Source organism: Equus quagga, chromosome 11 (assembly GCF_021613505.1).
Source record: "Equus quagga isolate Etosha38 chromosome 11, UCLA_HA_Equagga_1.0, whole genome shotgun sequence".
NCBI lineage: Eukaryota > Metazoa > Chordata > Mammalia > Perissodactyla > Equidae > Equus > Equus quagga.
Genome location: NC_060277.1, coordinates 96445461 through 96513346, shown reverse-complemented (window position 1 = coordinate 96513346; position 67886 = coordinate 96445461). Strand labels below are relative to the sequence as shown.

The following is a 67886-nucleotide window of genomic DNA, read 5'->3' as shown; positions in this document are numbered from 1 at the left end:
GATTAGTTGTTTATTTCATTAAATGATTAACGAGGCTACATTGTTTCCCAAATGAGTGTCTAATTTGTGGGGGGAAACAGCTGCAGAGGAGGAAGCTGGGTCTGACTCCTGCATCTGGGGTGGGGGTGGGGGTAAGTTCTCCTCCCTCCAGCCCTCTGGGGCCTTTCAGGATCCAGGAACCGCCCCCTTCCCGCCTCCCACTTACTGGGCTCCTCAGCCCAGGGGCACAGCCCTCTCCCAGAAATAAAATATCTGGCAACCCAGACCTGCAGAGGAGACCAAAATCTGTTCCTGGTCGTATTGGAGATGTATTAAACTTTGGGGTTCCTCCAGCTGATTTATCTTCCTAATTATGTTTGCTTTAGGCAGATATTGAAATGCGTTTGCATTCCCTGAGCGCAGCAGGAGAGGGAGGTTGGGAAAAGAGAGGGAGCACAAACGCTGAGCTTTGACGGCTACAGGCTTGAGCCTGCTTTGTACCAAAGTCCAGGGTGAAGTAGAGAAGCCACGTGGCCAAAAATCCCAAGTCAATGGTATGACAGGTCCCTGTGGGGGACGGGTCAGTCTTCTGAGACCAGACTGAGAGCCACCTAGCTGGGCCCCAGCCTTCTCCAGTACCCTCAATCCAGGACTCAGGGTCCTTGAGGAGGGTCTCAGACGCCCCTAACCAGGTCTCAGTTTGAGGGGGTAGGGTGTCCAGGGCCCTTGAAGCTGTCCCAGAATCCTTGAGGGGACTGGTTGAGATGGACCAGGACAGGGTCCTGTAGGAATGGGAGGAAAGGGGTGTCTGATGAGCCAGAAGTGGGTGGGATTTCCTTTTCTCTCAAGACTGGGCCCTGGCATAGGGAAAGGAGAGGCTATTTTGAATGACACATCTCAGAGCTGAATCCCCTAGCTTCATCCAGATAACCATCTATCCAAAAACCAAATCTGGTCACTTCATTCTCTGCTTGGAATCCCTGGTGCCTCCTTACATCCTCAGAATGAAGTCCTGGTTCCTTTGTGGGCCCTGCAGTGACCCTGATGTACGTTCCCAGCCTTGTCTTCTGCCCTCCCCGCCATGGCAGCCCCAACAGTGCCATGCTTTTTCTCATCTCCACGTGTTTGCACATGCTGCACCCTCTGCTCAGAGTGCCTTTCCTACCCCTTCCCTGCCTGGCAAACTCCTCTTCAACCCTCAGGACTGGCTCAGACTGGCTCCCTCAGGCAAAGCACAGTCACACCTGGGACACCTCTCTTCCCTGCTGGGCTTGCCTCCAGAGCACAGAGGCTGGTCCTTTCAGAATCCCAAGCTAGTGTCTGGCATACAGTTGGTGCTCAGTACATATTTACTGAATGAATGAAGGAGGGATGGGCTGTGAATTAGGGGGATCCCAGCAGATGGGAGGGTAATAAGGTCCGTGTTCTCTCCCAGCGTGTCTGGAAGAACTGGCTGGGGCTGGGGGAGGGGAGGGGAGGGCTAGGGATGGTTCCTGGGGGAGAATGTCACTGAAAAGAGGCCAGTGGGACCAGAGCCAGAGAGGGAATACGGGACAATGTGAAACCAGACTCCTGAGAAAACAGACCAGCACTGTCTTTCCTGACAACAAGCGCTCCAGCCAGCCCCTCCACCGGCTTTCCTTCTCCAGGGGGTTGGGGGTGGGGGTGTGACCCTAAGCTCACCGCTGATGCTCCTTCCAAAATCATCAAGGAGCTCAGGATGGAAAGAGGGCAAGAGCCCCTGCCCTCACCTCCGAGGAGACCCCAGAATCAAACTACTGTCCTGTTGGGAAACTTCACCCTGCAGAGGGTTTACTTCTGTGCTGTGGAGGCTTTTGATGCCCTCCCTACCCCGACAATTCCCAAGCCACCATCAGATTGATTCCAAGCTGGGGGTGGAGATGGTGAACCAGGGGCCTGGACCACTTCAGCAGGTCCCCTCCCACACTAGCAGGGGGCCCCAGCTGGGCTGAGTAATGAATTGCACATCAGTCCACTTTAAAACCCCCTAATGGCCTTAGGATTGTCTGGCTCATTAACTGAGATGAATATTCCCAAGATATCTCACTCTCCCACCTCTGGCTCCTAAATGGACACCACTGATCCAGCCCATGGCTTTTTCCTCTGCTCCATCAGTAGGCATAGACAGGAAAGGCCTCCCTGAAATGTAACTTTCCTCCTGCTGCCAGAAATTGGTAGATTGGTTTTTTAGAAAGCAATAAAACTAAAGCCACAGTCGTTTTCCATGGACATGGGCTTTATTTGGGGACTCTTGGGGAAAGGGAGGGAGGGAGCTAGGACTGGTGGGTAAATGGGGGGAGGGGCTTCTTAACTTGCTTTTTAATTTGGTGCCGGTTGCCTGGAGGTTAGAATGAGTGAGAACAGCTGTAGAAGTGAAAGGAGAGGAAAAGGGAAGGTCATCGAATGGATACTTTACTTAGGGAAGGAAGCCAGGACCAGGATATGGGGACTGGGGGTGGGGAGGGAAGCCACCCTTCATCTACTGAGACTCAGCCAAGGTCACTGCTTGATGCTAGCTTCTCCAACCCCACTGCCCCATCCCAGCTCCCGGCCCAGATGCCTGCCCTTAGCTCCCTCTACTTCCTGTGGAGAGGAGGGGGATGAGGATGTGGGGAATGGTGGCAGTCTTCTGCCTCCAGCTCCCCTGCCCAGGAGAATCGCTCACTCCGCATGCCCTGAAGTCCCAGCCAGAGTCAGGAGGTCAGGAAGCCCAGATGCAGGCAGGGGACAACTGTGCCCTTCACCACCCTTCTCACATTCTGCTTCATTCTGGCCCCTCACATGAGGTTGCAGCTCTTGGCTCGATCCTTGTGTATCTCGCCCTCGGTCCCATTCCCGTTCCCGTTCCCCAGGTCCGGCCGTCCTGCCAGCTGAGTGGATCGCTGCAGTCCCCGGCGTGAGTCAGTACGGCGTAGCTGCCTTTGGCCACGGCCAAGGGAGGCCACTGTGGCCACATGGAAGACATCCCTGACGCTGCGCTCAGAGGACCGGGAGGAGCACTCCACGTAGGACACAGCCCCCACTTGCTTGGCCAGTACAGTGCCCTGGAAGGATGGAGTGCATGGAGGAAGTTGTGGGGCTTAGCCTGCAGCTCAGCAAGAAGTATGGAGGCTGAGGCCCGGGAGGGGTCAAGAGATCAGGCCAGAGGTCACAGGCCAAGGCAAGGGATGAGCCAAGTAGGGTGTTTCCAAATCAGAGATCTAGAGGGACAGAGGTAAGAGGTCTAGGCTGAGACTAGGTCAAAGGTTAAGGGTCCCACCTGCTCATGTGTAACAGGGATAAGCCTCTGCTTGGACAGCTCCCTCAGTGTGGCCAGGTCGGTCCGCATGTCCAGTTTACAGCCAACCAGCACAACCTTGGCATTGGGGCAAAACTCCTGAGTCTCCCCTTGCCACTATTTGGGGAAAGAAAACAGAGTTATGGAGGGGTAGAAGGAGGCACAGGGTGAACTCTTGCTCCACATCAGGAGGACGCTCTTCCTCACAGCATGCAGAAACCATGCACCCCTCTGCACTCTCTCATGTGAGCAAGGAGGTGGGAATGGTGGGCTTGGGCTGAAAACAGGATGGGGTGTGGAAGAAGGGGAGGGAGGGAGGGGTAGGGTGAGGCTGTAGGATTGGGGGTCTTGCTTCTACCTCGGGGGCTATGAAGGGTCTGCCAGCCTGGAATCTTTCCATTCCCACCCCCTTTCCCAAATTTCTTCTGGGAATAGACCAATCCACCTCCCAGCACCCCCCACCCCTGCCTCCCTCCCCTCCCCCCGAGGGAACCGCCTGGGAACTGGGGCTGCCTTAGCAGACTTCTGTCCATTCACCATGGGCTTTTCTCATGGAAATAGAGGCCTTGAGAGAAGACTACAGGACCTTCCTTAGCTCCAGGAGCAGCATTCCCGTCCCCTCTATCTGGGGCTCCCACACCCAAGGAGGTGGGGAAAGTGGATAAGGAGTCCCTTGAGTGCTTCTCCCTGTTCTCCTCCATCTCCCCCAGATGCAGTATCCAGCTCTGAGGACCGATTTCCAGGAAGCAGGGGTGGCGGGGAAGGATGAGAGCTTCACGCACTCTCCAGCTGATGGCCGTGCCCCAGCTGTCACTCTGCCCTCCTGGCCCATGTTGGGCCAGGACCATGGTTTCCAGGTCCCCTCAGTCTAGCTGTCCTGCTTCCCCAGGCTCCCACCTTCTTGAGGACACTGTCCAGTGTTTCTGGTCGGCTAATGTCGAAGCAGATGAGCACAGCATCTGAATCAGGATAGGCCAGAGGCCGGACATTATCATAGTAAGAGGAACCTGAGAGAAGACAGGGAGGGAGGGGACAGACAAGGGTCCTGAGCGGGTGGGAGGCCTGGAAGGGAGTGGGAGACCTTAGCAATCCTGGTCAAGGGATGTTAGGAGCAGAGAATGGAAAAGAACAGTTATTAATACCCATCGAGAAGTCTGTGTTTCTCCAAGGAGGGGAGCCGCCAGAGGCGAGGTTAAACAGCAGAAAACAGCTCTCCACTTCCCTAGAGGTTTCTCTAAAAGTAATCATTCTTAATTTTTTTGAGTCTTTGAGAAGCTCATGAAATCTCCCAACATTCTCACAAAATTTTGCATGTGTTTTCCGGGCTTTGACAGACATCTTCTAAAGCCCTTCAGGGGAGCCAGTAAAAATAAAAACCCTCCTCCTTTTTTGGAGGAGGGGGAGGGGCAGAGCTCTCCCACCCTCTTGGGACTTGATCTCAGATTTCTATAGTTCAGTCTAGAGAAGCAGTTGCCCACCCCCCAAAGAAATTCTAAATGTCTTTCCTAAACCCAGTCCTATCTCCTAAGAAGCACGTTCCAAAACAAAAGCCATTCCCTCCCAACTTTCCCAGGTGGGTGGAATCCAACTGAGGGGATCGGATACTGGGCTTTCTCCTTCAGGACACGGTTTCTATGTGTCTCACAAGCTCTACCTCAGTTTCCCTGGCTTTAGCCGAAAATTGATTTTTTTTCTTCTTGGAATTGGATGGATGGGCTGAGCTGACCTGGTGCCTAAGGGTCTAGCCAACGGAGGGGTCAGGGTGGGGGCCTTGGAAGTCAGGGTGACCCCGAGGGACTTGACTACCTGAAGTGTCCCACATGTTGAGCTCAATGCGGCGCTTGTCGATCTCAAAGCTCGCGGTGTAGTTCTCAAACACCGTGGGGACATAACTCTGCAGACACGGATGGGTCAAGATGAGAGCCTCCAGTCCTCACCCCAGACAAATGCCCTCCTCACTCCCACGCCCCGTCCAGCCCAGACCCTGGACACAAGTTGGTCCGGCGTTGGGCAAAGGGGAGATACCGAGAGCGGCTGCTTCAGCGGAATCTCTGCTAGGCTCCCAGACCCCCTCCCGATCCCTTCAGCCCCTAGTTAGTCCCCTCTCCGATGCCCAGGACCCCCGACATTCCCCTAGCGCCCCCTCTGGGATAATCTGGTTCCCCCAAACCCCATTCATCTCACCCTGCTCCCCAACTCCTCCCACCCCAATCCTCTGCAGTCCCTCCAGAGCCCCCAAAGCCTCCCCCGGCCCTCCGAGCCCCTCTCTCTCTTCTCTGGTTACCCTAGCACCCATTTCCGTCCGTCCTCTGGTCCCCAGTCAGCCACCCCCGCTGCCTCGGCGCCCCCCTCTCAAGAAGCGGGTCCCTCACCCCTGGGTAGGCGTCCTTGGCGAACACCTGCAGCAGCGCTGTCTTGCCGCACTCCGCGTCCCCCACCACCACGATCTTGCAGCGGCCGCTCTGCCCCTCCATAGTCCCGGCTACGCGCCGGCCCCCCGCGCAGCCCCCCTCCGGGGCCCCGCTGCCGCCTCCCCCGCCGCTGCAGCTGCAGCCTCCCGGGCCGCCGACACCGGCATCTCGCGGGCCCGCGCCGAGCCCCCGCCGGGGGCCGCGGCCCCCCCTCCGCCCCGCCCCCAGCCCGGCGGCCGCGCCCCCGGCCCCGCCTCCTGCCCGCGCAGCCGGGGGGCGGGGCCCAGAAGGGCTGGGCGGGGCCCAGGGAAACTGAGGCCCCAGAGTGCCTTCTGGCGCGCTGGTGTGAGCTTAGGAGATCCCGCTGGTTTGGGGATGGCTGAGCCGGGCTGATTTGACTGATTTGACATCTCTGGGGATGAGGACGGGGCAGAGTTCGGGCGAAGTTCTGAGGGTTAGGGTGGAAACCCCACACGCGCGAGGCTCGGCCTTCTGCGTGCCCACTCGTGCACGCCGGTGTGCTAGTGCGGACACGCGCGGGGGCAGCCATCCACTTTCTGAACAGGAGGGGGCGCGAGATTGTGGAGAAAGAAGGGAGAGCTTTTGGTTTGGTCTCCCTCCTTCAGTCTCACGTCCCGGCAGGGAGTCTTGGGGATATGAGGGTATGGACTCCAGCACACCCACCGGGACACGGTGACATCATGGCTTTCCGTCCCCATGGCAACAGACGGCCTAGTCTGGGGCTGTAGTGATTTAACGGCGAGCCTGGACTAGCAGGGAAGCGTGGATTGAGTTTCTCCAGTTAAACGCAGGGTGGAACGTTTTGGGGGAGCTGCGTCCTCTGGTGGATTCTTCGGGGAGACAGAGAAGGGGAGGAAGTAGAGGAAGATAGAACTGCCCAAAGTGACAGCGCAGCTGGAGCCAGAGACAAGCTCTAAAGTCACTTCAGGCTTGATCTGGAGTCTAACAATAATCAAACCACTGTTTTGCATTTGTATGGCATCTTTTACCTTTTAAAGACTTTACTTTTCCTTTTTCTCCCAACCCTCCCCCCACCCCGAACACAGACGTGTATTTTCAGTTGTGGGTCCTTCTAGTTGTGGCATGTGGGACGCCGCCTCCGCATGGCCTGACGAGCGGTGCCATGTCCTGGTGCCATGTCCGCGCCCAGGATTCGAACTGGCGAAACCCTGGGTCGCCGAAGCAGAGCGCGCGAACTTAACCACTCGGCCGCGCGGCGGCCCCCGGCCCCTATCTTTTACCTTTTAAAAGGGCTTCTTTAAATCGAGGATACTTGATTTAATTTTATCTTTACCCTGTAAAGATAACGAGAGCAAGCAACATCATCACCACTTTACAGACGGGATAATTGAGGTACGGAGCTTTAACAGAGTCAGATGGAAAGTTTTAAAGACTCGATCTCCCTGCTCCAAGTTTGCCACTGCAAGACCATCACGGAAGGGGTCACATATGGGTAGAGTCAGAGCCTGAGGAACAACCTGGTAGGGTTTCGGCCCACAGGTGGCCGACTCCCCAAATCTGATGTAAGCTCAGGTTTTGGGATCTTCCTTCGACCGTCCCTTAACATATTTTTTTAACTAGCATAAGGCTTACTATGAATAAATAAGTAAATTAAATCGCGGTCTGCGTGACGCAAAGAATGCCCTCGCGTAGGTCCGTCCCGAGACTTTCGGGTCTCCACTTTTCGCGCTCCCGCGGCACCCGCACGGGGGCCTGGCCCTTTAAGTCCGCGCGCGAGGCCCCGCCTCCGGCCCGGCGCCCCGCCCCGCCCGCTGGGAGTCCGCCGCCGCCGCTCGGCCTGACGCGCGCCCCGCCTTCCCCAGCTGCGCACCCTCGGTCCAGCTGTGCGCGCACGTCGGGAGTCCCAGCCATGTCAGCCGAGAGAGAGGTAGCCGAAGCGGCCACCGTGGTGGCAGCGGCCGAGGCAGGAGCCGGAGAAGACGCCTCTTCGCAGCCTTCGAACGCTGAACCAGCCAGCGATGCCCAGCCGCCCGCGGTCTCCGAGGGGGCCGCGGCCGCGTCGCCGCCGCCGCTGCGCTGCCTGGTGCTCACCGGCTTCGGCGGCTACGACAAGGTGAAGCTGCAGAGCCGACCGGCTGCGCCCCCGGCCCCCGGGCCTGACCAGCTGACGCTGCGCGTCCGGGCCTGCGGGCTCAACTTCGCCGACCTGATGGTCCGGCAGGGGCTATACGACCGGCTGCCGCCGCTGCCCGTCACTCCGGGCATGGAGGGCGCGGGCGTCGTGATCGCCGTGGGCGAGGGAGTCACCGACCGCAAGGTGAGTGAGCGGGCCAGCGCAGGACCGGACGGGGAGAGGCTGCTCAGGCCGCGGGGCAGTGGGGCACGAGTGGGCGGGCGCAGGGGGGTGTGGCAGGGCGGGCGAAATTGGCACGAGCCCGGCTAGACGGGCATGGAAGGCGTGGGAGAAGAGCCTGTGTTCTGAGGCTTCTGGGGAACTGGATTTATATTTAAAGGTGGTGGTGGGAGGGTGAAGATAGAGTTATCTCCCCCTCCCCGACCATTTTTAATTGTGGCCGCCGCCCAGAAGCGGCGGTGGGGGGGGAAAACAATAAGGCGCCCGCGCGCATGCGCACAATGCGCCCCCCCACACACACCCCCCGCCCTACCCCGGTAAAACCACACCTGTACCCCTGCCCACCAATCACTCCCCGGGTAATTGTGGTCTGTGACCCTGAGTGACGATTAGTGCCTCTTTCCCCGAGGGAGCTGGAGCTATGTAGTCGGGGTTGGGCGGGGGCGCATGGCCGAGCCAGAGCCCTAGTCACATGCAGCCCCGTGGTCTGTGGGGGTGTGAGGCGCCGCTCTCAGAGCAGGACCGAGGAGACGAGGCACACCCATCATGGAGGAGAGGGAGCCTGCCACCCGCCCCCCACCCACCCCACCGGCCTTACACTACCGTCTGATCTTGGGGTGGAAGAGAGCGAGATTGGGTCCTTGGATCTTTGTCTTGGGCTCTCTGTCTCCCGTGACTGCAATATCTCCTCCTCCAGTGACTCAGCCAGCGGGCCACGACCCAGGGCTGCCTTTGGGAACGTTTGGGCGGAACGTACCTCTGCCCTCTTCACAGAGGACTTTCAGAACCCCTGGCGCTGCCCATTTGGACTGGGGTAGGGGGTGTGGCACCGGGAGCAGGTTAGCCCAGCTCTGCCCGTCTCTTTCTCCTTTTCGTTTATCGTTAATCTTGGGCACAACCCCGGACACCAGAGAGTTCCAAGTGACCAACTTTTTGAGCGACCTGGGGTGAGGGCTTCCCACCTCGTTTGTTTAGGGGTTTCTTTTCAAATCAAGCCCCTGCAAGAGTCCCCTTAGACGCAGCCTTCCTCTTGCTGGTCCTGCCAGTCCCAGATCCCAGAGCTGGAATTCTTGGATTTATTGTACGTGAAAACATGTCCTCCTTAAAGGGCTTCTCCCTGGATCCAGCTCTGACCCCACCCTTTCCACTGGCTTCTAAATAATCCCACTCTTGAGAAGGTGCTAAGAGGAATTTTTTTTTTTCTTTTTTTGGTGGAGGAGTCCTAGTTCACATTACTGCTGAAGGCCACCCACCTAACCTCCCCTCCCCTCACTTTCCGCTTGGTAAATACAGGATATCCTGTCCAGAGCAAGAATCTGATGTAAGAGGCTGGATTCTGTGGGGAGAGCCCTCCCTCCCTCCTGATATCTGGGCTGCGGGGGGACCATGACCATGCCCTCTGGTGGGCCGAGGGGTGAGCATTAGCCCGGATAAGCGAGCCTTGTTCTGGGCCAGACCTGGAACTGGCCACAACCTGGACTGACCACTGTACTTTTCCCAGCTCTGCTGGGTTATTTCCAAGTCTGCGGGTACTGAGTCCTGGGGTGAAATGCTTCCGTTCCCCAGACCTCACCTCGGGCCAGTGCTTGTAGGGGAAGATCCCAGCCTGCCCTCAGTGCTCCTTATCAGTGGAGTGCGGGGGCTTGAGAACATGAAAAAGGAAGTGTGTTGGAGTCCCATCCCCCTTCCCCATGGATTCCCAAGTCTGGGTAACATACAGAATTCCCATCATTCCTGGCAGGGACCAAGACAGACCGGGATTGTCCTGGAACAGCACCCACACCTCCCTCTCCATGCTCTTCAGAGAGCTAGGAGAGACCTTCCTTTCTCCTGAGCCTGCCCCCTTTCCCGTGTCCTTCCGTTGACCCCAGTTGCTAAGCTGGAGGGAAAGGTTCTGTTTTCTTTGCCCACTTTCCCTCCTGCAAGGACGCTCTCGTGCAGGTGGCTGAGTCTGGGGGGAATTGCCTCTTCCTCGTGTGTGGGACTGTGTGGCTCTCCTTGTTCATCACCTCTCCCCCATCTCTGGGTTAAGGTGTTTTCTGGGCCCCCAGAGCTGGCTCAAATGCTTCTCCTGAGGTGACAGCACCCAGCCCCAAATGCTCAGAGACCTTTCTCTTCATTTTGGTATGGCCCTCATCACATCCTGTCTTCTTCCTTCAGTTATTGGATTGGTGACCTCTCCTTGCTATTGGTGTTGTCATTATTGTAATTATTATTAGCTAACACTACTAAGTGCTTACTATGTGCCAGACATTGGGCTAAAAAATCACTGAATGATTTTTTTTGCTACTTAATCCTCATAACTGCTCTATTTTACATAGGCAAACTGGGGCTCAAAAAGGTTAAATAATTTTTATTTGCCCAAGCTCACACTATCAGTAAACAGTGGAGCCCTTTTGTTTTTTAAATTCTTTTTTAAAGATTTTATTTTTCCTTTTTCTCCCCAAAGCCCCCCCAGTACATAGTTGTGTATTTTTAGTTGTAGGTCCTTCTAGTTGTGGCATGTGGGATGCCGCCTCAGCGTGGCTTGATGAGCGGTGCCATGTCTGCGCCCAGGATTCGAACTGGGCTGCCAAAGTGGAGCGCGTGAACTTAACCACTTGGCCATGGGGCCGGCCCCCTGGAGCCCATTTTTAACCAAAGCAGTTTGATCTCCTCCACAGTACTTCATGCTACCCTAACTGTTAGCTTCTTGCATTCAGAGATTTTACACAATAGTGAAGTGTAAGAGCTGTAAAATGGAGATAAGGATAGTATCTACCTCAAAGAGCTGATGCAGGGGCCGGCCCGGTGGCGCAGTGGTTAAGTTCGCACATTCCGTTTCTCGGTGGCCTGCGGTTCTCCGGTTCAGATCCCGGGTGTGGACATGGCACCGCTTGGCAAAAGCCATGCTGTGGTAGGCGTCCCACGTATAAAGTAGAGGAAGATGGGCATGGATGTTAACTCAGGGCTAATCTTCCTCAAAAAAAAAAAAAGAGCTGATGTAAAGATTAACAGAGCATTTATATTAGGGCCTAGCACTCAGTAAAGGTAAGTGGTTATTGTTTTTGATGATATTAATATTATTATTACAATGACTGCTGCTGTTGCTCTCTACTGCTACTTCATTGCTAGGAAGAGGGCCTTGTATGTAGTGGAAAGTTCTAAATCGCCAGTGGGTGAATGAATGAGTGACTGAATGATGCTCTTCTTCCATTCTTCAAGGTAGGGGACCGGGTGATGGTGTTGATCCGGTCAGGCATGTGGCAGGAGGTGGTGACTGTGTCCTCCGCCCAGACCTTCCTGATGCCTGAGGCCATGACCTTTGAGGAAGCCGCTGCCTTGTTGGTCAATTACATCACAGCCTACATGGTCCTCTTTGACTTTGGCAACCTACGGCCTGGCCACAGCGTCTTAGTACACATGGCTGCAGGTGACAAGCCCTCTCCCTTTATCCCCCCTCCTTACCCCACCCAGATTTCCTTCCAGCCCTCTCCTTGCAGCCTGTCTGGACTGTTGTCATGGCAACACCAGGCTGCCGGGGCCTATGGCACCCAGAGGCCTCTGCAGTATTGTTGCCTTGGTAACATTCAGGCACCAGGTCCAGTCTGGTGTGCTATCTACAGCAACGTGGCCTTGCCCAGCACCCCCCTCCTTGCCAGCCACCCTCCCTCCAATTCTTAATCATGGACGTTGGACATGGGATGAGGGGAGAAAGCCCAAAATGAGCCCAAACAAAATGAAAGTGATGGTCTGGGTCCTTGAGAGGCAAGAATGGAGAGTAGTGGCTGGGTGACTCCATATGCACTCTTTATGAAAATGTCTTGCTGCAGGGGGTGTGGGTATGGCTGCCGTGCAGCTGTGCCGCACAGTGGAGAATGTGACAGTGTTTGGAACAGCCTCGGCCAGCAAGCACGAGGTGCTGAAGGCGAATGGGGTCACACACCCCATCGACTACCACACGACTGACTACGCGGATGAGATCAAGAAGATCTCCCCCAAAGGTGCAGTCAGGGTATGGGAAGGGGTAGGATGGCACGGGACAGGGAAGGGGTCTCCAGATCTGTGGATTCAAATGCTGTTTCTGGTCCCCCTACTCTGTGACAGGAGTGGACATTGTCATGGATCCTCTGGGTGGATCAGATACTGCCAAGGGCTACAACCTCCTCAAACCCATGGGCAAAATGGTCACCTATGGTGAGTCACTGGGCCGGGGATGGAGGGGCGAGTGGGGCGAAGCAGCGTGGGTCTGAGGGGTGGGCTGTAGGGGCCCAGAGCTTTGAAATGAAGAGGGAGCAGGGACTCAGGTATTCTGGAGGGAGCAGCGGGGTTAGGATGGTCCTGGCTGTTGCATTCAGATGGCTGTTTCCTGGGCGCAGCTACTGGCATTCTCTCACAAATTTTCATGCGAGTCGTAGTAAATTCTGTGCCCTTTCTATGCTCCTGTTTGGGGATAATTCCTGATACAAAATCAACCAGTTTGCCTTCCTCTGTCCTACCCTCCTGGGCTTCTTGGGCAAGCTGCATTTTCATTTAAAAAACAATTTCACTCAAAAAGTGAACAAATAAATAAAGATTAGAGCAATTTCTTAGTCAGCTGGAGTCCATCGGGGCCTGGTGGCCCACACCGGGTGGATTATCCTGGCACTCCCTGGTGCTTGTGTGGCTAATGGTAATGGGCCCACAAGGGACAGACAGGCGCAGATCCAGACACATGGGGATGTGCCTGGCACCTGGATTCACAGGCCGTGACTCCTCGTCCCTCAGGAATGGCCAACTTGCTGACGGGCCCCAAGCGGAACCTGATGGCCCTGGCACGCACGTGGTGGAATCAGTTCAGCGTGACAGCTCTGCAGCTGCTGCCGGCCAACCGAGCTGTGTGCGGCTTCCACCTGGGCTACCTGGAGGGTGAGGTGGAGCTGGTCAAGGGTGTGGTGGCCCGCCTCCTGGCTCTCTACAGCGAGGGCCGCATCAAACCCCACATTGACTCCGTGTGGCCCTTCGAGAAGGTGAGTGTGATGGCTCTGCAGGGAGGGCCTGGGCAGAACCCCTGAAGGCTGGGGTCTCAGAGGTAGGATTCATGGGAAGAGGAGGGCTCACTCCTTTAGCCTGGCTCTTTGGAGGGGCTGGATGGCACTGGGAGCAGGGTCTTGTCTTCCTCTCCAGGTGGCGGATGCCATGAGGCAGATACAGGAGAAGAAGAATGTGGGCAAAGTCATCCTGGTGCCTGGACCAGAGAAGGAAAACTAGGGTGGGGGCTGGGAGACCTCAGACCCAGGAAGAGAGAAGCTGGGAAGCCACGTTCTGTTGGCCCCCAGTCTCTCGCATTTCATCCTCTGTCATAATGCTCTGCCCTCTCTCCCCACGAGGTCTCCGTGGTGATGACCTCTCCCCTGCCCTGTTCTTTCTCTTTAGTCAGGGCTGCCCCCTCCCTTCCACCTGCCCTCTGAAGAGGTTGGGAAGTGACCACTTGGATGTCTGGGCCCTGCCAAGGGGATAGGGAGGGTCAGAGTGAGGCTGGCTGCTTCCTGCCCCCACCCTTTCCCCGGGCCTGCTGTGCTGCTTTTGTGCCAAGGTCAGCCAATCCCTTCCCGTCCTATTCTGTGTGCTTCCGCCTCTGCCTCATCTCTCCTCCTGCCCTTGCCCCACCACCTCCCCAAAGAATTGAAATGTCAGCTCAGGATGTGGGGCCAATTTGTGTGAGTCCAGCATGTCTGAGTCTCGCCCTAGTGTCCCTTCAACCTGGGCTAACCAGCGCCCACCTCTGAACTCTGTTGCCTCGTTGCATGGCCTCGTCCTCCATCCCTAGATTCTTAAGCACAACTGGGCTTCTTCCACCTCCAGGTTTTCTGCCACTCCTAACCAAGGTTGCCTCTTAGAACAAGGGCAGGAATCAGACCTTCTCTGCTAGGTCACGGCCCTGTGGGAGGGACACGAAGCCCCCCTACCCTTCACTGAGTTCTCTGAATTTGTTCTCAGTGCCTTAGCAATGGAAAACCTGTGCTTGTATATGTGTGGGGGGGAGTCTCTGTCTCGGACCTCCTTCTCCACCCTTGTACTCCCCAGTGCCTTCCTTGTTCTGGTGGAGCTGGGATTTTGCTCCCCCCCCCCAGTCCCACAACACTGCCAAAAATCTGTGTGTGTGCCAGTGGGTGGGGGGCCAGCCCTAGCCTCCCGGGGTCTGTGCTATGTCCTGTCCCTGGGGCTGTCATTTCTCTATGGTGGCTGAGGAGAAAGAGGCTGGGAAGCTTTCTCAGCCTTGCAGATAAGTGTGGCATTTACCAGCTAGAGCTCTGAGAGGCAATGCTGTCTGTTTCTTGTTCTGGGACCAAAGTAAAAATCAAAGCACATTCCCCATGTAGTCAGGGGAGGCCCACTGCCTTCTCATAGCAGGGAGGCAGCTTTTCAAACTCGGCCCTGAACTTTGTTTACATGGGTGGGGAGATGGAGCAGGGGAGTCAACGGGGTAGAGTAGGACCTGGGCCACTGGAACCAAAGTGGGGACTTCCTAGGGTAGGGGTGTAACTCCCTCTGCTCTCTGAGCTAGAATTAGGGAGGGTTATTGCCATTGTCAGTGGGAGGTGCGGGAGGGGCTCATCTTCATGAGGCCTACCCAAGTGAAATGCAATTTCTGCTTTTGTGTACCCCACCCCATTACCGAAGCTGCCTTTGTGTTTGTGTCAATAAAAAGCCAAACCCTGGGTCCTGGATGTTGCCTCTGAGAGTGGAGGGGAAAGTGAGCTCATGGAAGGACAGTGCTGATAGTGGAAGGGTAAGGTTTCTTCTCTCCCCCAAGCCTTCCGTGCCCAAATCAAGTTTCCTTTCATGGACTGAAATGAGGAAGAAGATCATGCCAAGCAGGCACTTTTACTGTTCCTGGGCAGCGTTTCACAATTCATTATCCCTGCCCGCTGTTGACTAGCACAGTCTCTCTCGTACACATGCACCCAACCCCAGCCCGGTTTGAGAACCTTGGCAGAGGGGTGGGGGTGTTGAGAAGGGTAGGCTCCTAGCCCGACTCAGCAGTGAAGACCGCCAGGCCCCGCTGTCCCTGGGGCACAACTGTCAGGGCCTCTACCTCTCCACCCCCGCGGGTGGGCTTCTGGAAGTGAATCTCCAGGATATCATGCAGCTCCGGGCCATCCAGGACGTCAGGAATGTTGAGCACCAGCACCGACTGGGGCACTGGCTGGGACCTGATCTAGAAAAGGAGCCGGGAGATGGGCAAAGGCTGATGAGAGTCGGGCTAGGGGCAAAGGTTGGGGCAGGCAGTGCCGTTGGAGCAAGGGAGGGGACAGGAGGCTTGGAGAGGCTGGCAGCACATAGGTCAGTGGGGTTTGGGGGCTCCAGTCCTTCCTTGGGCAAGTGTCTGGCAGGTAGGCAGGTTACCTGGCCCAGCCTCCATTCTCCACCTTCCCACTTACCTCAGCCTTCTGGATCTCCCCACTCACGTAGGGAGAGACTCTCAGAGGGAACTGTTGCCGACCCAGTGGCACTGTGAACTGGCCAATCTGGCACAGGCGCTGGGCCACTGTGGGGACAGGGAGGGGTATACCTTTAGCATCAAGGGCTCTCCTCTCCCGGGGCCTGATGCATCTGCTCTAATCTCCCTGGCAAGGCCCTTACCTCCATCCCTAGTGAAGCCCAGCATGACACCCCCTTGCAGCAGTTCCCGAGTCTCCACGTCACCACCCCCGTTCCTGGTCTTGCCAAAGAAGATTTCCAGCTTGTCTAGCAGCTCCTCCTCACTCAGCTTGAGATTGGTAGGAAACCCGCTGACCAGCACTTTCCTATCACTCATCCGGCTGGACACCTAGAAGGAGACAGGAAGGAGTGGTCCCAGGCACAGCCCCACTCTCCCACACCCAGATGCATGGTGCCCCTGCATGTCCTGGGACCCCGCCATTCTGTCACCTGGATAGTGGTCACCATGGGCAGCTCCAAGGGCTGGACCTGCACTGGCAGCCGGCACTCTTCCATGTGGACCTTATGCTCCTTTTGTCGTACCAACTGCTGGGCCACTGCGTATGGGCAGCAGGTCAGTACTGGGAAGCCTCGCAGCCTCCCTCCCAAGGCTTCCCCAAGAGCTCACCCTTGGGGTCATCAAAGGTGACCAGAGCAGAGCCTCCAGGCAGAGGGTAGCAGATCCGCAGGTTGGAAACCAAAGTCTTGGGCACTTTCCTGCCCTGCTGAGTGTGTCCTCGGAACACCAGGGGGATCTCCGGCACTGGAAGTGGGACCTGGAGGTGGGTGGGGAGGTTGATGCAGCCTTTGAGGGTGGGAGAGTCCTCCGCTCCCTCCCAGGAGGAAAGTGTCTCCAGTTCCATATGATTGATACCGAGTGCCAGGGATGAATACATTTATTGAAAGAAGAACTGGATAAATGAGTGGATGAACACAGGTCAAGTCTGTACTGGCACTTGACATACAAGATCTTGGTTTGTCCTTAGCCAAGCCTGCGAGGTAGGCAGCTCCACTTTACAGATGAGAAAACAGGTTCAAAGAGTTCAAATAACATGCTCAAAGCCACACAACAAGGAAGTGGCAGAGACAGGAGGGAAACTAAGAATTCCTCGCCTTTCTACCAGGCCACATCCCCTCTCCCAGCTTACCTTGATTTGCGGGAAGTCCCTGTGCTCCTGTCTGACCTGCTTCAGCTCCTGCAGCCTCATCTTTAGTCTGGCCTGCTCCTCCTGAAGGGCACGGAGAGCCTATTAAAGCAGAGGGGAACAACTAGATATCCACCTGCCTTTCCAGAGAATGAACGAGCCCAGGGGAAGGGGGTCTCTATTCTGGACTCTCCAGGAGCAGAGTTGATGTTCAGCCCAAGAACAACCCAGTCTCTTTCCTTTTCCCTCGGCTGGTCCTGGCCCACTCTACTCAGATGGCTGCCCTCATCTCCGTCACTCTTGAAAGGGCAGGAGCCTTTGCAGCAGCCATGGCTGGTTCATTACTGGAGACCTAGAGTTTAACAAACACTGATTGAGCTCCTGCTACAAAGTGCTAGGCACTGACAAGTGGCAGGCAAGGGTCCAGTCCTCAGGCCTGCACAAAACTACCCAAGACAGAGCATAACTCACATGACTGATTGTGGAGGACATTAGAGTTTGGAGGGACAGTCCCACGGGGGTTAAAATAACCAGGGAGGCCTCCAGTAGGAATAGTAGCTTGGAGTTGCAAAATGTCACCATTACTATTAGCTAACATTTAGTAATCACTTACTGTTTGTCAGGCACTGTGCTAAGCCCTTTAGATGAATTATATCACTCAGTTCTTGCAACAGCTCTAGGAGATACGTACCCTCTTATTCTTTTTTTTTTTTTTTAGAGATTGGCACGTGAGCCAACATCTGTTGCCGATCTTCTTTTTGTTTTCTTCTTCTTCTCCCCCAAACCCCCAGTACATAGTTGTATACTCTAGTTGCAGGTCCTTCTGGTTGTGCTATGTGGGACACCACCTCAGCATGGCCCGATGAGCGGTGCCAGTTCCGTTCCCAGGATCCGAACCAGCGAGATCCTGGACTGCCAAAGTGGAGTGCGCAAACTTAACCACTTGGCCATAGGGCCAGGCCCCTCCATCTTATTTTTATTTTTCATATGAGGGAGCTCAGAGACATTAAGTGACTTGCCCAGAAGTCATTCAGCCCTAGACAGTCTGACTGTAGCCTGGTAATCTGGGCTTTATAGAGAAGAAATCAAGCCCAGAGTAAGGGAATAATTTACCCCACATCTCCCAGCTTGTCCCTTGACTGCGCCAAGCAGCCTTTCAGGCTGAGTGTGATCTGGAGCAGATCCAGAGAGAGAGAGCTGAAAACAGGGGCAGAGAATGACACCAGGGATACGAATAAATGCACCTTTGTGGGATGCAGCAGACATTAGCTGGCGGAGCTAACCCCGTGGCTGGGAAGCCTGATAAATAAGGTCAGCTCAGAGAAGTGTGACTCACTTGGGAAGAAGGGACTCTGTCCTGGTTAGCTCTGTATCCCCAGGGTTCAGCAGAGTCCCTGGCACAAAACAGGCATTCAGTAAATGTGTGTTGAATGAAGGAGTGAAGTGAATGAATGACAGAATGGGAGCATATTACAGAGGGCATTGAAGAAATTCAGTGTGAGTTTGCTCTATTTTAAGCAGAGGAAAACCATGGCTTGACCAAATAATGCTGGTTTCTGAGTAGTGAGAAAGCTACCTCGTTCTTGTATTTCTGTAAACAAGGAGTTGCAAACTCAGTACCCCTAAGGGCCTGTTCGATGATGTCAGTGAGTCAAGGGAGCCAGTGCAGAATGATGGGGACTCTGATAAACTGGAGAGAGCATGTCCCCACTAAAGTGGCAACCTCTTCTCAGCCCTAACCAAGTTTCTACATGAGAATGTGGTTCCAGTATCCTATATCTTCCCATTTTTAAGGGAAAAATGGATTTTTCTTTGAAAAAGATGACTCAATTTAAAAAATATATGAAAAATGAAATATATTTTCGGGCTGGATTCAGTCCTGTCCATCCTCTTTTTACTTCTGCTTTAAGTCTTGATCTAATTATACATAACTGTTTGAAAATCTAGTCATTGGCAATGCTATTTAATAAACAGCTTCATACAAATAAATAATAGCTTCACAAAGAGAGTTTTTCAAAGAACCATTCAAGCAGGGGAGTTTGGATTTGATGTCAGTAGGAAACGGGGAACTAGTGAAGATTTATGAAAGGGGGAGTGAAATGATGGATGTGGGTTTAAAATCTTGGGGCCGGCCGGGTGGCATAGTGGTTAAGTTTGCATGCTCCACTTGGGCAGCCCTGGGGTTCACAGGTTTGGATCCCAGGCACAGACCCACACACCACTCATCAAGCCATGCTGTGGTGGTGTCCCACATATAAAAGCGGAAGACTGGCACAGATGTTAGCTCAGTGACAATCATCCTCAAGCAAAAAGAGGAAGATTGGCAACAGATGTTAGCTCAGGGCTAATCTTCCTCACCAGAAAAAATAAATAAATAAAGAGGTCAATCTGGCAATGATGGCAGGATGAACTGGAGCAGTGGGAATGGTGGCATGAGGAAAACAATCCCAGACTCCAAGGTTCTAGTTCCCACCAATGTGACAGGAGCTGACCTGGGCCTCTGGCTGCTGGCATGTACGCATGAGCACAGGTCGTGAGGAAAAGCCCCAGACTCTGTGGATGTTTGTGTTAAGGAGACAAGGGGAACAAAGTGGAGAGATGATGCCAAGGCTGGAGATCTGGGTGTTCCAGGGTCTGGTATAATGCCATTGACCCATCAGGCAAGGGGAGAGAGCCAGTGGTGACTGAGGGCCTGTGAAGTGCCAGGCACAGTTGGACTCCATCTCATTTCAGTATCACAAAACTGCCTCCTGTCTCCAACTCCCAACTGAAACTTCTCTCTTATAGGATCCTCTTAAGGACAACACAGGCTGATTGTAGTCACTTACAGGAATTCAACTATACACGCTATTTATTTACATAACGTGATAACATGTCTCTAAAGGCAAGCCAATGGCTATCTGGTACTCAAGTGAAAAAAATTGCGATTCCTTCTACATTGAACTCATTGAGAGGCTGTAGATTCCGGACACTTAGGGGTGAGTTAATGATTTAAGGTTAATTTTGACTACATACATTCTTCTGCCTTACTTGCCAAGTTCAGAACCCAACCATAAGATAAAATTTCATGCTATCTGTGCTCATCAGAGGAGCACTGGGAGGCAGTTGAACATACTGGTTAAGAGCACAAACTCTGGAGCCAGCCCTGCTGACCTAGCTGTTAAAGTTGGTGTGCTCCACTTTGGTAGCCCAGGTTTTTTCCCGGGGGTGCGGAACCTCACCATTCATCTGTCAGTAGCTGTGTTGTGGCAGCGGCTCACATAGAAGAACCAAAAGTACTTACAACTATACACAACTATGTACTGGGGGCTTGGGGGGGAAAAAGGAGAGGGGAAAAAAAAAAAGGAGGAAGATTGGCAACAGATGTTAGCTTAGGGCAAATCTTCCCCTGCAAAATAAAAAAAGCACAAACTCTGGGGCCAAACCTCCAAGGCTCCTCTTGCTACTGCAAGACAATGGGCAAGTTATTTAACTCTCTGTACCTTGGTTTCCTCATCTGTAAAATGGGCATAATAGTGATTTCCACCTATGTGTAATTTTGTTTGGAACAGTGGTGCCTGGCTCCTAATAAGTACTATGTTAAATATTTTCTATTTTAATAATCTCCATTTTATAGATGAGGAACCCGAGGTTTGTCAAAGTTAACTAATGGGCCAAGGTAAGTGAAACCCAAGGCCACTGAAGACACAAAGGGTCAGGGACAGGACTTGGTGGACAGAACTCTGGGTTAGAGCAGCACGTGGTCATGGTCGAAGCCAAGAGGATGGAAGAGCTCTTTGAGGGACAGAGCCTTAAAAATCTAATCTTTGAAGATACCTAGTAAGGCTCAGGAGAGACAAAGGAATGCAGAGGAGAAAAAGGAGGCATGGCCAGGGGTAAGCAGGGCCAGGGCTAGGACTGGGTAGTGTCGGAGACACAGAGGAGGGGGAAGGATGAAATGGAGCTGCAAGAAAAAGAGGGCTACAAGAAGTCCACTGGCTCACTGCTCTCTTGCTTACTCATTCACTCATTCAACAATTAGCAACTGAGCATCTATCATGTGCCGGGCTCTGGGGACACAGCGATGGACAAAACAGACAAAATTTCCTTGTGGAGTTTACCTTCTAGGGGATGAGCCAGACAATAAACAGAGTAAGTAAAATCTACAGTATGTTAGTGATAAGTGTTATGGATAAAAACAAAGTGGGGAAGGGAGGACAGAGAATTTTGGAATACAGTTTTAAATGTGGTGATCAGCGTGGGCCTCGCTGAGATGATATTTGATCATATACTTGAAGGAGAAGAAGGAGCAAGCCACGTGTACATGTAGGGGAAAGTTCTATGCAGAGGGAATAGCAAGCGCAAATGCCCTGTGGTAGGAGTTTGTCAGGTCTATTTGAGAAAAAGCAAGGAGGCCAATGTGGTTGGAGCAGAGGGAGTGAGGGGAGAGTGACTGGAGATGAAGTCGCAGAGGAAACTGGGTCTGATCATGCAGGGCCTTTGAGAGGACGTGAGGTGGAAAGCCATACGCAGGCTTAAATGTTAACAGGATTACTTGGTTGTTGTGTGAATAGACTGATGTGGGGAAAGGGCACAAGCAGGAGACCACTTAGGAGGCTTTGACAGTGTCCAGGTGATCAATGTTGGTGGCTTGGACCAGGTAGTAGCAGAGGAGGAGGTGAGGAGCAGTCAAGTCTAGATTGATTGAAGTTGCTGATGGATCAGAAATAGAGTATGGAAGACAGAGAGGAGTCTGAGATGACTCTAAGCTTTTTGGCCTGAGTAAAAGCAGGGGAAAGGAGCCATTCGCTGAGATGGGGAAGACTGTGGGTGGAAGAGATTTGGGGCAAGAAATTAGGCATTTATTTTGAACATGTTAGGTATGAAGTCCCTATTTGACATCCCAGTTAGAGACAGAGTGGTAGTTGCCTCTACCGATCTAACATTCAGGGACGAGGTCCGGGCCTGGAAGATAAATTTGGGAATTATCCATGCAGAAGAGATAAAGTCATAAAACTAAAAGGAATCACAAAAAAGTCACAAAACTAAATGAGATCAATAAGGGAGTGGGTATGGAGAGAGAGAGAGGTCCAAGGGCTGATTTCTGGGACATCCAACACTAAGGGGTCAGGGAACATGAAAGCAGCAGCCAAGGAGAATGCAGAGTGGCTAGTGAACCTGGAGGAGAGCAGGAGTGTGAACGCATTTCAAGGAGGGGGACCCAGCAGCTGTGCCAAATGCTGCTAACAGGCCCACTAAGATGAGGAATGAGAATTACCACTGAGACTGAGCAACAAAGTCCTCCTTATCATAAGGAAATGGTCAGAAGTTGATATACAAAGATTATTATTGTGGCTTTGTTTACAACAGAGACAAGAAATCTACATGTCCAACAAGAGAACAGCTAAATACATAGAAAATATTAGGTAGCAATTAAAGGACATTATTGAAGAACATTTAACGACATGGAGATGTGCTCATAAGCCAAAAAGGCACATTATAAAAGTGTATATAAAGTATGATCCCTATTCTGTTGATTTAAAAAGTTTTAATTCCTAAGGATATTTATTAATGCATTAAAAAACTGGGAAGATAGCTGCCAAAATGTTATTAATAGAGGTTGTCTCTCAATAATGAATTTAGTGTGCTTTGAAAAAATAGCTTCCTGAACCCACCTTCCTTCCTTCCTTTCTTCCTAATGTGTAAAGGCCCTGTAGGGGAGCAGTTTCAACAGAGAAGTAGGAGTGAGGTGGGCAGTGAATCAAGATAACCCTGGAGAACTGGGGTTCTGAAAAGGTTGCTAATAATATCAGGAACAAATATTACTGTGTGCTTAGTATGTGCCAAGCAGTGAGCTGAATTTTTACTGTATTCATTTATGGATTATGTAGTTTAATTCTTGCAGGTTTAAGTATCCTTCTGAAGCAGCGTTATCATCATCCCCATCTTACAGATAAGGGAATGGAGCTCTGACGTTAATCTTTAGAGGCTCATAAGTTGCCCAGGGCCACACAATTGGAGGAACCAGGATTTGGAACCAGGCAGGTTGGCTCTAGAGCCCGTGGTCTTTCTTACTGCATTTGAGGGGCAAATGAAAAATTTCCAACTGAGAAACCGAGAGGGGATGAGATTCCTTCATTCAACAGTTGTTTATTGAGTGCCTACTGCATGCCAGGCACAGTGCGAGGCAGTGGGGATCAATGGTAAACAGGCTGAATGGGGGACAGTCGTCCCTGGGCTTGGTCTAGCATGAGTAGGGGCGTTCACACATCAGGAACGGATGACGGCAGACAGGGGGAAGGTTAGCTCTTAGAGGAGCACTTCTTCCTCTGACCCTGAAGAGGGGCCAAGGTTCAGTTGAGATGGAAATATAAGGAGGGGGAGAATTTGTTTGGGAATATCGCAGGAGATAAAGCACATGTGTTAGCAATTCTTAAACTTTTAGAATTGTCATTAGAGCACTTCTTAAGCTTTTTGGGTCACCAAACCCTTTGAGTATCTAATGAAAACTATGGATTCTCTCTCCAGAAAAATGCACATTCACACAAGAATTCACCAGCTCCTGAGGTGCAGGTTATAGAATTGCTTTTGAGGCGATGGGTTAGGGGCCACACTCCACTGGGGAGAGGTAGTCTCAGCCGTGTCTCTCTCCAGACCTTCAGCAGGTCTGAGTTGGGCCGGCACAGGCTTGGCCACCAGGCCCTGAGACACCTGCAGACTCCCAGGCAAGGAGTGTTCCTCTGCCTCTCCCCACCGACCCTTCCTCACTTACCATGGGTCTGCGGTCCCGTCGGCAATAGCTGAGGCTTCAGAGCAGGGCAAAAGTGGGAGTCTACAGCAACTCAACTCTTGCTTGTGCCTTCTGAGCAGCTTTGGTCTCCCCTAGCCAGGCCTGAAATATGTTTCTGAAGGTTTGCCTGCAGGCTCTTTGCCTTCACTTTCATTTCAGGGAAATCCCTGCCCTTCCGTGACCACGTGACCACGTGACCACATGCCCCCAGCAGGTTTCCCCACCCCTGGGAGGAGTCTCCCTGATCTTTGAAGTTCTAGGACTACACCCAGCTACAAGGTCTCAGGGGAAGCTACTCCACAAGCAACTGCAAACTAAACACTGGTCCCAACCAACCACTGGATCCCAGCACAAGCCTATTGCTAGCATTTGCTTGCTTTGTTAATATTTCCCCTAGAGCCTAGAATGATGCTGGGCACACGCCGACTTAATTGAATGAGGGGCTGGCCCCGTGGCCGAGTGGTTAAGTTCCCGCGCTCTGCTGCAGGCGGCCCAGTGTTTCATTGGTTCGAATCCTGGGCACGGACATGACACTGCTCATCAAACCACGCTGAGGCAGCGTCCCACATGCCACAACTAGAAGGACCCACAACGAAGAATATACAACTATGTACTGGGGGACTTTGGGGAGAAAAAGGAAAAAAAAAATAAAAAATAAAAATAATTGAATGAGAAATGCAACTAGGACAGATAAAGCCCCTCCAAGTTCACAAGGCTGCAGTAAACAACTACAATTTATTGAGAGCTATGCTACGTGCCCAATACTGGTTCTACTTTACACAAATTAACTCCATCTTCAAGACAATCTCACAAAGTTGTTTCTATTTCTCCCATTTTACAAATTAGATTCTAAACTTCTGAGGCACTTTGGTGTAGGAATTTGCCCAAGGTCACATTGCTGAATAAAACATGTATCCAAACCGGGTTGGAACTGTTATTTGAACTTGGGCCCTGAGGCAGAGCGGAACTTGCTGAATCTTCAGAGGAAGGTTTAAATTCAGTTCCATTTGTGACTGAGTAGGCAAGGTACTTAACAGGAGTCCATCTCAAAAGAGATGCCCAGTGTTTTAAGGGTGAAGCGTGCACATGTGAAAGTACACAACACACTTGTTTCCAATATTTTCACCCAGTCCAGGATTTTTCTGCTAAGAATAACTTAGCGAGTCCCTTTCTCAACACCTCCCCACCATCCCAGATGGAAGTGTGCCAAGTGCAAGGCTTGAAAAATAAGCCTGTTTGAATCCTGGTTCCATCTAGTGACCTAGAAGCAGCTCAGCAGGAGAGCCTATTTTGTCAGTAAAACAGGGTCACAGTTAAGTATCTAAAGGTAAAATCACAGATAGGAGGTCCAAATGCCTCTCCTGCAACACACAGTGGTGACACAACCCAATGCCCAAGCCCCTCCAATCACACCCTTTCTTGCCAACCTTTGCTAGCCAGACTGTTTGGGGACCTCTCCCTGGTCCCATTAGCAATGGCTGCTCTGGGGCTCAGGACTTCATCATCGGCACCATCTTTATTATCTAGAGCAGTTCTCCAGCGTGGTCCTCAACCGAGTAGCACCATATCACCTGACAAGTTGCTAGAAATTCTGACCTGCTAAATCTCAGTCGCAGGGTGGGATGCTGGCACTCAGTGGTTAAACAAACCACTTCAGGTTAGTGGTTCTGAATCCAAAGTAGCTGGTCTTCACTGAGAGGGGCCTTTGGTTTTCACAATGGGGTGGAGGGTTCTCTATGTATGTAATGGGTCGAAGCCAAGGATGCTAAACAATGCTACACCTAAAGCTGTCAAGAGCAGCCATTCTGGGGAAACAGTTCAGTATCACACTTTACCTATCAAGGGGCAACTGATGGGGCCGAGGACAGAAGTAGCCTCACAAAGGCAGTCAAGCCTTTTTATTTCCCCACAGCCCCTCATCCTCTACCCGGTGTCTCTCATATGAATGCTCTGCCCCAGTCAATAATACATGCAGCACGCAGACAAGGATTTTTTGTATTTTTAATGACTGAGACAAACCAGATCTAAAACCGCAGCTTCTGGAAGAACCATTTGTTCTTGCCGGTCTTGTATCTAGAGGGGAGAGGGAGAAAAAAGGACGCCAATGAAGAGAGAACAAGACAAAATTCCCTTCAGAGAGAACAGTGAAAGCATACCCCAGCATCCACTACCCAAGCCTACTTACCTCTCCTCGAACTTGACCTTGGCTTCTCGTCGGGCCTTGCGTTTAAGAGCAGGGTCTCTGAAGACATCTTTGTTGACAACAGTTTTGTCCAAGGGGATATCCACAGAGTACCTGGGGACAAGGGCAGGGAGGTAGGAGCAGCCCACAGGCTGCCTGCCAGGGCCTTCACCTTCCCCCCCAAGTACTCCTGTGACATTGGGGTGTTAGGGTCTAACTCCATAGGAGCAAACGTCAAAAGCTGTGCCAAAGTCCTGATGACATTCTCTGGAAATTTACAATTTTAACAGACTTATTTACATAGTTTCAAACCACTGAAAAACTTCACATTTCATTCTCAATTCTCCATAACTACTTTATTTTTTCTAACTAAGAACCATCACTTTATTAGATCTTTACTATGATCATGGCGGCTGGCTACCTTTCCATTTGGAGCCATTTTACTTAGTGTTGTTCAAATTCTGCCTATGCAGGGTCAGTGTCATTAGGACAACGCAAAAGCTGAGTGGCTAGCTGGCTCAGCCTCACTGCTTTCCAGCAGCTGAGAAACAGCAAATTAAGGTAAACATGCACCCTGAGTAGCAAACTTTCAAGGTGCATGCTGCTGGGTTTGGGCAATTATTGGTCAGTCTCTCTCTAATCTTGTATTTCCTTATAACTCTGTACCAAGATAGTGTATATGCTACACACTACTGTGAAAGGCCAGGAACTAAAGGGCCCAGCAGTTGAGCAGAATTAACAGGGGGAGACCTGCTTTCACTTTACCAAACATTTGTGAAAGCCTGTAATGACTATCCTCGACGGTGGAACAGTGGACGAGGGCAGGTCAGATCTTATGGCTACGTTTACTATGGCTGGACACAAATGCAACAATCTTTAATCAACACAAAGAATTTTCAGGCGAGGAGAGAGATCAAGAGCAAGCTTGAAAGAGATTTTTCAATCCTGCCTGGCCAAGTCAGGGAAGTCACTATAGAAAATGACAGGAATGTGAACAGTTCCAACACAGATTAAAGAGGCAACACTGGAAACCACAGCCACTTTATAAGTGACAAGTTGAAAACGATGTCTCTTCCCCACGCTGGAGTGGCTACAAGGTTGTCTCCCTATTCAGCAGGGCAGAAAGGAGGAAAAGAAATAGTCGCCTTCAGTCCCACGCTTGGAATGCTCACCTTGTGGGCATGAGGTGATTGTAGTTATAAACTTTCACAAAAGATTTGATCTTTGACCTCTTGGCGATTTTCTTCTTGCCCATGGCAGCTGTCACTTTGCGGGGATAGCGGTCAATTCCAGCCACTAGAGCATGGCTGTAGGGGCGGTCTGAGGTGCCATCATCAATGTTCTGAATGAGCAAGAATCACATTAGTTCTTAACTGAAGGCCTATTAAAATCTGCTAGATGCAGGGCATGTATAGAACAGCCCCACGCCTGGGTCTCCGAGACCCACTGTTATAAAAATCACAGGAAGCAGACATTCTAAGTACTACGCTAGATGCCCACAGAGTAGCAGGAGTAAGGGTGGTATTCACTCCCACCAGGAAGAATCTGGAAACATTCCAGGGAAGTAAGAGATTTAAAAGAAACAAGAGTTAACATTTACGGAATGCTTGCTATGTGCCAAGCACCGGTTCTTAGGACTTTACATCTCTTAATTTCCTCCACGATTACGCTGCCACTAAGGGACAGAGGCCCAAACTGGCTGCCTAACTCCAGAAACCAGACTCAGGTGGAGGAAGGGGAACCAAGGGTGCCCCGGTGACCCCACAACAGCCAAAAGCAAGGGCATATGCGGCCAGAGCTCACAGACCTCACAGGAGACTACGAAAGGCAGGCAGAGGGCCAACAGTGAAGGGCTATGCAGAGTGACCGCTCTGACTAAACGACGTCTCTCTGCAGAGTCCCAGCTGCAGCACTCACTACCTGTTTGACCTCAGGTGAATTACTAACACCTCCAAACCTTCTCAGTAAAGCAAGTCCCCATGGGCACTGCGAGGATCGGACCTGGCAACAGCTGGAAGGCAGCGCCAGGCACCAAGCAAGCGTTCAATCAACGGTGGCCACTGTCATGACTTAAAGCCTCTTCGGTAGAGGACGCGATATGTCAGCTGCCCAATTCAACTTACATTTGTTTTATTTTGCTTCCTCCTCTCCAAAGTTCTCACGCGCTCACGCCCCCGCCCCCACCACCCGCAATGCTCAGTGGGCCAGGCCCCTAATCTACGTCCTGAATTGCAAGCCTGCCCGCCCTCCGAAAGCGCCGGGAGGCGACGGCGCAGAGGCTCCCAAGGCTGGTACCTTCACGATGACCGCTTTGCGTCCGGAGTAGCGTCCGGCCAGGACCAGCACCACCTTCCCGGGTTTCATGAACTTGCCCATTTCTGCAGAGAGGGAGGAGAAAGGACGGCTCAGAAACCCGCAAGCGGAGGCTGTGGGCCCGGAACTTCAGGCTGCCCTCACTGCCCTCTTGGCCCAGGCCGCCCGCGGACTCTGCTGGCAGAACAGAATCCGCTACGAAGCCGCCAGAGACCGAGGAACGGAAAGCACCCGGCGCCGCCCCACAACTCGACCCTCAGGCCACGGATGGCAGCGGATTGGAAGACCCGGGACAAGCCTCTACTCACCGACAGCAACCACCAGAACCTACAGGAGAAAGGAAAGAACGGCACTTCCGCTAACCTTTCACCTCGGGAGAGGTGACCTCACTTCCGGTCCTGCCCTTTAGGCCTCGCCCCGCCTCTTGCGTGGCGCTCAGAACCCGTGTTACGGGCGGAAGAAGCCTTTGAAGGGAAAGCAGGGCCAGGCCTCTCACTTATTCAAGTCAAACTTTATTAGCAGCTCTAGCAGTAGACAAGAGCAAAGGAGTCCTGTCTCCCTCGTGCGGATGGAGGAGCAAGACAGGCTTTTATGCGCAGTCTTTTCACTCAGCTGCTCCTCTGCCCCCTTGGTTGTAGTTCATTTTTCTGGCGCTAGGAGGGGTACGCAGTTTGAAATTTACTTTTTTTCGCCTTGGAAGAATCAGGGAACAAAATAGGACATTTATTGGTTCCCACCTTGTGCACTGTTAGACCTAAGGAAGGAGAGACGAAGATCAATCAAACGAGGGTACTTGCCCCCAACATTTACAGTCTGATCATGTCATAGATATTACTAACTAGAATAAGCAATGAGGGAGGTGGACGATGATGGTAATGGCAGCTGCTTACCCTGTGCCAGGCCGAGTTAATCTATTTATGTATATCATCTCATTTAATCCTCATAACAACGCTAGGAGATAGGTACTATTATCTCCATCCTACAATTGAAGAAACTGTGGCCTAGAGAGATTAAGTGATTTGCCCAAAGTTCACAGCTGGTAAATGGTGGAGCTGAGACTCAGACTCAGGCAGTCCTCCTGAGTCCATAACTGTTTACCCTGTCACCACACTGAGCACCTGCTCTGTGCCAGGCAAGATGTATGTAAGTCGACAGCCTATTTAATTCTCACAACTCTGCATGTTGAGTATTTTCCTCCCATTTAGCATGAGAAAATTGAGATTCAGAGAGGATAAATTACCTCTCTGAGGTTGAGCTTGATCAGTAGCATAGATGGAATTCAAATCTAGGTTTGAACCCAAATTTAGTTGGCTCTCAAACTGGATTATTTCTCCTCACTCACTGGAAGAGTGTTTTTCGATGGGTTTTTTTTTTTCCTTTTTCTCCCCAAAGCCCCCCAGTACACAGTTGCACATTCTTTATTGTGGGTCCTTCTAGTTGTGGCATGTGGGACGCTGCCTCCGCGTTGTTTGATGAGCAGTGCCATGTCCACACCCAGGATTCGAACCAATGAAACACTGGGCCGCCTGCAGCGGAGCACGCGAACTTAACCACTCGGCCACGGGGCCAGCCCCCTCCAAGGTTCTTTAGGTGCCTTCCAAGTTCAAGAGAAAGAGAAACCATCTTACAGTTTATCTGAACATTGAAGAATCTATAGGATTGGTCTTGGGCGAGACGTGGGTACTATCAGGGTTTCATCAATTCTCTTCTTGATGCTCTCCAAGGATCAGTTTTCCCTGCAGCCCTCCGGACCCTATTCCAATGGTTTATCACCCTAATTGTGTACTTACATTTATATATTCAATTATACTATTTTCTGCTTTCATTAAGAATGTGACATTTTGGAGTTGGAAGGGACCTCAGAGATCCCTACTCTGGCCTCTCAAAGATGAAAGGACAGTTCTAGAGCAGCAAAGTCACAGGGTTGGTGGTGCAGAGGAAGGTCTCCCAATGCTCAACCCGTGCTCTCCCTGCTCACTACACCACACTGCTCTGTCCATTTCCATTTCCACTTCCATAGTCTTCTCCCAGGCTCCTTATATGCTTCTGCCTCTTTTGCTGTTTCTCTTGGAAACTAGAAACCAAACCGTGAAATCTTATAATTGTCTTGGACTCTTCTCACAAACTAAAGCTTTCCAAATGAAATTAGTCTTAGCCTAATTTAGCCTAATGTCTTTTTTTTTTGAGGAAGATTAGCCCTGAGCTAACTACTGCCAGTCCTCCTCTTTTTGCTAAGGAAGCCTGGCCCTGAGCTAACATCGTGCCCATCTTCCTCTACTTTATATGTGGGATGCCTACCACAGCATGGCTTGCCACGCGGTGCCATGTCTGCACCCGGGATCCAAACTGGCGAACCCTGGGCCACTGAGCAGAACATGCGAACTTAACTGCTGTGCCACCGGGCTGGCCCTAGCCTAATGTCTTTTAAATCTTTGTTGTTGTTGTTGTTGTTGCTGAGGAAGATTAGCCCTGAGCTAACATCTCTGTCAGTCTTCCTCAATTTTGTATGTGGGTCGCTGCCACGGGATGGCCGATGAGTGCTCTAGATCCTCCCCTGGGCTCTGAGCCTGTGAACCTGGGCCGCTGAACAGAGTGCACCAAACTCAACCACTACACCACAGGGCCAGCCCCTAAATCGTCTTTTCTATCCGTTTCCACCTGCTCTGATGCAGCCTCAGTTCTTTTTCTTCTCCAGTCCCTTCTCAAACTTCTGTGTGGGTCAGAATTTCTTGGGATGCTTATTAAAGATGCCTCTCCAATCCAAGAGATTCCAATTCAGGTCTGGAGTACAGCCAAAATAAAGATCTACAGATCTTTTTTTTTTTTAAGATTTCATTTTTTTCCTTTTTCTCCCCAAAGCTCCCCAGTACATAGTTGTATATTCTTCGTTGTGGGTCCTTCTAGTTGTGGCATGTGGGATGTTGCCTCAGCGTGGTTTGATGAGCAGTGCCATGTCCACGCCCAGGATTCGAACCAACGAAACACTGGGCCGCCTGCAGCGGAGCGCGTGAACTTAACCGCTCGGCCACAGGGCCAGCCCCAGATCTACAGATCTTATTTTGAGAAACTTCTCTAAACACAACTCTTAAGTCCACCACTTATCTGCTTGAAAGCCTTGTTGATTCTCTGTACCAAGATTTGAACTCTTACTCCCTTTCTACTTTTCCTTCAGCACAAGTTCCTATGACTCCTCCACACTTCTCACATACCCTCTTGGTTCCAGCTAGCTCCACTACTCAAAGATCCAACCTCTTCTGAACTCTGGAGTCTTTACTCAGGCTGTTCCACGTGTCTTTATTCTTCTCCTCCACTGTAGCCAGACAAAATCGTATCCAAACCTCATCCATCCTTCAAGGCCACTCTAGAATTCTCTTAGGCAGAATTAATCTCTTCCTTCCCTGCATTCCCTCAGCAATCCAATCCGTACTTACCTTTCCTATAACACATCTTAGTTGGCTTGGATCAATGGTTCCCAAAGTGGTCCCAGACCAGTAGCATCAGCAAAACCTGGGTATTGTTAGAAATGCAAATTCTCAGGCCCCACCCCAGAGCTAATAAATAACAAACTCTGGGGATTTGACCCAGCAATTTGTGTTTTAGCAAGCTACTCAAACCTGCAATTGGTTTGGCATCTCTTTAGCTGGATATTGTGTTCCTTGAGGGCAGGGAGTATGTTTTACTTCTCTCCTTCTTCAGCACCAAGCCTGGCCCAGGCAGGTGGTATGCCCTCAATAATGAATGAATGAATGAATACAGAGCACCTCAGAAATCTTTAACAATGCTTTGCAGAGCATACTTTTACAACAGACCCTGAACTTTCCTTGGATACATATCCATGACTTTTTCATTCTACTCTTGCATATCCTCAGACCTGGGCTAACTGTTCCTCCTCTCCTCCCTCATCCTGTCTGCCTCACCCCAAGCCAAAGACAGAGCTCTGGACTCAGTTACAATGCAGATATCAGTGACTAGCAGACATGTGACTGCTGGCATGGTGGCAGGATTGTCTCCGTCTCTACTCATGAAGAACTTGGCAGAGCAATGGCTATCTGCCCATTTCCCTGCAGCCTAGTCCTCTGGCAGCTGAAATTTCAGGCAGGTATGTGGAAAATACCTTCTCTTCTCCAAAGTGAGGCAGAGTGAGAGGGTGGATATAGGAGAGAGAGGAGCAAAAGATTTGCAAGCAGCATCATACAATGAGGTAACATGATAGAGTATAAAGCTCATAGGATTTGGATTCAGGCAACTTGAGTCCAAATTCCAGCTCTTCCATCACGTAAACCTGGACAAAATGTTTAAGCTTTCTGCAGTTCAGTTTCCTCAGCTATAAAGTGGCGATAGGGGCCAGCCCCGTGGCAGAGTGGTTAAGTTTGTGCACTGCACTTCGGCGGCCCAGGGTTTCGCTGGTTCGGATCCCAGGCGCGGACATGACACTGCTCATCAAGCCATGCTGAGGCAGCGTCCCACATAGCACAACCACAAAGACCTACAGCTAAAATATATAACTATGTACTGGCTGCGGCAGGGGGGAGAGGAGGAGGAGGAGGGGGAGGGGAAGAAAAGATTAGCAACAGTTGTTACCTCAGGTGTTAATCTTTAAAAAAGAATAATAAACTCTAAAAAATAAAAATAAAAAAATGGGAATATTGTTCCCATTTACTTACAAGCAGTGAGAATTACATTAGGATGACACAAACAAAAATGCCTCCCATGATGCTAGCACGCAGCCTCCATACAAATTCACTTACGTGAGGATTAGAAAAAAAATACTACTGGGGTGATCCAGGGCTCTGCCACATGTCTATAGCAGTTATTACCCACCTCAAATGATACCAATGGATCTAAAACTGCCAATTCCAAAAGTGGCATGTGTGGTGAGATCTGCTGTGGGGATGGGACTGCAGACCTGGGCGAGATGGGATGATAATGCAAGGGCACTTTTTAGTGAATTTGTTCAAGAGGAAAAAAGCACCACCAAAGCTGGCAGTTGATGCAGGGCACAGAGCAGAGAGGAGGCAGAAAGGCCAGGGGCCAGAAATCACTCAAGGAAATATGAGCTGGATCAGATGGGCTGATAATACCCAGACAGACATACAAACCAAAGCCAAGGGTCTCTAAGGTCTTTGCAGAGAAACTACACAAAATACTATGATTTTATTAGCAACCACAGATAGATTATTTTTCACATTTTACACTTATTCTTGTTCACACAGAAAGAGGACTAATTCTAATGAATTATCAATAATATACCTTAAATAACATGTTGTGAAAAAAATTAAGTTAAAATGCACTACGTAACAGTGCTCACATAAAGGACAGCTGGCTATTTAATACGTGAAACAATGCTGAATCAGTGTTGGAAGCCAATTTGATCCTCCAGAAAGTGATACACTTTGCCCCTCTTTGGTCAGTCCTGGAGCAGTATGCAAGCTGAATGACAAACATGAACTAAAAAGGCTAAAATACTCAAGACCAAATAGGACCACTCCAGAGTCAGTTTTACAATGAAATGCTCAGCCCCCTTGTCTGTCAACTGAGATCTGCTGGATCCCTGTCCCTGCTGTAGTACCTATCGCATGATTAGACCTCGGCCACCATCCAGCCTCCAGGACAAGTAGAATCACAACCCCAGGAAGAGTCACTGCTGGTCACCCATGTGTATTCCTATCCCAACTTGACTCAGGTGGCAAGGGTTCTCTCAGGGAGCATACCTCTACCACATTTACTCCTGAGCAGACTGTGTCAGCGTCTTGTTGGGAGGTGTGCAGAGGAAAGGTTACTTGCCAGAGGACATGGTACCAGACAACGGTTGTTATTCCTTATAAACAACCAGCAGCAAAACCAAAAGACCATCAATGAACTGTAAGAGGATCACCTTGTCAGGAACAGATTCCAGTTCTTACCTCTACATGAAAAGGGCTCATAACAAAATCAACTTGTGCTTAACGTTCTTAGAAATGCTGTTCTGAGATATTCACGCTCCCAGTTTTAGAGGCAGCTATGGAACATACACAGCTTCCCCGGATCTTGGCTCCCGATTTGACTCACAGGAGCCTCAAGTCGAATGTCTTCCAGAGCAAGAACTCACTCATATTGTCAGTCACTGCCATAAAGAGAATGGTTAGAACAAACTGGGGTTCCTAAAAATCAGATGTGGCATGACAAGTTGGTGCATTAACTGTGTGTCATGACTGATTCCTTTCACACAGGCTCAACTATATGTGCCCACATGTACACTGTGGTTACACACCAGGGCAGAACCTTTTAACAAGAGGATCTCCAGCATTGCTTTTTTCTGACCCCCCTCCCCCCCTGTATTTCTTTCTGAGATACTAAGTGGGTGGGGAAAACAGACTTTGCAGTCCTTTGGCTAGGGAAGATGTCTGTAAGCTCTCCTCCTGTTCCTTGCTCCTATCCCAGAAGACTAACCATCTGTCCCTACCAAGCAAGGTGACGGTCTAGGGCCAGGACATTCCTATCAAAAGGCATCTTTGATGTTCTTGAGTTGGCGCACGGCCAGGTCTACAGGGAGACTGAACTTGAGGCTGCTGAGGCGACTGAGCAGGTTGAGGGCACTCTCAAAGCCTGTGTGTGCCATGTAGCTCCAAGGCTGGTAGTGGGGCTCAATGAGTGATCCCGACTTGCAGATGAGGTTCACCCAAGACACGAGACGCTGCTCATTCAGTGCCATGCACACCAAGGCCTTTAGCTCTGAGTCTGCGCTGCGCTTAAAGGGGTCGTGCTCCGTCAGCACCATGTGGATGGCTGTCAGTAGGCTCTGCTTGGGGGTCACCACAGTGCCTCCCATAACAGGCAGGGCGAAGGACTGGGAGAGCTTCCGGGCTGGGGATTCCACATAAGCGCGGCCGTTCTTAGCGTGGTAGTACTTTACAAAGAGCTCCCAGGGGTGCATGGCCTCGGGGGCCGAGGAGAAGGCTGGCAGCAAACAAGCAATGGGGGCCATGACCAGGCTCATCCCTGGTGAGGAGGCATACAGTCCATGGGCCAGCAGGTCCCTCACAGCCACCGTCAGCTCCTTCCGCACAGCCATGGTCAGCTCATCCTTGCCTCCCAGAGAGAGGTCCTGGAGGTTGGCGGAAGTGATGACGTGGTTGTGTGGCTGGTGCCTCAAGGCCAGCTGCCTCACTCTGTCTACTGATACCTCCAGCCTCTTCAGTAAGGGAGAGTAGTCCCTGTCAGCCTGGCCCCTCTGCCACAGGGTCTGTGGGATCTGGCCTGTGGCACAACCAAACTGGCTGACAGCAAAGATGTGAAGCACTGCCAGCGCTCGCCGCATCAGGTGCAGCCCCGTCTCTCGAACTCTCTTCACATCTTCTGCCTTCGCTGTTTAGGAAACACAACGACTCATCAGCTATGGCCATGACGGCACAGAGGTACATTCAACAAGTCACGGGCTGAGATCAAGTCTTGCTTCTGAGATATAGTATGGGTCCCACGTGAAGCCAAGAGCCACCTGTTTTTTTTGCTGGACTTAGTATTTTGTTTTCGTTAATAACAGCTATATTGAATATAATTCACATACCATACAATTTAGTGGTTTTTAGAATATTCACAGAGTTGTACAACCATCATCCCCAAAAGAAACCCCATACTGATAGCATTTCCCATTCCCCACTTCTCCCCAACCCCTCAAGCCTGAGGCAACCACTAAGCTACTTTGTCTCTATAGACTTGCCAATTCTGGAAGCTGGACTTACCTTTGTTGTTTCCTTGGGGCAGTTTGCTGCTGCCAGGTCTGGTGGAGCCATTTCCTGTCTTCCCACTGGCCTTGCATTCACAGTGTCCACTATCTGTCTGCAACGGGCTTCCCACTTCATCTGTAATCAGAAGTTACAAAGATGAGATACTTATTTAACCCCTTTATGGCAGATTTTTATTATTATTATTATTTTTTAGGTTTTTTAAATTGTTCCTTTATCTCTCCAAAGCCCCCCAGTACATAGTTGTATATTTTAGTTGTGGGTCCTTCTAGTTGTGGCATGTGGGACACCGCCTCAGCATGGTTTGATGAGTAGTGCTAGGTCCGCGCTCAGGACCTGAACTGGTGAAACCCTGGGCCACTAAAGCAGGGTGTGCAAACTTAACCACTCGGCTATGGGGCCGGAGCCTATGGCAGATTTTTAAAGGAAAAATAATATTTACCAGTGCCTACCAAATGATGAAACTTTTTTTTTTCCCGCCGAGGAAGATTAGCCCTGAGCTAACATCTGCCAATCCTCCTCTTTTTTCTGAGGAAGACTGGCCCTGAGCTAACATCCGTGCCCATCTTCCTCTGCTTTATATGTGGGATGCCTGCCACAGCATGGCTCGCTACGCGGTGCCATGTCCACACCTGGGACCCAAACTGGCGAACCCTGGGCCGCCGAAGTAGAACGTGCGCACTTAACCACCGCACCACCGGGCCGGCCGTCAAATGACAAAACTTTTACAAATATTATCTTAATTGTGTAGGACAGTAACTGTCATACAGTAGCTGGCTCAATAAATATTTGCTGAGTGAAAGAAGCATGAATCATTATTTTATGGATAAAGAGAGTGGGACTAAAGAAGTTAGTAATCTGCCCAAAGACACGAAGCCAGTAAGTGGCAGAGAAGGGATTTTAACTATCTGGTTCCAAAATCCACGTTCTTTCCACTCTACCATGCGGGCTCCCTGAGTGATCAAACCTCTTCAAGATCACAAGAACTGGCATCTGTAGGTATCATACTCAGAATACACAGAATTATTACGACATCTGTCCACTCTTCTCTTCCCATCCCCTCCTCTGACCTTGGATAAAGTTGATGAACATCTCGAGGTCTCGGATCTGAGTTTTCAGCTGCTCAACCAACTGTTCTTTCACACGGGCTGGGTTGACAATCTGAGCCACAGCTGCATCCACACGCTGCCGGAGCTCTTCAGTGGACAGTGAACTGATGTCCTCATTCAGGTTCATGTCCAGTTTCTTTATTAACTCATCTATGACCACCTATCAAGACCACAAGCAATGAGCACACCCTTAGGAATTTTCAGGGAAAAGGTTAGGAAGAAGGAGAATCTTAACTAGTATGCCTCCTAGCCTTAAATGGCAATTAAAGACACACGGAACTCCCAAATTTGTGAGAGAAAATGGTGCAGCTGTTGATCAAGCTGAGGACACAAAGGCTTTACTTCTCTTACCGTAACAAGAACCCTTGGTTCCTCTCTGATAGAAATTTTCCTCTCACTGCAAGTTTTCTACCAGGCCAGGCAACTGTCACTCAGGAGAACAACAGTGGTAACAGTCCCAAGTGGCTCATGATCCAAAAAGCCTCACATTTAGCTTCCCCCAAGGCCTCCAAGAGAATAAACACTGATTTTTCTTAGTTTCTAATCCTTCTCATCTGGTCTTGCCCTACTCTAGGCAACCAAAGAAAAATCTCTAGAAAACATCAAAGTACATTACAGCCAAAATATCCTAGTGACAATATTAGGAACAATTTGAAACCCAGGTAATGTAACTCCACCTTGGCCTGAAAAACAGCCACATCACAGGCAGAGACAAACATGCAGGGGAGGTGGTAGCTGTATCTCTACCAGCAGATTTACTTTTCTCAGGTGTTGCTTAAATAAATACAGCATTAAAGTCACTCTGGATTCCTGGAATATTTATAAACCAGTCGTGGGGAAAAAAGCTAGTTACGTTGTACGATGTTCCCAAGTAAAACTATTTTAATGATCAAATGAAAGACATTATTATTGTTATGATTATATATTGCTATTATTATTAATAATAACCACAGAAAGAGCTCAATCATTATATTATAAAGCTTTGGAACTTGTGTTTCCATGTGTGAATAAAGACTGGTCCAAGGTAATAGCAAAACTTCCCTTTGATTTGGGCCAGCAAAGGGATTCTCAGTAAGGACAAGGGTCAAGCTAGTAAAGAATGTCCTGTGAACACTGGAAGGGCTAAGGTAACCTTAGGCAGTGGCGGAGGCGCCTCTGGTGTCTGCTCACCCGCTGTCTTTCCAAGACCACGGACTGTGGCAGGGAGTCGTAACTGCCCTCTTGATAGGCAAACGTTTCCAGGTCATCTAGTTGGGTTTTAAGCTGCAGGATCAGTTCCTTCTGCTTCTCCCTTTGGGTTTCCAGACGTTCTCGTTTCTCCTGCTCACTCTAAGACGAGAAAATACTTAGGTCTATTTCACAGGAAAAGGAAAATTCAGGCACATTAAGAATACTGTCAAGCCAATAATGCCTAGTAAAACATGAGATGTTTCCAAGTAATCCACACGAAATATGGAATTCATAAAACACATTTAAAAATAAGAATATTTCATGCAGGGCAATTTAATAAATGTGTGTTTTCTTTAAGAAAGTATTTGTCTCTCATTGGAAATAGGATATGAATACAATGGGGCCTTTGTTAAGACTGCGTTTTTCTTGGTCAAAGGTCTAGTTAGAATTAACACAATTTATGTTAGACAAGACAGCCTCCCAAGAATTAACATGCCATCCTCCACAGCCAATTACCACAGAACAACTCCTGAATACTTCGTGCAGCCAAATTTTGCAAGAGAATCTGGAGGTAAGAGTGTAGAGAAAGGCTTTATAACTCATAACCAGTTTTCTTAAGATTCAAAGCCCCTCCAATGTATCATACACTTCTGAAAAATAAAAAGAATAAACGCAGGTGCCTGGGACAGTGAAAAAAATCCAAAAGCCAAGTAATGGCGGAGGGAGGTAACAATGTTTAAAAAAAAAAAAATGTCTGGTAAGTTTCCCTAACCAGTGACTCCTTTTCCCACTGTTGACCACCAGGTGGTTTCTGCATTTAAATTATTAAAAACCCTTCAGGGTGGTAAAGTCTTGCCAATGTATTGTAAAACACTGGTTCTTTGCCTTTCTTGAGTATCAAAAACAAAACAAAGCAAAACGAGCATTATCATGCAGGTGTAAGGCTGCATTATAAAGTAGAAGTCTACAGGATATTAAATTTAACCTTAAAATGGTACTTACCAAGCTCTCCAGAAGTATGGCATGAGAGAACAAATGAAAAACAACAAATTAACTTTTTGTTCAAGCTATTTAAAAAGCAATCCTCTTGCTTTAGCTTTGCTCAACATGAAAGTAAGCCTTTTCTCAGGATACTCCCTCTCCAATCCTTTCTGAGCGTTCCGGTTTCTTCTTAGAACCCTGTTCCTCTCTCCCACTTACTGCAGGCCTACCTACCCTTTAAGAGAACATTTCCTCGATTTCCCCAGGCAGAACGGATCATTTTCTCCTCTGTATCTTGTACACACTTCTCTAGCTCATGTCATATTATAATTCTTTGTTTAGGATTCTGTCTCCCCTGGTCTAGGAACTCCTTATAGGCAAGGACCTTGACTTTGTACCCCCAATGCCTAGCACGGTGCCTGGCACAGGGTAAGCTCTCAATATTCATTTGTTGTATGTTACTGAACTGAATCAGGCACAGAATGACATCCAAATAATGAACTCTGACTGGAAGAAGTTGTCTAACCAGTCTAGGGAGAAAGAGCTGGAGAAACTTTCTTTGTTTGTGTTTTCATTGTATCCCAACTTTATGGAGCCAAGGAAGAAAGAAACCAGTCATAAATCCTGATTCCATTTTCATGAGTATGTCTGCTGAACTCTGTCACTTGCCATGGTAGTTACAGTACAATATTTACTGGAATGTGGGCAAACAAGGTTAACAGGAAAGAAGAATGAGGTCTGGTACAAGGCAGGAAATAACAGAAAGAATTTCCAGTACGAAGTGAGATAAAATACTGGTTAGAAAAAATTTGGAACTGATAAGAAGTAAACCCGTTGTTTCAAACATGTCCCCCCACTTTGGCATTGCCTGTTCATGTGTCAATATACACGCACAAGATTACAGCTGTTTATTAGGTGTTTTGAGCACTACGCTTTTTTTTTTTTTTAAGTTGTATTCTGTTTCTGAAAGTGAAAATGAACAAGGAAAAGGGCACCACATCCACGCAGAAACTTTAGTGCTCTTCATACCGGAACAGAGCCTGCCCACAGTAATTCCTTCTATCTTTTCTATTCCTTAAAAGTCTGGCAATTTGAGGTGGCTGCTCCTTGTGCAAGGAGCTGTGGATATGTGTAGAGAAGGGTGGAACAATAAACACAGGATTGCACTGGAAACATTTCAAATTAAAATAAACCAGTCAGTATCCGTTACTGATAAATCTTCTTGGTTAAAGCTAGTTTAAGTGAGAAGAAAGCCACGTGGGTTGTAACTTGAAGAATAAAATGGTGGAGAAAAGACACCGAATCTCCTCAACCCTTCCAACAAGCTACCTACAATTGTGCACTTTCAGAGATTCAAAGACTATACGGAAACGTTCCTTTGGTATGTTATACAGATTCTCACTACTCCTCAGTACAGGCTAACAGACTGGATCTTCAGTTACCAAAGGGACCTCATTTAGAATGCCTAGTTATTAAGCACGATGGGGAAGGAGTCTTAAAATACCAACATTACGAAATTCATATAATCAGGTGTTGTTTCTTTCAATTACCAAGAGACCCTAAAGTTCACCAAAGTTCTCACCCAGACAAGAGTCTAAAGATTAAAGACTTTCTCTAGATTCCAAGAAAGCACGGACAGGGATCAGATCTAAATTTCCACAGATTCCAACTCACTTGCCAATTTTCCAATCCCCAGGGTTGGGGTACTCTATCAGCAAATGTGTTCAGGACTTAGATACTTTATGAGGTGACGGCAAGGCGAGCGAGAGCAGCATTGCTTCGGTTGCTCTGTTGCCCTCTGAATACTCTCTTCGCTCACCGCTCCTCTGCCCGTCACTTCATCACACCTGCATCTCTTTCCAGACCTTCGGTGGACACCTCTCACCGTCACATTCCCAGGCCGCTCTGTCCTTCTGCCCTTCAGCAGGCCCCGCCCAACTGTCTCCAGTCTCCTCGTCTCTGACGCGCGTTATCACCTAGATCGCTGGGCTTCTCACCACGTCTACTTCTGTCTGCGTCAGCATCGCCACCTACCCAAGCCCCCTATTCCTATAACCCTCGGGGGCCGGCCCCAGCTGCTCACCTGGTCCTCGCTCCGCAACCGTGGCCGGTCCCCTGGCAGCCTGTCGCCCTCGTCGCTGGCGGGGTCCTCGGGGCCCCCGTAACCCAGGACGTGAGGGCACCCGCGGAAGGCGAAGTCCTCGAGCTCGCGCAGGAGGCGCTGCTGCTCCGCCGGCGCCCCGCGCACCACCTGGCGCAGGCGGAACTGCACCTGCGCGAAGTGCGAGGACAGCGCGAGCAGCGCCGAATCCAGCCGCCGCCGCTCGGCCCGCAGCCGCTGCAGCGTCCGGCCCGGCGAGTCGGGCGGGGAGCCTGGGGCCGCGCCGGGCTCCTCGGCCGCCGCCTCTTCCGAGAACGCAGCCGCCCCAGGCCCGGCCTCCGCCACCGCCCCCACCGGGGCCCAGCGCACCGCCTCGCACGGTGGCAGCGATTCCTCTTCCTCCTCCTCTTCGTCCTTCGCCTTTGGCCCGACGGCTGCCACCACCGTTACCGGCTCTGCAGCCGCTTCGACAGCCGCCATCTTCCCGGAAGCGCCGGCGCACTTCAGCCGCGCCCCCTCGCTGCCATGGCAACCGCGCGCGGGCTGGGAAACCTGGAGGAGCGGGTGGGCGGGGCTCAGACGTCACCGAGTTCAGACGTCACCCGGGGCGGGTCTTCCCCGGGGGGGTTAATTGGGGCCAATAATTTTTTGTTTGGGCCCCTACTGTGAATCAGGAGCTGAGTGTACTAAGCATTAGAGAAATAGGTGAACAAAGCCGGGACAAGTCATTCTGTGTGTGTATGGAGCCTAGTATGGCCCTTGCCCTGGTCCCAGTGGGCGAGTCGTCTATTCCTAATCCGTGCATTTCTGGAGACCCCGAGATGGGAAGGGCTGCGGGGATTATGCTCTCTCAGAGTCTCTCCCGAGTGTGGATCTCTTGGCTATAGGGCCACGTTCCCCCTTCCTCTAAACCCTTCCCTGACCATGTAAGGAGAGGCAGCTGCTGGGGGCGTCCCCAGGATCTAAAGATAGCGGCCCCTGCCTCGGACGCCAAAAGCCACGGGGCAGTGGGAGCCGCCATGGCACGGTGAGTGTTTCCGGCCGCCCTTTTCGCTGGAGATTCCCTGCCCCGCATTTTCTGGGCGCTCCAGGTTCTGCCAGGTCTCATGGGAACCTCCGACCCTAGATCTCTTGTAACTTTGGGGTGGTGAGGGGAAGTGTGACCTGAATGTTCTCTATGACTCCCCATCTCTCTACCCTCGCACTTCGGATTCTCCCCAAGGTCCCCCTCACCACACACACCCTCTCCCATCACTCCCCTTTCTGTCTCACTTAGCTCCACTTTGACAGGGCTGAAGCATAAAATGGCCCTATATTTTCCCCTCCTTCCACCTTTCCCGAATGCCCTCAGTCTTCACTCTCCCACCTGCATGAAGCCCCACCTCAACTGCTCTTCAGGCAGCATGCCCGGACCCTGTGGTACGACAGGCCCAAGTATGTGTTCATGGAGTTTTGTGTTGAGGATAGCACCGATGTCCATGTGCTCATCGAAGACCACCGCCTTGTGTTCAGGTAATAGCTCTCCCCTATGGAGAGCCTGGCTTCCCGGGAGCCTTTTCCTTCTCCTAATACCCCCACACTCAGCCTTCAGCATCTCCTCAGCTGCATTGTCTCCTCAGCTGCAAGAGTGCCGATGGAGTGGAATTGTACAATGAAATTGAGTTCTATGCCAAGGTGAACTCCAAGGTAAGGGTGGGTGGGAGAGTAAGGTCTGGGTGGAAAGGCTGCCCAGGGAAACTGGAGATTCATTCTGAACCTCAGACCCTAAGAATGAAGCTCTCTATCTGGCAGGACTCCCAGGATAAGCGCTCTGGCCGCTCCATTACTTGCTTTGTGAGGAAATGGAAGGAGAAAGTGGCCTGGCCCCGGCTCACCAAGGAGGATATCAAGGTGGGGAGTGGCCTGCTCTTTGTCCTGTGCTCTCTATGTACCCAGGTACCCAAATTAGGTCTGGGAATCACTCTTGATTCCTTTCCCACCAACACTCAGTCATGCACCAGGTCCTGCCTATTTGACTTCCTAAATATTCTTGAATCCATTACTTCATCTCTTCCTAATTCAGGCCTCATCCATCACTGAGTGAGACTTGTGTTTTTTCAGCCCCACCTCCAATCTATCCTCTGCATTGCTCCTGGCATGGTCTGTGTAAAACACACATTTGACCCTGTCACTCTCCCACTTAAGACCCTCCAGTGGCTTCTTTTCCCCTAAAGGTTGAAAATTGCTTGCTGGCTGGATCTGGCTCTCAAATTTGTTTTAGCAATCTTTCCCGTGTTAAAAATTATTTTAATTGGTTACTGACATTTAAAGTTTTTGATTAGCTGCGGACATTTAAAAATGTGGAGATTTTACCTAAAAATCCAGATTATCAGCTTCTCTCTCTGGCCACACTGGTCTAAATTCCCAAATGCCTAGAGTTGGACCTTTAACTGGTGCATGTGCACCACCTCACTTTACTCCTTTTCATCCTCTCTCTGACTCTTGCAGGCATTTGAGCTTGTAACTTCTGCACTTCGGAATGAAGTCCATGCACCATAGCATGACATATAAGCTCATGACCTGGCTATTCTTCCCCTCTGCAGCCTTATGTCCCATAATTCCCTGCCTCAAACTTCACATTCCAGCCACAGCAAACTGCTTGCAGTTCTGTTGCACACACCAGGCTATTTCTCACCTCCGTGCCTTTGCTCAAGCTGTGGCTTCTTCCTGGAAAGCCTCCATCTTCAGCACCTTCACCCACCTAACCCCTGCTCATCCTTCAGGGCCCTGCTACTCCAAGAAGCCTTGGTTCCCAGAGCTACTTTCCAGATTCCCATAATATCCTCTACATAACCCACCACCACCCTTTCCATACTATATTAAAATTAATTTCCCTTCCCCATTTGCTTCGTGATGGCTGGGACTGTATTGAACATTTTTATAATCCCCATGCCACGCTCAGAATCTGACCCAAAGTATGCGTTAGAAAAATATCTATTAAATGAATGAGTGACTTCATTCCCTGTCTAAATGTGGGATCTTGGAACATGGGCCTCAAAGGGTTGTCTCTGACCCCAGGGAATGCAGCTTGGTTGACTCCTGTGATGATTTATGATAGTTATCTTTCCAGATCTCTTATCCCCCTAGCCAGTCTGCTCTTGGAGGGCAGAATTTCTATGCTTTTTCATCCTCTACAATGCCTGGCATTGTGCTTGGCACTTAGTAGGTTCCTGGAAAATCTTTGTGGATGAAGATGATGATATGGCAGCCTGGAGGGGGCTTAGTCAGAGGGGTGCTGTTGGGAAGACTATACTGCCATTGACCCTCTTTCCCCCAAGCACTCTCCTATGTACACGTCCGCATTTTTTATGCTCTTCTCCTGCTGCTATGACTCTCCATGCTTTCCTCTTGCAGCCAGTGTGGTTGTCTGTGGACTTTGATAACTGGAGAGACTGGGAAGGGGATGAAGAGGTGGAGCTGGCTCAGGTGGAACATTACGCAGAGGTAATGCCATAGTCTGCCCATCTTGATCATTTTCTGTGTCTCTCTCTGCACACATTTCTCTGGAGGATTGTCATCAGGGCTAGGCAGAGATATATGAGCTCCCCAGGCAGCCTACTCACTGGTGCTGATAGTCTTTACATATTTTGTACAATGTTTACTTAGTAGGGAGGAGAGAAATGAATATTCTGTTAATGAAATTGTATACATAGATTCACTCACTATTCACCGAGTAGAGCCTGTGTTCTGAAAAAGTTTGACAAAACCTTTTACTACTTTTCTGTAATTCTTGTTCTCTCTTCTGTTTTCTTTGTGTGTGTGTGTGTATGCACGTGCGCATGTGAGTGTGTGTTTCGCAAGCCAGACAACTTCATGGGAAGCTCAAACTAAGCAGTATAAAAATTCACATCATAAAATAAATCAGTAGCTCCCAATAAATTACACCCTGCCATACATTATTTGGTTTCAGAATTTCAGCTACTATTTATGCAAGTTGCAAAACACTAACAGACCCTAACCTGGATTAGTAAGGAGGGTGCTCTGTGTGTGTTTAAATTTCCTTTTAAAAGGAGATAAATTTACTTTTCTCCAACTCGTCCCAGTGATGTGGTAGGGATTTTAAAGACAAGGCAGTTGTCTGGCTGGGACCATTCTCCTGTGGTCTGTGAATATGCAGGTTGGTCTTCCCTCACCCCTCTTATCTCTGTGACTACTTTTCTCTTCCCACTAGCTTTTGAAGAAGGTCAGCACCAAGAAACCTCCCCCAGCCATGGATGACCTGGATGTAAGTAAAGCCTGCCCCTCAAGCTGTCAGTTTCCTTTAGCTTTAAAAAATAAGATACTAAAAAGCTCCTGTATCTCTAGCACACGGCACTTCTCAGTGCATGTTAGATGAATTTGAATTTGATACAGGAGGTTGAATGTTCTTCTCCAGGCTTTAGAAAACCCCAGCAAGACTCTCCTCCCTTCCTTCTCCCCCTCTGCTTCTTCCTCCTAGAGCAGATCTGGCCCTGTTGACTATCTTTACAGCTGTAAGGAGCAGTAGCGTTGGTTGAAATTCTGAAACTAAATGGTGCATGACACAGTGCTGTTTATTGAGTACCAGTGGTTTATTTTATTTTCCAAAGTTTAAATCTTTTTGTATTAGCCTCCCAAGAAGTTATGTGATTCAGAAAATCATAAAGGAAAACTTGAAGAGCAGGAGGGAGTGAGCAGCGTTTGTGAACACAAATGTTCACTCTTTGAAGACTCTACAGTTGCTTTTGTCTTTTTTTTTCCTAGGATGATTCTGACAGTGCCGACGCAACAAGTAATTAACCTCCTGTGACAGTAGAGCTGGGGAGGAAGCTGTGGCTATCTTCCAGTCACTCTGACAAGCTAGGGCCTAGGCCTTTGTCAGTTCTCTGGCTGTGCGCCATGGTCCTTTGGGATCTCTGAGCTTTCCTAGAAGCTCTTTATTAATGGTCCTCCCTCAAGCTTTATTTCTTCTCCTAGGCACTTGACTATGGCTGCTACATCAGATGGCAGGATACGAGAGGAGTAGACTGGTGGGGCTTCTGAATTCCTACCAATTGACTATATTCTCTGTGTTTGGGCCGCTCATCAGGGCTCTCTTGAGTGTTTGAGCAGGTGTGTGTATGTGGCAGAGCAAAAGGCAAAGAAGCTTATAGATTATAATAAATCTCTAGGAACTGTTCTCTCTTTCTTCTTGTACTTCTTCCTCCTGAAGGCAAACCTCTTCTCCCTCTATAGTTCCTTTCAGGGGAGAGGTGGGTGTCACAGATCCTGGCCCTCATTGTTGAAACTGGAAAAAGGAAGATGTTGGGAGCAGGCTTGTAACCAAGCCGGGGGACTTCCCCATGCCCAGCTCTATGCTTTGATTTCTCAGAGCAGAAACCAGCCTTTCACTATATGGCTAATTCTAAGACCCTTAGAAACAGGCGGAAACCCACCTCAGCTTCCTACACGCTTCCGAAATCTCTTTATACTTTTAAAGCTGATTGTTACAGTAGTTAATGACCATGTCTGTTTATTCCTCCATCCATCAGCTACTCCATTCATCCACAACATTTTTGGAGTGCCTAATGTGTACTTGAACTGTGACTTAAACACAGTGCAGTACCTAGGCCCTGGAGCGCACAGTAAAGTACTGAGAGTCTTAAAAAATTAAACTCTAAAGTCTCTATCAGTAATATATGGACATAGTTTAAAAAAGTAAAACAGTATCGAAATGTATAAAATGTAAAGTAGAATTTACACTCAATGAGGGTAAGCAATGTTAACAGTTTCTACAATAAATTTATGTATCTATATATGTATATACACTACACGTTATAAATTCCATAATACCTATAATTAGATAATTATATAGGGGGTCGGCCCTGTGGCCAAGTGGTTAAGTTCGCGCGTTCCGCTTCAGCGGCCCAGGGTTTCACCGGTTCGGATCTTGGGCGCGGACATGGCACCGCTCATCAGGCCATGCTGAGGTGGCATCCCACATGCCACAACTGGAAGGAACCACAACTAAGGTATACAGCTGTGTACTGGGGAGATTTGGGGAGAAAAAGCAGAAAAAAAAAAACACTGGCAACAATTGTTAGCTCAGGTGCCAATCTTAAAAAAAAAATTTAATTATATAGTTATATATAACATATAAAACATATACAACATATATGGAACATAAACATATGCAGTATCATGTACTTATATACAGTATAATATATATTAAAATTTAATACATATATAAGCAAATGCAGCGTGTGTGTGTACACAATTGGAATCATACTATGTACGTCTTGCACTCTGCTTTTGTTCACTTAATAAATATTGGAACTCTCCAAATCAGAGTACATAGATCTAACTCTTTTTCATGGCTACATGGTATTCAGTTTAATACATTTTCCATAATTTAACTGGTTCCTTATTGAGGGACATTTATGTCGTTGTTAGTCTTTTTAAATTTTCAAACAATGTTACAATGAACATTTTAAAATGTAGATCTTTACATATTTGGCAAGAATATCTATAAGATAAATTTCTAGAAGTTGAATTGCTAGGTCAAAGAGTAGATACTTTTAAACTTGTTCTTTTTTTTTTTTTTGCTGAGGAATGTTCTTCCTGAGCTAACGTCTGTGCCAATCTTTCTCTATTTTGTATGTGGGACACCACCACAGCATGGCTTGTTGAGCAGTGTATAGGTCCACGCCCAGGATCCTAACCTGTGAACCCCTGCTGTTGAAGCAGACCCTGTGAACTTAACCAGGCTGACCCCTTTTAAGCATTTTGAAAACTGTTGCCAAGATGCTCTTAGACGAAATTGCACCAATTCTCGCTCCTACCACTGAGAGTGCTCCATTTTCCAAAGCTTTTTAGATATTTGCCAAGATAAAAAAATTTTACCTGGTTTAATTTGCTTTTAATTAGGAGATTGCAAATTGTTTATTTTTATTAGTGATTTATATTTCTTTTAGTATGCTCTGTCCATATCTTTTGCCCATTTTGCTATTGACATTAGTTTTTAAACTTTTTAAAAAACTGATAATACAAAGCTATATTTTTAAAGATTTTATTTTTTTCCCTTTTCTCCCCAAAGCCTCCTGGTACATAGTCGTATATTTTTAGTTGTGAGTCCTTCTAGTTGTGGCATGTGGGATGCTGCCTCAGCATGGCTTGAGGAGCAGTGCCATGTCCACACTCAGGATCCGAACTGGCAAAACCCTGGGCCACTGAAGCAGAGCACCCCATCTTAACCACTCCGCCACAGGGCTGGCCCCTACAAAGCTATATTTGTATCATGCTTTACAATTTACTAAGTATTTATATATTATCTCATTTAAAATTTTGAACCTCATATAAACCTTATAAAATAAGTAGGTCTTCATAGGTGATCAAACAGGTCACAATAAGTGGCAGAGCTGGGACTTGAACTTGTATAGCATATGTCCCCTTATCCACAATTCTGAAAACTGACAAGTTCTGAAAACCAACTTAAAAAAAAAAATTGACGCCAAAACTCATTCAACAGCAAAACCTGACCTAAAATGATGTGAGGTTATTTATAGTCTTTGTTTATTCCATTTAGTGTGCTTATTCCTCAGCATAAATATTCATGCCTTTGATTACATGGTGTTGTTCCAGAGTTCCAAATAGAGCGTTTTACATAACACATGGGGTATGCTCTGCATTACTGCCTAAAATTTGAGAAATTCTAAATTCTGAAACATCTGGATTCTTCAAGCTTTTTATTAGTTGGTTTGAAAGAGCAGAAAGTTAATTTTTACTTTTAGTCCGTTTAACGTTTTAAGGCACTGATTGCAGTTTGTTCACTTCTGTCGTTAACTTCTGTTGACCTCTTTATCTACACTTTCCAATTCGGTAGCACTAGTCATATGTGGTTATTGAGTAGTACTTGAAATGTGCCTGGTGCAAACAGATGTGCTGTAAGTGTAAAATCCACACCAGGTTTCAAAAATTTTGCACGGAAAAAAATACCTCACTTATGTTTAAATACCCATTACATGATAAAGCAATATTCTGGATATATTGATTTAAATAAAATATATTATTAACATGTGGCTTGCATTACATTTCTATTGGGTTGCGCAGCTGTGTATCCAGGCTAGTACCATTCCCATTGCCACCTAGCTGGGATTCCGCGGGGCCGAATTACACACATCCCTGGGGCCCAACGGGGCTAAACGAATGCTTTGACAAATTCAGGCCGAAGTGTTGTTCTGTTTTGTGTTCTGGTGCTTTTCAAAGTCTTAAAACAACTGCTAGAAACCCCGAAAAGCCTGCAAGTCGCGTTTTCAATAAATTTGTCCAAACCACACCCCATCCTTCCCCCTCTTGCGTCTGCGCAGAGGCGGGCTCGTACTGAAGATTGTCCCGCGTGGCTCTCCGTCCGCTCCAGGCGCGCCGGCGCGCGCCGCTCCCGGCGTCGGGGAGACAGCAGCGATGGCGTTCCGGTGTCAGCGGGACAGCTACGCCCGGGAGGTGCGGCCGGCTGGGCGCGGGACCTGCGGCTGCGAGCACTGGGGCGGGGCGGGAGGAGGGCGCCGCGTGGAGGGAGCGCCGAGCTAGGTTCGGTCCCGGCGTACTGAGGGCGCGGGGCGGGCTTTATTCTCTCCTCCCTCTGCCCAGTTCGCCACCACCGTGGTCTCCTGCAGTCCCGCGGAGCTGCAGACAGAAGGAAGCAACGGCAAGAAGGAGGTGCTGAGCGGTTTCCAAGTGGTGCTGGAAGACACGCTGCTTTTCCCCGAGGGCGGGGGGCAGGTACCAGGCCCGTTCCTCAGCCCGACCTCCCCAGGAAGCCCCTAAGTCCTTCATGCTCTCCTGCGCCTCTGCCTCAGCCATAATAAATACAGATGTTCAGTTCAGCTCGATTGGTCATCCATCAAGTGTTTATCAACAAGTACTTATCTGGCTGTAACGTATGTTAGGTACTGTTCCAGGTTCCAAGGATAAGGGGTGAACAAGACAGTGTCTCTTCATATATGAAATGTTTATTGGAGAAGACAGACAAAACCCTGAAGAGATAAAGAAATAGTATGCTAGGTATAAGTATTGAAAAATAAAGCTTGAGGGAAAGAGTGATGAGATGCTCTCCTAGTAGGGGGCAAGTTGTTTCAGTAGAGATGTAAGTGAAGTAAGGGGGGGAGCCATTGCAGTTATCTGGTGGTACTGGCAGGGAAGGGGGAGGTATTCCCGACAGAGAGAATGGCGAGTGCAACGGCCCTGAGGTAGGAATTAGGATGTTTGGCAGGGACTGAAAAAGATTCCTCTGAGAGAGTTCAAGTGTGATAGATGGGTTACAATAGCACAACAGAGGGCAGACTTATCAGTGCTATGACAGAGTAGGGTGTGAACATGGAAGGGGAGGATAACAATCCCAAAGGTGGGCATTATAGGAGAGGCCTTTCCAGCAGAGATAATAGCACAAACAAAGGCAGGGAAGCCTGAGGGAATCTGATGTGTCTGGGTAACTGCAAATAGTCCCATATAGTTGGAGCCTGTGGTGCATGTTGATGACAGGCTGGAGATGACCTTGAAAAGGTAAGTATGGGTCAGTTCAGAGGTCCTTGAAGGATGTGTTAAGGTGTGTGGACTTCATTCAGAAAGCTGTGATGAGCCATGGAAGTACTTAGGCAAAGAAATGACATGAGAAAACACGTTCAATAAACTTGATAGTGAGAAAGTCCCAATTTCATACCACTTGTCATCATTTCAGTGATTTTCCCAACATAGGGGTTTCCTGATCTGCTGAAGGAAAATCTGTGCCCTGAGGTGTCCATAGAAGTTCGCATTTTAGACATCACGTCTTTCAAGAACTCTTCCCTGATTCCCCAAGACTGTTGGATCTCTTTCCTTTGAGCTCCTCTAGAACAGTGCACTTTTGCACATTATAGCCTGTTGTAGATCATGTTGCAGTTATCTGTTTACCTGTCTGTATTCTTCTCCAGGCTCTTAGTTCCTTGAGGGACCCTGTCTTGTCTACATTGTATTCTTAGGCTGACACACTGTCTTGTAAGCAGTTGGCACTTGATACTTTTTTAAATGAATGAGTATTTTGGAATCTAATTCTAGTAGTAGTGCAGAGGATGGAGTGGAGGGAGGGAGGAAAATTCAGTCATTTTAGAGACTACTGAAAGATAAGAATGTAAAGTAAGGCAGTGAGAGAGGATTAAGTTTCTTTGAGTTTTACTAAAATCGTCCTTGCTGTAGTTACAATCTGTGTTTTAATTCTGTTCTGAAGAACGAAACATACAGATGTTCACAGTGGAGAGGACAGAGACAGTCCCTTCATGGAACAGAGTGGACCCATCTCACTTGGCATTGCCTCTTGTCCTTTAGGGAATCTTAAATTCTAAGTCTGTTTCTCACATACTTTGCCTAGGGGTCTTTGTATCCAGGAGCTAGGGTGAGCCCTGCCTCCCACTACTGATTTCCTTTACTTCTTTCCCTCAGCCTGATGACCATGGTACAATTGATGGTGTCCCTGTGCTGAGAGTGACCCGCCGGGGGGCTCAGGCTGATCATTTCACACAGACACCCCTGACCCCTGGGAGAGAGGTCCAGGTCCGGGTGGACTGGGAGCGGAGGTTTGACCACATGCAGCAGCATTCAGGTAGGTAGGGTGGGATGGGGGACATACAGAAGGGGCACTTGCCAAGTATGGGGATGCCACGATGGTTGAGATGTGGTTTGGGTTCTCTAGGAGTGAACCCTTTGGAAGAGATGGACGTATTCAGAATCAGCTCTGATTCACGCAGGATATGATAAGTGTTACAGAAGCAATATGAACAATTAAAGGAAATTTATTAGAATGACTGCTGGATTGAGTATTACGCACTTCCCACTTGATATCTTTATCTGGATGTCTCATAGGCTGTTTAAACTCAAAATATCCAAAACAGAGTTAAGAAGCCACCGCCTCCCCTAGACCTGGTCTTCCCTTAGCATCCACCCAGTTGCTGAAATCCTGGAAGTCAGTGGATCACTGAGTCCTGTCGGTTTATCTTCTGAATACCTCTCCACTTCCTTCCACTGTCAACTCAGTCATCCCCGTCCCAGCTCTCCTTGTCATTCCCCTGGACCTCTGTAGTAGATCATTTGTGAAATGGCATCACAAAGCCTCTTGCAGAATTCTTGTGAGGGTTTTCAATGAAGTATGTCTCAAGAGTATTACCCAGTGCCTGGCAGGTCTTCAACAAGGAGAACTTCTGTGATGATATCACTGAGGGAGCATGTGACTGTAGGCTTCTCACTCTGTCTCTTGCTCTCTCTGCTCAGGGCAGCATCTTATTACAGCAGTTGCCGACCATCTGTTTGGGCTAAAGACAACATCATGGTGAGCAGGAGGCATAAGACTAACCACAGGGCATGGGTCTCTGACTACCGTCTCCTCTCCCAGGCATGGGTCAGGGAGGAGGAGGATAAAAGAAAGAGTAGTATTCAAAATCTGCTGTGTTGTCCTGTTCCCCTTGAAGATGGGGTGGTGGGTGACCTTGTGTTTGTTAGGGGGAACGCAAGGATGAGAGAAGACATCTGCCTTTGATTAGGAAAGAACATGGAATTTGGAGCCCAAACACATAGGGGTGAATCCTGGCTGCATGACCTTGATCACATTCTTTCATGCCCCTCACCTGTGAAATGGGACTAGCAATCCCTAGTTTACAAGATTTTGGAGAGGATTAAATAACGGCATTTACACGAACATTCTTTGTAAACTGTAAACTTTCCTATGTTGTTGTTATTGTCATCATCAGCATCCCGTGACCACCTACTTCTTCTGGCAGGGAGTTAGGGCGACTCCGGAGTGTGATTGAGCTGGATAGCCCCTCTGTAACTACAGAGCAAGTAGCTGCCATCGAGCAAAGTGTCAATGAAAAAATCAGAGATCGGCTGCCCGTGAATGTGCGAGAACTGAGCCTGGATGATCCTGAGGTGGAGCAGGTGAGGGAGAGCCAGCAGGGTGGCCTCTGTAGAATGGCCCTCTGAGGGCGCCTCATCGAAATTCAGACAGCCCTTCTCCCTCCCCTGTGTTCCAGGTGAGGGGCCGGGGTCTGCCGGATGATCATGCTGGGCCCATTCGAGTTGTTACCATCAAGAGCGTTGATTCCAACATGTGCTGTGGGACCCACGTGAGCAATCTCAGTGACCTTCAGGTAGGTGAGAAGGGCTGTTGAGTGGTGGGAGAGGGAGTGTCGGGGGAGTGCGGGATCACGACAGGCTGGGAGTGATAGAGGAGGACAATTGAGTCCTAAGCGAATCACTCCTTTATTGCTTCAGAGCTGGGGGAGGTCTAGGTGTCTCCTGCCCTCAGGCCCAGCACCCACTGTGGTTTATGCATGTGTGTTACCCGCTTGTCTCATCTAGGTCATTAAAATTCTGGGCACTGAGAAGGGGAAAAAGAACAAAACCAACCTGATATTTCTGGCTGGGAACCGAGTGCTTAAGTGGATGGAGAGAAGTCATGGGACTGAAAAAGCACTGACCTCTCTGCTTAAGTATGCCCCCTTCTGTAGCTCCTGTTTCTCAGAGCCAGGGCGCCCCGGAGCGTAGCTCTCCTACCCCTAATGTAGACAGAATCATCTCGGGGGGGGGGGGGGGGGGAAGATGCAATCATAAATGATAAAGCGCTTTGCTTAGTAAATCGGATGCACACAAAATGGTTTATTCCTTTTTATCCTCTCCCCTCATTTGCCTGCGAGGCCTCCTTGTCCCCAGGTCCCCATCTGGAGGAAGACAAACTATCAAGAAGGGCATCATTGATTTACGTCTAATGCCAAAGGCAGTTGGGAAACTGGGCAGGTCTCCACAAACCTCTCTTGCAGGTGTGGAGCAGAGGATCATGTGGAAGCAGTGAAAAAGCTACAGAACTCCACCAAGCTCCTGCAGAAGGTGATTGATTCCATGGAGGGTGGAGTGGGCCTGGGCTCTGCCTGGAATGGGCTCCCCAGACTCAGCCCCTCTGCCTAACCAGATGTGTGGTTTGTCAGAGGAGGAGTGAGGGAGAATGAAGCAGAGGGAAGGTAGTGCTCCTGCTTGTTATCCTTTCTACCTGTTATATCATTCATTTCAGAACAACCTGAATCTGCTCAGAGACCTGGCTGTGCACGTTGCTCACAGCCTCAGGAACAGCCCAGACTGGGGAGGTGTGGTTGCATTACACAGGTGAGAGACAAAGCAGAGGGCCTTGGGCTTACGGCTCAGCCTCTCCCCTGTGTGCAGTGCGTGGTGGGAGGCGGGTCGCTCATTGGTACTCTCAATGCTAAATAGACCCTAAGAAATGTGTTACCTACCAGGTTTCCTAGGTTTGATCTAAACATCTTCACTACAACCCTGTACCTTTCATTAGCACCTTTCCTTACCTTCTTCACCATCTGATAGATCTCCACTTATCTGGGTGAATCCTATTTAAGGGAGACAGAAACAAATACAAAGCTTGTTTTAAACTACTAAGGCTGAGAAGGCCGTCCTGCTGGCCCTCAGCTAGCAGTTTTTCTCTTTCTTTCTAAGGGGGTCTGGCACTTTGCACAAGCAGGCAGCAGTGAAGCCAGCCTTAGGAGGAGCTGGGCTTCTTGTTTCCCAGCTCCCACTCCAACCTGGATCTCACGTCTGTGTCCTTTGTTTTAGGAAGGAGGGTGATTCTGAGTTCATGAATATCATTGCCAATGAGATTGGGTCAGAGGTAAGAGGAGCATGAGATTCTTTGTCCACCCTGGGTAGAGACCTAAGTAGGGGGCATTAGATTAGCTGAAGTCCCTCCACATGAATACATGAAGAGTAGGGTACCAGCCAAGCTCTGTTTTAGGTGCCAGGCGGGGTCTATGGTAGTGCTCCTTCTGGGGCTGTGACATTTACCAGCTTCTGAGCTAGTTTCATCAAGAGCTGGAACTTCTCCAAACCACTCACATTTATGTGTGCTGAGGGCCTGATTTTAGAAATGCAGGGGTAGGCTAGGCCCTTTGAAGGCCATCCCTTCCATTTTCCTTTGTCTCTGGCTTCATCTGCCCCTTCCTGTCCTGATAGTCCAGAGCTTAGTGATTTCCAGGTCTGTCTTTCACATTTACTTCAAAAACACTTTTCGGAATACCTACACTGGGCCAAGGAGTGTGTCTGTTTTTCTTCACTTCTTCTGTGTAGAGAGTACTGATTCTCGAGGAGCTCACTCTAGTCTGGGAGACAAACAAGTGCAGAGACATTTTCAATTTAGGGTGATAAATGCTAGAGGCGCAGGAGCACATTAGCTGAAAGGGTGGGGAGGCTTCAGGGGAGGGGCCTTGAAGACTGCTTAGTGGTTATTGACAGACAAGGGAGCAAACGTGGCCAGGCGGAGGGAACCAGGTTTCGTCAATGGCAGGCACAGGGTGCGTCGGGGGAGGGTGGTGGCCAGGCTGCAAAAGTTGGCAGGAGTTAGATCCCTGAAGGCATTTTATGGTTGGTCATGGTCAGCAGCCTTCTGCCGCCTCCTTACTGTTCAACCTAAGTTTCCTATAGTCACTCTCAAAAGGGTTTCTTGGCCCTCGTGGGCCAGAGTGGAGGGGCTACATTATTGCTCATCAGAAACCTCGCTTGTGGTTTAGGGGGAAAAATCTGTTCTTTTTTTTGAGTTGAGATATAATTGACTTATGACATTGTGTAAGTATAAGGTGTACGATATGTTGATTTGCTCTATTTATATATTGCAATATGATAAAAAAGAAAATCTGTTCTTGAGACTGATGAGAGTGCAGAGTTGGAGGCCTGACCCACATCCTTAAGTATCGGGGCTCATCTGCTTGTCTTGCCTCCTAGGAGACCCTCCTGTTCTTAACTGTGGGCGATGAGAAAGGTGCTGGACTCTTCCTACTGGCAGGGCCGGCTGAGGCTGTGGAGACCCTGGGGCCCAGGTAATCTTCTGTGGCCTGCTTTGCATGGGTAGGAGAGCCTCTAAGCCTAACCTACCAATATAGCCCTTTACCAATGAGAAGGGCCACCACATCTGCCATCTCATTTGGATTCACATAATAGGCACGTGAGATGGGCTGAGCAGAAACAATTGTCACCATCATCATTCCCAGTTTTACAGATGAGAGATGGCACGTCACGTGCCTGAGAGCTCACAGTTAAAGTGGCAGAACCGACACTCAAACCCAGGTCTTTTGGCTCCAGATCTCATGTGCTTTCTGCTTTTTCTTTTAGAAATTGAGATTCTTAGGACATACGTGAATACAGGTGCTAGATTATCAGTAGGCAGGTGAAGCATATGCTGAAGGCACCAGCAAAGCAGAGGCACAGACAAACTCTCTGGGGAAGAAAAATTAGGATTTGGGGACTAAATAAAAAAAGGCATTGATGTAGTTGTTATGGAAAAGTCAGAACTTTGTTGAACTACTTTTTCCTTGTATTGTTTATATTTCATTATTTTAAATTAGATATGGAGGTGTATTGCCCCATATTCTTTCTGGCTTTTAGGGTTTTCAAAGTCCTGATTGGCTCTGATGCATCTGTATTCATTGTGAGACATTGAAGGAAAACATAACATTTAAAGCAGAGGCAGCCAGATGTGGGCTGTTGAGTGGTTTGGGCTGTGTACTCTGTTAAATTTTCAAAATTAGCATCTAATTTTGACACATTCCCGCATGGTAGTAGCTTCAAGGAACTGAGCAGTGGCCACCCTCTTCAGACAGGACGGGCTCGTCCAGGGTGCAGAGTCCCACCTTCTCACTCACCCCCAGCTTCCTTCACTGCTGCTCCCCAAAGGGGTTATGTCCACAGCCCCCTACTCCTAATGCGTACTGACCCTGCTCCCTGGAGGGTTCCAAACCCATTTCTAGACACTTCTGTTGTTTCCAGTTATTTACTTTTACAATAAGCATAGTATATATAACTTTGTGCACACATGCAGATATTTTTAGGAAGGATTTCTAGAAGCCATCTACTCTTCCTCTACTGCCCCTCAGCCCTTGGGGAAGGACTCAAGGCTGCCCTTGGATTTTCTGTGGTTTCTCCCACAAAGACCTTCTCCCTGACTCTTTGTCTGCTCCCCAGGGTGGCTGAGATCCTGGAAGGCAAAGGAGCAGGGAAGAAAGGCCGCTTTCAGGGCAAGGCCACCAAGATGAGCCGGCGGTTAGAGGTGCAGGCGCTTCTCCAGGACTATGTCAGCACGCAGAGCGCCGAGGAGTGAGGACTCCAGCGCCTCCCTGCCGCCTGCCGTTGAGAATGGGCCTCCTGTGACCACAGAATCTCTTGGACAATAAAATAGTTTGACTTGAAATGATTGTAGTACCATGTGTATTTATATGACTAATTTATACAGTATAGTCCAGTATGCTTATGCAGTGAATGTTTGTGAATAAACAACTTTCTAATTGGGTCTGCTAGGCATAGCTGACGTGCATGAGCATTATGTTGATGGGTTGTGCTAATTTATTGAAACCCAGCTGAAACTTTTCTTCACGCAGAAATACCTGCTGCCTTAGGCGAGTGCACACCAGTCTGGAGGCTTGACGTAGGGCTTAGATTCATCATCTCTGTTTTCTTTTTTTTTCTTTTCCTAGTCCTGTGTTTCAGAACTAAAAAGTATCAGTGACTTTGCAAATAGGTCAAGAAGCCACAAAAATATACAGTAGAAAGATGCTCCAAGTCTGTTATTGAGGCAGAAAAAGGATGCAAAGGGGCCGGCCCAGTGGTGTAGCAGTTAAGTTTGCATGTTCTGCTTCGGTGGCCCAGGGTTCACTGGTTTGGATCCTGGGTGCCGACCTACGCACTGCTTATCAAGCCATGCTGTGGCAGGTGTCCCACATATTAAAAAATAGAGGACAATGAGCACGTTTGTTAGTTCAGGGCCAATCTTTCTCAGCAAAAAGAGGGGGATTGACGGCAGATGTTAGATCTGGGCTAATCTTCCTCAAAAAAAAGGATGGAAAAAGATACCTTGGAAGACGATCCAGAGAAAGCTGGTGTAGCATTATTAATATTAGATGAATGAGACCTTAAGAATCATTATTAGAGATCAAGAGGACGTCATGATAAAAGGAAGATAAAGTAGTTCTAAGTTTGAGTATCTAATAACAGCCTCAAAGTACGTAAAGCAGACGTTGGCAGATCTAAAAGGGGAAACAGACAAATCCACAATTGATGAAAGATTTAAACTCATCTTGCAGTAACTGATAGAACAAGAGGAAGTGTTATCTCGAGGTTAAGAGCATAGACTTTGGAGTTTCACAGACCTGAGTAAAAATCCTGACTTTGTGCGTCTATAGGTGATAAAACCAAAGAAAAGCAAGGAAGTTATTACTTTTAAAAGTCAGGACAGTGTTTACTTCTGGGGGGCAGTATGGAGAAGGGACCCAAGATGGAGGGGAGGGTGGTTTCTGGGGTGCCAGCAGTGTTCTGTTTTTTGACTTGGGTAGCGCTTACGTAGGTGTTTGCGTTATGATTATTCATTATAGTCTACATTTACGTTTTATTCCATGAGGTTATACTTCACAATTTAAGAATACAACTAAAAAACTTCTGGTTCTGTCGTTTACTCGCCTGGGGAAAGTTACCTTGCCCTCTCAACCTTCAGTTTTCTCATCAGTGAAATGGTGGTGATGGCAGTGCCCGGTTCTCTGGGGTGTTGGGAAGTAATGTATTCAACTGTAAGTGCTCAAGGAAACCACTTGGTGGATTCCCCGAGATAACTAAGAACGCTTAAACTTTTTCTTTCTTGACAGGGAAAGAGTCACCCTGAGCTAGCGTCTGTCGTCTTTTCTTTCTCCCCAAAGCCCCAGTGCATATTTGTATATCCTAGCTGTGAGCCGTTCTAGTTCTTTGTGAGCCGCCACTGCAGCATGGCTACGAGTGGTGTGGTTCTGCCACCTGGAAAGTGAACCCGGGACACCCAGGTGGTGAGCGCCAAACTTTAACCCCTAGGCTTGCTCTGAACATGTAAGTTTTAATTACCTCATGTTCTGTTCCTGTTTACCTGCAGATTGGGACTGGATTGCAAATGCAGAGTGGCTGCCCTCCCTCCACCCCCAGGTGAGCCCCGTCCCTGCATGGTGCTGCTGCGGCTGTGGGTGCGGGCGTCCTGTGTGCTTTCCCGAGTTATTTGGAGCTATGATTGAGCCCAAGGGAGGCGGCTTTTGAGCCCAGCGGCTACTGGCAAATAGCTTCAGCTTAGGGATTCATCTCCTTGTTCACACAAGGACTTTATTCAGGTAAAATTCCCACCTGAGGAAGTCTGCTGCTGTTCATGCTAGAGAAACTGAGGCAGGCAGGGAGCATGGCTTCAAAGAGTTTTGGTGGAAGGAGTTGAGTGGTGACCTCATGCAGTGGCTTCCAAGCTTTTCAGTTTAAATGAAGGCAGCCTTTCTTCATGAGGTCTTCATACAGAAGCTCAATGTAGAAATGGGTGAAAGCTGCGCTGATCTGCTTGGAACAGGGAGTGGAGGCTTGGAGTTTTGCGAGCCCTTAGGAAGACCCTCAGGCCCCCCATGGAGCCACAGGGCACCATTTGAAACCCATTGGTTTAGTGCAACCACCTTATTTTATAGATAAGGAAGTTCTGGCAGGTTAGGTGCCAGTGGTGCGTAATTAGTACCATAGTGCAATAAGCTCCTGAGGTAGTTACTTAAAAAGGTTAGTTTCAAATTTAACAAGTAATTTTTCTTTTTGAGGAAGACTGGCCCTGAGCTAACAGCTGTGCCCATCTTCCTCTACTTCATATGTGGGATGCCCGCCACAGCATGGCTTGCCAAACGGTGCCATGTCTGCACCTGGGATCCGAACCAGCAAACCCCGGGCTGCTGTAGCAGAATGTGCGAACTTCGCCGCTGTGCCACTGGGCCAGCGCCAAAACAAGTAATTTTTAATGTGCCATTCCATTTCAAAATGTAGGCAAATCCCCCCAAACAGCCCTTGCATTTTCCCCCACAGAGCATGTCAGTCATGATGTTTGGAGTTGTGCTGACCCTTCACATTCAAACTTACAGTTGAATCCTGGGTCTTCTGGTGAAGTTCAGGGATTCCACGTGCTGTGATATCATACTGGTAGGAAGTTCGGGGTACAAATGAATAAAAATGTAGTCTGTGAAACCAGGAAATTAGTGATATCCCTTTCAGTCTTTGCAAGAGGAAACATTTATTCACAAATTACCTCTTTTCTAAACACAATCCCAATTTTAGGAGCTGTCCAGTACTAATTCCCAATTTTCCAACTAGATTCCAGGTCTTTCTAGGACTGTCCTAACTGAGGTTGCAGAGTCAAAACAGAATTCCAGGCCTGGAAGGAAACTTAGAGATTGACAATCTGATCTGACAAATGAGGAGATAAACTCTTTTTTCTTTATTGTGGTGAAATAAACATAACATAACATTTACCATTTTAACCATTAAAGGAGATAAACTTAAGTGAATTGTCCAAAGGTGTGCCACTCAATGGTAGAGCCCCAGTAGGAGTCTCGTCCCTGAACTTTTGTGCAACCTCTTCCTGCGGCAGCCCACTGCCTCAAAACTCAAGGTTTCATAACCCGGGCGACCTTGTACCCATCCTCCAAGTAGTGCACAAACTCCCGTTACACGTGAGCAGTTAAGACAGCTGAGTCAATGATGGGCCAAAATCCGACGCTGCCACTTTCGGTGGTAAATATTTAGCCCCTCAACTGGTGAATGAGCTCTCTGTTGGTGTTGGCAAAAATTGCTCACCTTTGTAATTAAGATCTTAAGCTGAAATCAACCTAACACTCAGATCCAGCCACAATTAACTTTAGCCAGAACAAATAGTCAAGGCATAGATAGCCAGGATGAAATGACACAAGAAAAAGAAGGAGAAAACTGCCACCTAGGGGGGATAAACTGGCTGCGCCTGTGGGCAGCTGCTTCCGTATTCTTCCTCCAACTCTGAGAGGAGCATCATGAAGTGAGCTTCTGGCCATAAACGTGGTTTGCTGAAAGAGAAGTGAAGCTTCATAGAATGGGCCTCTGGGACAATCCAGCTTTGGTGGGGAATCCTTTTTTCCTCATGTTTCAAGGGACCTTAAGGAGAGAATGACAAGGTCTAATGAGTCTTCTCTGAAAGTGAAAGAAGCTGAAACAGCTTGTCTGGTAAGATTGAAAGCCAGAAGGCAGCCTACGTGTGAAGGACAGGACCCTGGAGTTGGAGGGCCTCAGCTGGGTCCAGGAGATGGATTGGTGGGAGAGCTGGGCTGCAAGGAGGTGGCCAGAAGGAAGGGGAATTTGAGTTTCTGAGGCAAAATTTAGGCATTGATGCTGCATCACTAGGCCTAAGCATCATCAGGAGATTTTTAAAATGTGTTTTGTAAAAGTCTTCCCCTTGGGGCCGGCCTGGTGGCTCAGCGCTTATGTGCGCACATTCTGCTTTGGCTGCCCGGGGTTCGCTGGTTCGGATCCCACGTGCGGACATGGCACCACTTTGTACGCCATGCTGTGGTAGGCGTCCCACATATAAAATGGAGGAAGATGGGCATGGATGTTAGCTCAGGGCCAGTCTTCCTCAGCAAAAAGAGGAGGATTGGCAGCAGTTAGCTCAGGGCAAATCTTCCTCAAAAAAAAAGTCTTCCCCCAACCCTGCCCCTGAGCCACCCAGTTCCCCTTGACGGAGACAACCACTGTTATCAACTTCTCATGCATCCTCTGGTAGTATTTTTTCATAGATGTGTATCAATCTTGCCTCTTTTGAAACATAAATGGCACATACTGTACACTCCTCTGCATCCTGCTTTTCTCAAATAGGTGTCATGTTTTAAGACAAAACCATAATATAGAAATCATGCAGGACAAAATGGGTTCACCGGTGGGAGGCGGGCAAGTCGTCTTTGCTTCATAGAAGGTTCCTTACTTACAGGAGGACTCAGGCAGATCCCCTTGAACAGAGACCCACGTGAATTCATTTTCTCTGTGTGTGAGATCTCCCTCTGTCCCTTTGTGTTTCTGTTTCATCAGGGTGTCAGAGCAATGGGTTGGAGGCCACCCTTGCTTGCCACCACTCAGCTGGATTCTGGTCACGTAGGCCTAGAGTCACCGTATCACGTATGATCCAAATGTGGGCGCTGCTGAGAGTGAAACGAGTGCTCCACACATGATGCCAGCCCCCCAGTCACAAACCCGGACTGTCCCAGGCAAACCAAGGGGTCTGGTCTCCCTGTGGAGACTCCCCCTGAGCTTCTGTTTCTTGACCTGAAAATGAGGATGTGAACACGGTGTCCTAAGAAAGATGGAACTTTCCGAAATAACTCAATTAGGAAAATATATAAACACTTGAGCAAATTATGTGAAAAACATTAATTAGTTGTGTAAACAAAGGGAAAATGAGGGAGCATTTTTGGACTGGTAATGTCATTCACGCCTGTCAAAGGGCCCTAATCCAGTAGCCTGGGGAGAGGGGAGAGGAGCAGTTTGTGTTCAGGGCATGGGTGGACTGTCCTTCCTGAGGTTTACCGGAAAACAAAGCAGAATGAGTTTAATCGTCTGTCAGAGTAGCGTCAAATGAGCACAAACAGAATAATAAATATTTTATCAAGTAGCACAAAAAGTGATAGAGTTTTATGTACATATACATACATACATAGATTGTGTATTCTGGAACGTTATTATAACCCACTCTTACAGCGTAGAAATAGTGAGAAGGGGCACCTTCTTGTCTTCTAAGAAAGTTTTATGACTTAAGTATCCATTAGTCACTGAAGATGTAGACGTTGCGGCTTGCACCAAGGTGAGGGTGTCCTGTGTGACCGGATGTGCACAGATAGGATGTGGGTCACATGTTAGTATGAAAGATGAAGGACAGACACAGAGCAGGGGACACACTGGAGTCAGGAAGGCACTGTGCCCCAATGTCCTGTAGCCCCATCCCACCCTTCAGTCCTGAGTGGAAACCAGTGGGTCGGCCAAGCTATGCTAGAATGCCAGGTGTTTTCCTTAAAAGGAACTTAAATAAACTCCAGGGCCTTGCTGGGAAAACAGACAGCTCAACACACTCTAATGAAAAACTCTTGCAGAAAGCTTCTGTGTCTCCCATTTCTTCGCTGAATTTGGTCCAAACGGTGACTAAAGCGCCCTTGATGGAGGGCAACCAGGGCTATCTGGGAAAAATGACGGAGAAGTTTCCTTCTTTCTCTAGAAATGTCTGCACCTTCTGTGCAGACTACTGCTGGCAGAGTGCCAGGCTCTCAACTTTAAGGAACAAGAGCGAGTCTTAGTTAACTGACCTGGGCCTGTGTCCAGAGCGGAAGAGGTGCTCACAGGGCAGCCTTCTCTTGCTTTTGCTGAGCCCTTTCATAACTCCCTGCAGGAGCGACCTGCAGCCAAGTCTTGCTGGTAAATATTGTCTTCAAACACCAACCTCAAAGCCAAGTGTTTCAGAAATTAAGGGAAGAGGCAACGTTTTCTTCTGTGGAAATGAAAGTCCCTCTTCCTTTCATATCATCTGTTTTTATTGTTGACTTGTGCATAAAAAATCACAGAATTCATTTGTTCATTTATTTAATAGATGTTTATTGAGAGTGTGGTGTGTTCTGGACACTGTTCTAAGAACGAGGCCACACTGGTGAATGATGCGGCTGCGGTCAGTGTTCTGACGGCATTTACGGCCATGCAGAAGAAAGACAGGAAAGGGACAAGCAAATAAATGTAAAATTATACATTTTGTTAAGTCAAAGAAGAAAAGAACAGGGTGAAATGAAAGAAAATAAGGGGGGAGGAGAGCAGGGGAGGGTTGTGGTAGCGACAAAGGAGGCTTGGGGAGAATTTAGTCCCCTCATGACCTCCAGCATCCAGGCCATCTCAGATGAAGCAGTGTGCTTACTAGGCAAGCAAAACTAGTTTGTTGGGACTGCAGGGTGGCATAGTGGTTACGTTCGTGTGCTCTGCTTCAATGGCCAGGGATTCATGGGCCTGGATCCCAGGTGTGGACCCACACACAGTTCATCAAGCCATGCTGTGGTGGTGTCCCACATGCGAAACAGAGGAAGATTGGCGCAGATGTTAGCTGAGGGCCAATCTTCCTCACCCAAAAAAACCCCCAAAACAAAAAACTAGTTTGTTTCCCTTCCAACCAGATGGTAATCACTGAGACCCTTCGTTATAGAAATTCTGGAGCTGTGAATTGTCCTCAGGCCCAGAAGGTGACCATGGCCTTGAAGAGGCTGCTGGATTTATCTATGAGTCATCCATGCTTTGGGCACCTTTTATGTGACTGCTACAAGGAGGCAAACAGACAGACATGGAACTCCTGTTGCTCTTCATCCAAATGAGCCTCTCCTGCCCCTGCTAGTCCATTTCTTCTGATTCCCAGAGGCCCACCTGCCTCCCCGTTATCAGAAGGCAAACCCTGTGTTACACCTCAGCAAAAAGAGAGTGACGAAGACACAATTGTCTGAAAAAGACCTCATGAACACGGGGAAGGTGTGCTTGATAGAAACCTCTGCCAATTGCAATTCCAAGTAGTGAAAAGCCAACTTCAGTGCCACTGCACAATTTTTATTTTATTATTGTGTGGTATTGTTAAATTATTGGTTGATATTAAACCAATACTTTTATATACTTCTTCCAGGCATTGTTCAAATCACCTTATAATTATCAACTTGTTTAATTCTCATAACAGCCCCATGAGATAGATCTTGTTGTCATCCCCATTTTACGGATGAGGATACTGAGGCACAGAGAGGTAAAGAGCTTGCCTGAGGTCACTCAGCTAGTAAATGGCAGGGTATATCTTTGAACCAGCAGCCTGGCTCCCGAGTCCATCTGTCTAATCACTGTGCTGTGTGGCCTCTTGGTGTGTCTACTATATACTTTAAAAGATCACGCAAATTATGTATGTGACCAATATCTTTTCTTTCATAAGCTAGCATCTCTCTCATGGTTAAATAAGTGATTTCAGGACAGGGGCATTTAAGGATCTTCAGGCTGTCTGGTGTTTTTGGCAAGGAAAAAGGATCCAATAAGCAAGCTATAAATAGAAGTGAAAAACTTCCATTATGATGTTGCCATGTGGCCTTTAATTTTGCCTCTGTTAGAGCAGGTACATGCATTATAGTGCTGGAACTGAAGAGCTGGGGGGTTATCCTTTTGGGGTCCAGAAGAAAAGCTCCTGATTCCCTACATTTAATTCTAAGCCTGCGTTTCTCCGCATTTTCTGTTACTCTGGGCTCGCTCTCTATGGAGACAGTATTACATGTGTTTCACAAATGGTGCTAGAAAAAGGGTATTTTTCCTATTTTGGAACCTTGGTGTGAGTGAATTGGTGATTTCCACTCAGCTGAAAAACTGCCTCTCTGGAAAAGTTCAGCTGCCCCGTTTTTCTTTGCTTTGTCTTTGGTGTCTGTTACCAGCCAAAGTAACTCATCCTGACGTTTTACATGAAAACTAATTTTGAATTTCTTCTGCTCTTGTAATTTGCTTCTTGCTCCAAACCAGAATCCCGTGGCAGCCTCAGTCCCAGCATCCAGGCACCGTCTTTTGCAGTTTGACAGCAGGGGGTGCTGCAAGCCTGTGGTTCCTGAGGCCTCTGCCAGAAAAAAGAAGGATAAAAGAGCCTCTGCTCATTCAGCCAGCCTGAAGGAAGGCTTCTAATCATCCTGTTCCCTTGTCTGTGGGATGTGGAGTAATCAGACGTTTCCCAAAATGCAAGCAGAGGATCAAGAGACGAGATGTGGCCTTCTGGAAATGATTTGTCTTTTGTGTTTTTGAGAGTTTTAACCCTTCTCTGATTAAATTGATGCTTCATATTTTATGCATTTAACTCCACCAAGACCAGAGATTCTGCTGGGTCCTAACAATTCAGAAAACAGTATGTGTTGTTCCCATTTCCAAGGCTTTCTCTGAATTCCTTTGTACTGATTCTATCAATGGCTACGAGACAACAGACAACATTTTTGTATTTTCTTCATCTTTTTTAAAACTGGGGCTTGAATGTTATCTCCAGGCTGTCTCTCAAATTTTCTCCATCTTCCTGAAATTATGCATGTTTAACTCATTTTTTTCAGCTTCTTGACTCTACAGCTCTTTCAACTTTTGATTGTTGATAGAGTGGAACAATGACGTTCCATATTTCTGGCTCATTTAGTTATCCTTTGCTTTCTAATTAAATTTACTTTATAAGAATCTAGATGTCCCCCATAAATCAATGGGTGATTTGTTTTTATAAAATCCTCACAATAGGCTTTCATGGCAAGATGTGCTGACGAGTTCCTAATTTAACCTGGTGGATACACGTTGAATTTGTTCACCATTTCTTAAAGCATAGAGTGTATCTATCTTGGAGAGCTGGCTTCAACTGTTTCTACGTGGTTCCGTGGCCACTGTGAGAAGATGGATACGAGGATGCAGAGGGAGCTTGCACAACATATGAGGAAAGTTGTGGCTGCAAAGACTGGCCTCTGATGGCATCAGCAGTCACCTGGAGTTTAAAGCTTGACATGATTCTAGAGATGAGCAAAATAGGGATGCTGGTAGACAGACAAGGACTCAGACAGGTTACGGCCTGTGCTCCCTTTCTAGAACAAACAATATTGGATTGGATTGGATTGGATTTGTTGGATGAACTCTGGCAAAAGAAGAGTTCAAGAAAGAGGACAACATAGGCTATAAGAAACAGCAAAGCTAAGCAAGGACTGTAGGTGAAGGTGCTATGATATAACAGCTGTGTCACATGACAACGAACACTGAAGTCCTTGATGAGCTGAAGGTGTATGTCATATCTTCCAAGGAGAAAAGGGAAAGACAATTAGAAACTTCGAAGAAAACCAAAAAGATCCACTGTTCAAGAAAGTCATGGTCTGAAAACAAAGCAAGCCGTAATTTTATTTTATTTTTATTTTATTTTCATTGTGGTAAACATTTGTGTATAACATTATATAAATTTCAGGTGTATATCATTGTATTTCGATTTCTGTGTGGATTACATCATGTTCACCACCCGAAGACTAGTTACAATCCATCATCACACACGTGTGCCTAATCACCCCTTTTTCCTTCCTCCCTCCCCCCTTCCCCTCTGGTAACCACCAGTCCAATCTCTGTCTCTATGTGTTTGTTTGTTGTTGTTTTTATCTTCTATTTAGGGGTGAGATCATATAATATTTTACTTTCTTCCTCTGATTTATTGCACTTAGCGTAATATCTTCAAGGTCCATCCATGTTGTCACAAATGGCCAGATTTCATCATTTTTTATGGCTGATTAGTATTCCATTGTGTATATATACCACATCTTCTTTATCCGTTCATCCCTTGATGGGCACGTAGGTTGCTTCCAAGTCTTGGCTATTGTGAACAATGCTGCAATGAACATAGGGGTGCATGAATCTTTATGCATTTGAGTTTTCATGTTCTTTGGATAAATACCCAGCAGTGGAATAGCTGGGTGGTATGGTAGTTCTAGTCTTAATTTTTTGAGGAATCTCCATACTGTTTTCCATAGTAGCCACACCAGTTTGCACTCCCACGAGCAGTGTATGAGAGTTTCCTCATCTCCACATCCTCTCCAGCACTTGTTATTTCCTGTGTTGTTAATTATAGCCATTCTGATGGGCATGACGTGATATCTCATTGTAGTTTTTTCCCCCTTATTATCTTTTTTTTATTGAGGTCATAATAGTTTATAACATTGTAAAATTTAAGTTGTATATTATTATTTGTCAGTCACCATATAAATGTACCCCTACACCCCTTGTGCCCACCCCCAACCTCCTTCCTCCTGGTAACCACTTAAATGTTCTGTTTGTCCGCAAGTTTGTTTATCTTCCACAAATGAGTGAAATCATATGGTGTTTGCCTTTCTCTATCTGGCTTATTTCACTTGACATAATACCCTCCAGGTCCATCCATGTGGGACAATTTTGTCTTTTTTATGGCTGATTAGTATGCCATTGTATATATACACCACATCTTCTTTATCCATTCATCGGGCAGTGGGTACTTGGGTTGCTTCCATGTTTTGGCTGTTGTGAAAAATGCTGC

The 67886-nt window shown here is 48.5% G+C and overlaps 6 protein-coding genes across 8 annotated transcripts; 2 read left to right on the top strand and 4 right to left on the bottom strand.

Moving 5' to 3' along the window:
• Positions 1-34: 34 nt before the first annotated feature.
• Positions 35-5873, bottom strand: RND2 (Rho family GTPase 2). The gene is made up of 6 exons (XM_046675675.1): positions 5650-5873; positions 5084-5171; positions 4175-4284; positions 3260-3394; positions 2782-3044; positions 35-2364 (listed from the first exon to the last, which is right to left on the bottom strand). Exons 1-6 carry the CDS (start codon positions 5749-5751, stop codon positions 2346-2348), a joined length of 717 nt encoding a protein of 238 aa, XP_046531631.1. The 5' UTR covers positions 5752-5873; the 3' UTR covers positions 35-2345.
• A 1460-nt stretch (positions 5874-7333) lies between these two features.
• On the top strand, positions 7334-14703 carry VAT1 (vesicle amine transport 1). Its single transcript, XM_046675671.1, has 6 exons — positions 7334-7987; positions 11228-11435; positions 11836-12006; positions 12110-12199; positions 12770-13011; positions 13169-14703. Exons 1-6 carry the CDS (start codon positions 7349-7351, stop codon positions 13250-13252), a joined length of 1434 nt encoding a protein of 477 aa, XP_046531627.1. The 5' UTR covers positions 7334-7348; the 3' UTR covers positions 13253-14703.
• Positions 14704-14838: 135 nt separating this feature from the next.
• On the bottom strand, positions 14839-23554 carry IFI35 (interferon induced protein 35). Of its 3 annotated transcripts, none has more exons than XM_046675673.1 (7): positions 23363-23552; positions 16615-16695; positions 16095-16242; positions 15917-16023; positions 15629-15815; positions 15427-15533; positions 14839-15203 (listed from the first exon to the last, which is right to left on the bottom strand). In XM_046675673.1, the coding sequence occupies exons 1-7, from the start codon at positions 23363-23365 to the stop codon at positions 15012-15014; spliced, it is 825 nt and encodes a 274-aa protein (XP_046531629.1). In that variant the 5' UTR covers positions 23366-23552; the 3' UTR covers positions 14839-15011. The 3 variants fall into 3 exon arrangements, with proteins under 3 accessions (XP_046531629.1, XP_046531628.1, XP_046531630.1); XM_046675672.1 differs by having other exon boundaries at positions 16615-16713; positions 23363-23550; XM_046675674.1 differs by having other exon boundaries at positions 15016-15198; positions 16615-16713; positions 23363-23554.
• A 1813-nt stretch (positions 23555-25367) lies between these two features.
• On the bottom strand, positions 25368-28306 carry RPL27 (ribosomal protein L27). Its single transcript, XM_046674355.1, has 5 exons — positions 28184-28306; positions 27858-27940; positions 26735-26904; positions 25566-25676; positions 25368-25453 (listed from the first exon to the last, which is right to left on the bottom strand). Exons 2-5 carry the CDS (start codon positions 27936-27938, stop codon positions 25405-25407), a joined length of 411 nt encoding a protein of 136 aa, XP_046530311.1. The 5' UTR covers positions 27939-27940; positions 28184-28306; the 3' UTR covers positions 25368-25404.
• A 4704-nt stretch (positions 28307-33010) lies between these two features.
• On the bottom strand, positions 33011-41489 carry RUNDC1 (RUN domain containing 1). The gene is made up of 5 exons (XM_046675404.1): positions 40940-41489; positions 37876-38034; positions 36667-36865; positions 35594-35713; positions 33011-35219 (listed from the first exon to the last, which is right to left on the bottom strand). Exons 1-5 carry the CDS (start codon positions 41435-41437, stop codon positions 34354-34356), a joined length of 1842 nt encoding a protein of 613 aa, XP_046531360.1. The 5' UTR covers positions 41438-41489; the 3' UTR covers positions 33011-34353.
• Positions 41490-41957: 468 nt separating this feature from the next.
• Positions 41958-57197, top strand: LOC124246799 (alanyl-tRNA editing protein Aarsd1). The gene is made up of 17 exons (XM_046675405.1): positions 41958-41984; positions 42356-42469; positions 42577-42643; positions 42749-42847; positions 44351-44440; positions 45168-45221; positions 49580-49711; positions 51404-51563; positions 52229-52286; positions 52735-52891; positions 52987-53103; positions 53315-53445; positions 53773-53839; positions 54021-54112; positions 54575-54629; positions 55736-55830; positions 56972-57197. The coding sequence occupies exons 1-17, from the start codon at positions 41977-41979 to the stop codon at positions 57105-57107; spliced, it is 1632 nt and encodes a 543-aa protein (XP_046531361.1). The 5' UTR covers positions 41958-41976; the 3' UTR covers positions 57108-57197.
• The last annotated feature ends 10689 nt before the right edge of the window (positions 57198-67886 follow it).

Bases quoted from the DNA above. Each gene is read 5' to 3' on its own strand.
- RND2 (XM_046675675.1), bottom strand. From the start codon at position 5,751: ATGGAGGGGCAGAGCGGCCGCTGCAAGATCGTGGTGGTGGGGGACGCG. The intron at 5,172-5,649 runs GTGAGGGACCCG...CCGTGTCTGCAG, and splicing joins CCAAGGACGCCTACCCAGGG to AGTTATGTCCCCACGGTGTT. The intron at 4,285-5,083 runs GTAGTCAAGTCC...GTCTTCTCTCAG, and splicing joins CAACATGTGGGACACTTCAG to GTTCCTCTTACTATGATAAT.
- VAT1 (XM_046675671.1), top strand. From the start codon at position 7,349: ATGCCCTCGCGTAGGTCCGTCCCGAGACTTTCGGGTCTCCACTTTTCG. The intron at 12,007-12,109 runs GTGCAGTCAGGG...ACTCTGTGACAG, and splicing joins CAAGAAGATCTCCCCCAAAG to GAGTGGACATTGTCATGGAT. The intron at 12,200-12,769 runs GTGAGTCACTGG...CTCGTCCCTCAG, and splicing joins GGGCAAAATGGTCACCTATG to GAATGGCCAACTTGCTGACG.
- IFI35 (XM_046675672.1), bottom strand. The intron at 16,243-16,614 runs GTAAGCTGGGAG...ACCCACCTCCAG, and splicing joins GGGACTTCCCGCAAATCAAG to GTCCCACTTCCAGTGCCGGA. The intron at 15,204-15,426 runs GTAAGTGGGAAG...CTCCTTTTCTAG, and splicing joins GGGAGATCCAGAAGGCTGAG to ATCAGGTCCCAGCCAGTGCC.
- RPL27 (XM_046674355.1), bottom strand. From the start codon at position 27,938: ATGGGCAAGTTCATGAAACCCGGGAAGGTGGTGCTGGTCCTGGCCGGA. The intron at 25,677-26,734 runs GTGAGCATTCCA...CCTTGTCCCCAG, and splicing joins AATCACCTCATGCCCACAAG to GTACTCTGTGGATATCCCCT. The intron at 25,454-25,565 runs GTAAGTAGGCTT...TCTCCCCTCTAG, and splicing joins AAGGTCAAGTTCGAGGAGAG to ATACAAGACCGGCAAGAACA.
- RUNDC1 (XM_046675404.1), bottom strand. From the start codon at position 41,437: ATGGCGGCTGTCGAAGCGGCTGCAGAGCCGGTAACGGTGGTGGCAGCC. The intron at 38,035-40,939 runs GTGAGCAGCTGG...TTCTCGTCTTAG, and splicing joins GGTTGCGGAGCGAGGACCAG to AGTGAGCAGGAGAAACGAGA. The intron at 35,714-36,666 runs GTCAGAGGAGGG...TTCTGATTACAG, and splicing joins GTTCATCAACTTTATCCAAG to ATGAAGTGGGAAGCCCGTTG.
- LOC124246799 (XM_046675405.1), top strand. The intron at 44,441-45,167 runs GTAATGCCATAG...TCTTCCCACTAG, and splicing joins AGGTGGAACATTACGCAGAG to CTTTTGAAGAAGGTCAGCAC. The intron at 51,564-52,228 runs GTAGGTAGGGTG...CTCTCTGCTCAG, and splicing joins CCACATGCAGCAGCATTCAG to GGCAGCATCTTATTACAGCA.